The 72,089-nt window shown below is 33.9% G+C and overlaps 1 pseudogene; it reads right to left on the reverse strand.

The window, feature by feature from the left end:
• Nucleotides 1-3,792: 3,792 nt before the first annotated feature.
• LOC120177782 lies at nt 3,793-28,803 on the reverse strand (annotated as a pseudogene).
• Nucleotides 28,804-72,089: the final 43,286 nt, after the last annotated feature.

Consider the following 72,089-nt stretch of genomic DNA (forward strand, 5'->3'; position numbering starts at 1 on the left):
GTAGCATAATCGTATATAGCCAGATCAGTTGCTTTGAAGTCATTTTTTTCAAAAAGTTTGTCTTGGATCAGTTGTTCAACAGTTTCAACTAGCGCTTGGAAACCTGTGAAACTGTCAAATACGGCTGTAAATGAGACGAGACAGATCGTGAGCTACTCGAGATCGACTCGGTCAAAGCTCGATCAACACTCGAATCGAATGAACTCGACTCGAATTCTTAACGAGCTAAAACGAGCTACTTAATACTCGACTCGAAAAGCTCACGAGCTACTCGAAAAAAAATGTTATATTATAATTTTAGATTTTTTAAAATTACATTATTAAAAATATATTAAAAATACATTATTGACAATTATAAATTTAAAAAAAATATATTTTTAAATGTAATATAAGAATTTTGTAGGTTCAAATTCGAGATTGAATCGAGTTTGAGTCTCGAGCTTCAATCGAGCTCTTGAAATATTTTTTAGTTCGTGCCTTTTCGAGTTCGAGTCGAGTTTCAATATTATATTTCGAATTCGAACTGAGCTTGATAATTTTTAGCTATCGTGTTTTCGAGTCGAGTCGAGCATAATTTTAAACTTTTCGAGTTCGAGTCGAGCTCAGCAATACTCGAGCTCGAGTCGACTCGTTTACAACCCTACTGCCAAAAGGTGTACATACAGTGGCAGATGTATGTTTTGGCCAGAGTCCTTATGTTAGTAATTCATTTTACTAGAGTGCCCACCCTGAAATTTTATTAATGACTACCCCATATGAAAATTTTATGTTATTATATTAATACATGTGTTCCCACCCTTAAAACAATTTTAGATCCGCCACTATAAATATTGGATATGAGTATGGATTTGACGTGATAAGTTCAACCATTTCGAAGCGTTTCCTATTACCCGTGTCGAAGCATGCATTGGATATGGATGCTTCGAGAGAAAACAAAGAGTCAGTGAGCCGAAATAAAACATACCTTGTAATGTCCTGAGTCGCAGGTTAGTAGTTTCGGGTTAACCCAAGACTATTTTAAATAAACCTATCAGCCTTAGAAGGAAACTTGGTCCAATAAAGGTTTAATTTGGACTTGATTTGGGCCCAATGGATGATAAAAAGAGTATTTTTTTTTTATGTTTTGACCAAAGTTGCCGAATTTTGATTTTGTTTACATTTTACGATTTTATTTGAAATTTTTACTTTCTAGGACTTTTTTTTACAACTTACAAATGAAAAATATGATTGGATTTCATCAGCTGATAACAAAATAAAAGTTCAAGGAGTAAATTAACGGAAAAAATAAGAAAAAGAAATCAAACTGAGATTTCACAGGTGAAGGGACCATTTTAATTATTATGCAAAAAATAATGAGAATGTAAAATCATGTATTAAAATATCATTAAGAAAATTTTGTTCAGGCATGTCGACACTGACTGAATTAATCAAAATTAATTCAGTTTGATTGATTCAGCTGTAATACATTTCAGTTCAATGAACAGTTGAAGAGTTTCATATACAGGTTGAGAGCTTCATTGCCTTTCAAAACTAATTGTAACACCTTTAGACCGTTACACCACACAGTCGACCGATTTAAGATGCTATCTGGCACCACCGAATTGACTAACCAACTTAAAACATACTTTCTCATGCTTTAAAACGATCATTATAACCAACCATAAAATAAACTAAAATATAATAAAAATATTTTTACTGAGGAGTTCCAAAATAAAATATTACACTTTAAAAATATTACAGACCAACATGACCGAATCTACAACTCAACTGAAAAATAATGTTTACAAATATACATGCCCAATAAAAACGCTAAGACGTACATTTGATATACATTAGAATGGTCTGAATCTTGGTCTATCTACTATTTCCCAACTACTTAATCTACTAACTTGCCCACGAAAACATCTGAAGGCTGAGCTAACTCGCACAGTGTCACACTAACGGCTAAAACATACTAAATGTAATTCACTGAAAGGCTTAAACATTCAAGTCTACTACTTTTCTATCTGGTCTAGTGATATGTTCTGTACTGCTTTAGTAAGTATAATTGTATACTCACTCTTTACTCTGTGGTAGACATCATGGTGCAGCTGAGGGTTCTGCATCTCAGATCTCACACATCCCTCTATTCTACCGAGAATGAGGCCCCCGAAATCTCTGCATCGGATGCCACACTCTTGACTAGCCCACTCTTTGAGTGTCGGACCTTGCGCCCAAACTAGTCATATTTAAGTGCCTTACAAACTATCTAAGGATTTCCGGACTGATTCTATACTTTCGTCTTTGCTATCTTTTCTAAAAGAACTTGGGTGCCCTGATCGTTTCTCGAGCATTCAAACAAGGCTAGTATTATTTGATCTTACTCTATTCTTGTTTTTAGTTCGAATTAAACTTTCTTATCATTCTTACTTGTAGTCTTATTTGATAATATATAATGAAGTGTTATGGTATCTAGAGTCTAATTCCCTAAAAAACTGACATTTTTGCCCAAAACAGATTGAAAGTATCGATACTAGCCCAAGATTATCGATACTCCTGCAAAAGTTTCGATACTTTATAAAAGTAATGATACTTTTAAACATTTTGTTTTGCCCATTTTCGAAATTTTCTTGGCGTTTCGAAACTTTGACCCAAAGTTTGATACTCTTGAAAGAGTATCGATACTCTTGCCCAAAAAACTCATGAATTTACCCAAAAAGAAGAACAAGTATCGATACTATCCCTATAGTATCGATACTCTACTTACAGAATTCATAAAATAAGTACGAAAAAATCTATTTCTCAATCTCAAAGACCATAGTGAGGTCCCAAACATGCTTAAAGTTTTATTTGATCAACAGGGGTCATAATATTGGCTTATTAGCATGGTTATAACATCAAATGAACAATCTACCATGTAAATTCTTAAACATGCATTAAACTTAACTTTCTAGCACATGTTAACTTTCCATATATACGCTTGGTATGAGAAAGCTATAAGTGTGTTACCTTATTGCTTTGGCTACTAAAACACCTTCTGAATTAACTAGGAGTCACCTTCTCCTTACCTTTAGCCCTTGAACTTTCTTCCACCTCTTTAGCTAAACAAAGGTAAGAAAAGGGGTACCCTAGATAACTCAAATAGACTATAACCAAAATTGGATTCGTGGATCCTACTCAAGCCTCCATAAACCTATTTTGAAAACTAATTCTAAAACTTACAAAATGGAGCTTAAAACAAAGCTTAAAGGATGATAGAAACATTCTTACCTTGGCTAAACAAATCTAAGATTAGAATGCTTGAAACTTGGCTCTTGAAAGGAAAAAGAAATGGAAACTAATGGAAGGAAGAGGAATAATAATGGGTGGGATATTAGGGGATTGGTTTACGTGAATTGATATTAAAAGAGGGGGGAAAGATATCATCTTTAGCAAAAAGGGTGAACTACACTTTAGGTCCTCTTCTGATTAACTCACTTTTACCACTTTCCTAAAGCTATTGGGCCAACCTAAACCCAATACTCTTTCTAATTGATCCAAACTATCTTAAGAAGTCTAATGGGCTAAACTATCGAGTTTCGAGATAACCCAAACTACTGATCTGGGATTTGGGATGTTACACTATTAATAATACCTATGTGAAGCATTTCATGTACAATGCTCTAATGGATAAAAACGCCAAAACAAGGCTAAAGAAAATATTAAAACAAAACTCATGGAATACACAATACACAACACATTACTCTCCTACCGAACCAACCCTAAACTAAATTCAACTTATTAAACCCCATCAACCTAATTCCTCGACTTACTTCATGTTGATTCGATAGAAACAACATCCACTCTATTGAATTTCTTTACTTTGACAACAAGGACCCACATGTTTCCAAGTTCATTTTCTAGATAAGTTTCTCTTTGCTTAGATTCTCATTGCTTAGATTCTTCAACTTTATTTGAAGCTCAGCCTCTTGCTGATCCTTCTCCATAAGAGCAGCTTCATATAAAAGCTCTCTTTCTTTACTCATGGCTAGTTCCTTCTTTAGGTTCGAGGGTGATCCAAGCTGTTCATGTCGTTTGATGAGACTCTCTCATCGACTATTCCGTACAATACTTGTTCTATGTTGTGTCAGAGAGTTCTTGGCTGCTGCCAGTTCTACAACTAGCCTCTCTTTATGATTCATTAGTTTAGTAACTTTCTCTGACAATGCCTTTAGTTTCACAAAAGTAATTGAGGCTAGCCCTTTAGAATATGAACTCTCCTGTGCCAGTTTTTGGTTCTGATATTCTAACAGTTCTTTTGACTCCATTAGTTCTGCAACTTTCTGTTTCAATTCTTCAATCTCAGCCACATAATTGAGTAAAACAAGCAGTTTATATGTAAAATTGACATTCATGAAAGAAAAATCATTGAAAGGTTAGTACATAACGAAGTTATGTTAAGCAAAGCAGATATACTAATATCATTGTAATGTATCAACTTGAAAGAAAAACATAATGCATAGTTCAATATAAACATGTATGTTTGAGATAGCTGGTGTTATCAGAAAATACATACATATAAACTCAGAGTTTGATAATTATATTTAACTCGCTTCTAACAGATAAAAACTTCATCTCCTTGCTTCGCATTTTGATTGTTGCCTTAAGACGGTGTTATATTATTGTAACAACCCGATAATATCAAAATAATAGTTAAATGGAATTGAAGATTTAATTGTGAAAATTAGTAATTTTTAGGGACTAAACTGAAAGGTTTTAAAACTTGTAGCTTGTTTTAGAGTTAAAGAAAATTCAGGGACCAAGCCCTGAATTTACCCAAAACAGTTAGGTATTTGGTTTATATATATGATATATGCGTGAATTGGGTTCTGAAAATCAGAACTCAATTCCTCCCAAATTTCCATTTCCTTACCTCAACTTCCGACGACGATTCCGACACCGTCCGAATTTCGATCGTCGTTTTGAAAGTACCATCGTGTTCGTTATCGAGTCAGGAACAATTCCCTCAATTTAATTGAAGCGAAACGCTGCCAAACACCGTGAATTTCAAGTCAAAGCATCGACGTTTTTTTTAAGCTCAATCGCCTAGAAAATCCTAAATTCATCGTCGATCGCTACTCCGTTTACGACACCTCCCGCACCATCGTGTTCCTTGTGCCGTTCCGAGTCCGCTGGTGTCATCCTCGATCTCCGTTGACGGCGGCGCGTGGGGAGGTGGATCATTCAAAGATTCGGCCGAGTCGAAATCGAGCTCTCCGCCGTTCAAAAATTTGAACCGATCTTAGTAAGTATCTCGAAATCGCTCAAAATAATTTTTAAAAATTTTTCCGTGATTTTTAGAGCCTCGGAGGACGTCGCACGCGCCACACGCGCCGCCACAGGCGAGTGAACGCTGGAAACCAGTTTTGACCGGTTTGACCGGTCACGACCCGACCCGTTGACCCGACCCGACCCGTTGACTGGTGCTATTCTGGGAATTAATTTGGTTTTGGTGCTATATTGGTAATTATTTTAAAAAAAGGGTGCTATTTGTGTAAAATGTTTGACAGTTTGTTGACCTCTTTTGACCAGAACTTTGACTGGCTTTGACCGGTTATTAAACGACCTTTGTTTTCGACCACAAATACCTATCCTAATAGTTTTCGACGTCTCGAATCCGTTTTTGGGGTCCGTTTTACTAAATTCAAACCCAAAAGTCTCCAAATCGTCAGTCAAACCCTTTGACTTTATTTTTGACCAAGAATTCGAAATTTCGGAAGGTCATACTTTATGTTTTTCGACGTCCTGAATTTGATTTCGAAGTCCGTTTCGCCAAATTCTGACCCGAAATTCCCGAATCGAGCTTGTAAACCCAAAAGGCTTAATATTTTAATATTTTGATTATTTAAATGAGATTTGGTCAAGGATTTTTTTCAATAAAATATTTTATGAAGGTACTCGTGTTTCACCTGAGCAATGATCAATTAGGTCCGGTATTATCTGTTCGTTAGATCAGCCTGAACCGCGTACTACGAGAATTACCCGTAGGTTTCCGTATATTATTTAAATAATATTTAGATTATTTATATTAGGATTCCAATATGGATTTTTCCAATTCGTAGGGTCTAGCGCTGCAGCAGAACGTGATCGACATACCCAGTAATAGGCTTCCCTATCTGATTTCCCAGACTGTTACAGGTATGTTTCCTAACAGTATTATATTACTGATTTAAATAATTTATCTGAATACCGAGTATTTGATATTTGATTTGCTGTATATTCTGATATAATTTCTGAATTAAGGTATTTCATACCGATTTCTGAGATCTGCTTATCTGATATCTGAATTATTGATTTGAATTCTGATTTCCGTATTTCTGCATATGGTTTCTAAGTATGAAATATTTGTTATGTTTTAAGTGATTAATCATTGTTTTCAATTGAATACATTCATTGTCATTTGGGGGGGTATTGTTGAAGGAAGATTATCTGCAGACTTCTCGGCTTTGTGCTCAAGGTCTAAATGGCATGTGCGGTTGGGTGTATGGTTCTGGGGAACCTACACAACTATGATGTGAACGGATGGGGGTAGTGTTCATGTTTTAAAAATAAAAATAAAAACATATTGCATAAACCGATTTCATTGAAAGATTTTATCTGTATATTTTTCTTATATACTGTATGGAGCACACTGAGCTTTTTAGCTCATTCTGTAGTTTTTACCCTTTTTCAGATAGTAGCAGACAGTAAGCTAGCAGATTTGGCATCAGTGGAAATCAACTACTTATTTTGTACGAACATATTTTCTATATGTTTTTCAGTTATGTTTGGTGACATGTATTTGCTATAATTTTGGACATATCTGTATTATTAATATAATGTATTGTAAGATATTAAAAAAAAAACCTCTGAATGGGATATGTGACCACTTAGGTTTGAGTCTAACTCACAGACTGGGTCTAGGGGGTTACATTTGGTGGTATCAGAGCTTTCGGTTTTAAACACTCGGACTGTATATGGGTCCTAAATTTTGGATTTTTAAGAAATAAAAAAAAATGTCACCTTATGTTATGATTTAAAGTTTTCTCGAGATCCCTAATGCTAATCTGACACATGTTTCAAATTTTTTCTGTAGAGCCTTATAGATCCAACGATGAATGCTGCTAGAGGTCGTAGGACAGGACGTGGACGTGGTAGAGGGCGAGTCACTCGACCTTCTGTTACGATAGACGATCCGATGTCAGCACGTGATCCTCCTGTTCCGCAAGTAGATCCGACTCTTTCTCATGATGATCAGTTTACTCCCGTGAGAGACCCTCCCGTCACTGAAGATGAGGATACTGAGATAAATGAAGACGCCATTAATAGAGCTATCTTCTGCATGTTTCAGAGAGCTGCTAGAGCCCCTAATAACATGACTGCAGTGGAGATTTCAAATTCTCTGGTTGCTGCTGGTGTAGTACCATTTGAGGGTATTACTGGTGGACCTCCGACAGACGCTGAGTATTGGCTGGAGGACACAGAGAGGATTATGGATGAGATGGACCTCAGACCTGAGCAAAAGTTAAAGGGGGCCCTAACTATGTTGAAGAAAGAAAGCTTCAGATGGTGGCAATCCATTTCTGGTAGTATTCCGAGGAACCAATTAACATGGGATCTTTTCAAGACGCGCTTCCGGAGTCGCTACATCGGAGAGAGATATCTGTAGGAGCGACGCCAGGAGTTTCAGAATCTGGAGCAGGGTAATATGTCTGTTATGGATTACGAGGTTGAGTTCATCCGATTGAGCCGATATGCTCCTGGACTTGTGGACACTGAGACAGATCGATGCTTGAGGTTAGAGAATGGACTTAGGTATGAGATCAGGAGTCGAGTCGCTACCCATCGAGAGAGGAATTTTGATGCTTTGGTTGAGATAGCCAAGACTGCTGAGGAAATAGAGCGACTGGTATGGAGCACAGGAGAGATAGTGATCGAGCTCAAACCCGATTCAGGAGGCCTTCTGGTTCTGTTAATTCTTCTGCACATCCTAGCAAGAGAGGCAGGGGTGATTCCTTTCAGAGAGGCGGTGCGAGTGTCAGACCTGTTGCATCTGGTGCTTCAACTTTTCAGTCTACTAGACATGGTGGATCTTCTGGGTTGCAACCTTTGCAGACATGTGATTACTGTGGGAAACATCATCTTGGGGAATGCAGAAGAAAATTTGGCACATGTTTTAGATGTGGTTCTAGTGACCATATTATAAGGGATTGCACAGTGTCAGTTTCTACAGTTCAGACACCAGCTCGTACTCCCACTCGTACTCAGAGTACTGTTCAGACTCCTGCGGGTGGTCGTACTCAGGAGAGAGCACCTGGATCAGTTAATAGGGGCCGAGCATCTCAGAGTAGGGGTCAAGTCAGATCTGAGGCCAGACAACCTGCATTGGTTTACACTGCTAGACTTCGACAAGATCGTGATGGGCCAAATGTGACTGCAGGTACTGTTACTATTCATTCAGTTCCATACTTTGCCTTGTTTGATAGTGGCTCTACAAATTCCTATGTATCACATTCCATTTCTGAGGGTCTAAATATTCCTGTTGAGAATATTGAGCGTTCAGTGATAGTTCAAAGTCCCTTAGGCCAATCCATCGTGTTGGATCGTATTTTTAGAGAGTGCCCTATAGAGATCAATGGGGAGATTTTTTTGGCTGACCTGATGGAGTTACCCTTTAAAGAGTTCGATTTGATTCTCGGCGTAGATTGGTTGGACAACCATCGAGTAAATATTGATTTTGAGACTAAGAGAGCTGTTCTGAAGACCTCAGATAATCAAAAGATTGTAATGATCGGGGAACGACATGGATTTCTGACGAATGTTGTGTCTGCTTTAGTAGCAGAGAAGATGATCAGGAAGGGTTCCGAGGCGTTTCTTGCTTATATTTTGGACACTAGGAGATCGCAATCCGATATTGAAGGCATCTGAATTGTCAAGGAATTTCCTGATGTTTTTCCCGAGGAGTTGCCTGGATTACCTCCAGATAGAGAAGTCGAGTTTGTGATTGAAGTCTATTCTGGTTCCACCCCGGTTTCAATGGCTCCTTATCGTATGGCCCCAAAGGAGCTTAAAGAACTGAAAATCCAACTCCAGGAGTTGTTGGACAGGGGATTTATCCGACCCAGTGTATCACCGTGGGGAGCCCCAGTTCCCTTCGTCAAGAAGAAAGATGGGACGTTGAGACTCTGTATCGATTATAGGAAACTGAACAAGCTCACGGTGAAAAACAAATATCCTCTGCCCAGAATCGACGATCTATTTGACCAATTTCGAGGGGCTTCTATCTTTTCAAAGATAGACTTAAGATCTTGTTATTATCAACTTAAAGTGAAAGATTCAGATATTCCGAAGACTGCTTTCCGTACTCGATATGGGCATTATGAGTTTTTAGTGATGTCATTCGGGTTAACTAATGCCCCTGCTTTTTATGGATCTGATGCATAGGGTATTTCGACCTTATTTGGACCAGTTTGTAGTTGTATTCATTGATGACATACTGGTGTATTCTAGAAGTGAAGCAGAACATGAGGAGCATTTAAGGATTGTTCTTCAGACTCTAAGGGAGAATAAGTTATACGCTAAGTTGAGCAAGTGTGAATTCTGGCTCAGCGAAGTGACTTTTCTTGGACATATCGTCTCTGCTGATGGTATTCAGGTGGATCCGAGCAAAGTGGAGGCTATTATGAACTGGAAGCAACCCAGAAACGTCTCTGAGATCCGTAGTTTCTTGGGCTTAGCTGGTTATTACCGTCGTTTCGTTGAGGGGTTCTCCCTTATTGCAGCTCCTCTGACGAAACTATTGAGGAAAGATGTTCCATTTGTCTGGTCTGAGGACCAACAAGCTAGCTTTGAGAAATTGAAGACTGTTTTAACTCAAGCCCCAGTGTGATTCAGCCTGAATCTGGGAAGGATTTTTCTGTCTACAGTGATGCTTCTCATTCTGGATTAGGATGTGTTTTGATGCAAGAGAAGAAGGTTGTCGCTTATGCGTCACGTCAGTTAAGGTCGCATGAGCGTAATTATCCTACTCACGATCTGGAATTAGCTGCGGTGGTTTTTGCTTTAAAGATCTGGAGACACTACCTCTACGGAGAAAAGTGTTATATCTATATTGATCATAAGAGTCTGAAGTATCTGCTTACTCAGAAAGAATTAAATTTGAGACAGCGTCGCTGGTTGGAGCTTTTAAAGGACTATGATTTTGAGATAGAATATCATCCAGGGAAGGCTAATGTAGTGGCAGACGCCTTGAGCCGTAAGGCGATATCAGATCTCAGAGCCTTATTTGCCAACTTGAGCTTATTTGATGATAATAGTTTGTTAGCAGAGTTACAGGTTAAACCTACTTTGGCCGAGGAGATTAAGGCTAAACAACTCCTTGATAACTCGTTGCTTCCCATTATTGAACAAGTTAAGCAAGGATCGAGTTCAGAGTATACTGTGGACCAAGATGATATTTTGTGTTTTCACGGTCGTTACTGCGTCCCTAAAGATGATGAGTTGAGACAGATTATTCTTCAGGAGGCTCATAATAGTCTTTATGCTATGCATCCTGGTGGGGACAAAATGTACAATAATCTCAAAGAGCGCTACTTTTGGACTGGTATGAAGAAGAATATTTCAGATTTTGTGGCAAGGTGTTTGACTTGTCAGCAGGTTAAGGCAGAGCACCAGCATCTGTCTGGATTGTTACAGTCAATTAAGATTCCTGAGTGGAAATGGGAGCGTATTACGATGGACTTCGTTACTGGTCTTCCTCTAACTCCTTCCAAAAAGGATTCTATCTGGGTGATTGTTGATCGACTCACCAAGTCAGCGCACTTTATCCCTATTCGGGTTAATTATTCTCTGGATAAACTGGCTAAGTTGTACATTTCTGAGATCGTTAGACTTCATGGTGTTCCGTTGTCTATCATATCTGATCGAGATCCGAGATTCACTTCCAGGTTCTGGAAAGCTTTGCACGAGGCTCTGGGTACTCGTTTGAATTTCAGTACAACTTTTCATCCTCAAACTGATGGACAGTCTGAGCGAGTGATTCAGGTGTTGGAGGATATGTTACGGGGTTGTGTGATTGATTTTCGTGGTAGTTGGGAAGATTTCTTGCCGTTAGCTGAGTTTGCTTACAATAATAGTTATCAGGCGAGTATTCGCATGGCACCGTACGAGGCTCTGTATGGCCGTAGATGTCGTACTCCTATATGTTGGACAGAGTTGCATGATAGAAAAACTTTGGGTCCAGACTTGGTTCGAGAGACTGAAGATACTGTCAGACTGATCCGTGATCGCTTAAGAGAGGCATTTGATAGGCATAAGTCATACGCAGATAAGCGACGTAAGGATATCGAGTTTGAGGTTGGAGATCAGGTTTTTCTCAAGGTATCTCCATGGAATAAGGTATTGAGATTTGGACGTAAAGGTAAACTGAGTCCGCGATTTATTGGGCCGTATCGTATTCTGAAGAAAGTTGGACCTGTTGCTTATCAGCTTGAGTTGCCTTCCCAGCTCAGTCGTATTCATGATGTTTTCATGTTTCTATGTTGAGGCGATACCGTCCAGATCCAGATCACATCATTCAGGTTGATGAGGTAGAGCTGAGACCTGATTTGTCATATGAGGAGGAGCCTGTTCAGGTTTTAGAGAGGGAAGAGCGAGTCATTCGGAATAGGCGTATTCCAATGGTCAAAGTGCAGTGGAGTAATCGTAGCCCCTCAGAAGCTACTTGGGAGACATTGGAGTCAATGGAGGTTCAATTTCCTCATCTGTTTTCATAAGGTAAATTTCGAGGACGAAATTTCTTGTAGAGGGGGAGAATTGTAACAACCCGATAATATCAAAATAATAGTTAAATGGAATTGAAGATTTAATTGTGAAAATTGGTAATTTTTAGGGACTAAACTGAAAGGTTTTAAAACTTGTAGCTTGTTTTAGAGTTAAAGAAAATTCAGGGACCAAGCCTTGAATTTACCCAAAAAAGTTAGGTATTTGGTTTATATATATGATATATGCGTGAATTGGGTTCTGAAAATCAGAACCCAATTCCTCCCAAATTTCCATTTCCTTACCTCAACTTTCGACGACGATTCCGACACCGTCCGAATTCCGATCGTCGTTTTGAAAGTACCATCGTGTTCGTTATCGAGTCAGGAACAATTCCCTCAATTTAATTGAAGCGAAACGCTGCCAAACACCGTGAATTTCAAGTCAAAGCATCGACGTTTTTTTAAGCTCAATCGCCTAGAAAATCCTAAATTCATCGTCGATCGCTACTCCGTTTACGACACCTCCCGCACCATCGTGTTCCTTGTGCCGTTCCGAGTCCGCCGGTGTCATCCTCGATCTCCGTTGACGGCGGCGCGTGGGGGAGGTGGATCAGTCAAAGATTCGGCCGAGTCGAAATCGAGCTCTCCGCCGTTCAAAAATTTGAACCGATCTTAGTAAGTATCTCGAAATCGCTCAAAATAATTTTTAGAAATTTTTCCGTGATTTTTAGAGCCCCGGAGGACGTCGCACGCGCCACACGCGCCGCCGTAGGTGAGTGAACGCTGGAAACCGGTTTTGACCGGTCACGACCCGACCCGTTGACCCGACCCGACCCGTTGACCCGACCCGACCCGTTGACTGGTTCTATTCTGGGAATTAATTTGGTTTTGGTGCTATATTGGTAATTATTTTAAAAAAAGGGTGCTATTTGTGTAAAATGTTTGACAGTTTGTTGACCTCTTTTGACCAGAACTTTGACCGGCTTTGACCGGCTATTAAACGACCTTTGTTTTCGACCACAAATACCTATCATGATAGTTTTCGACGTCTCGAATCCGTTTTTGGGGTCCGTTTTACTAAATTCAAACCCGAAAGTCTCCAAATCGTCAGTCAAACCCGTTGACTTTATTTTTGACCAAGAATTCGAAATTTCGGAAGGTCATACTTTATGTTTTTCGACGTCCTGAATTTGATTCCGAAGTCCGTTTTGCCAAATTCTGACCCGAAATTCCCGAATCGAGCTTGTAAACCCAAAAGGCTTAATATTTTTAATATTTTGATTATTTAAATGAGATTTGGTCAAGGATTTTTTTCAATAAAATATTTTATGAAGGTACTCGTGTTTCACCTGAGCAATGATCAATTAGGTCCGGTATTATCCGTTCGTTAGATCAGCCTGAACTGCGCTACGAGAATTATCCGTAGGTTTCCGTATATTATTTAAATAATATTTAGATTATTTATATTAGGATTCCAATATGGATTTTTCCAATTCGTAGGGTCTAGCGCTGCAGCAGAACGTGATCGACATACCCAGTAATAGGCTTCCCTATCTGATTTCCCAGACTGTTACAGGTGTGTTTCCTAACAGTATTATATTACTGATTTAAATAATTTATCTGAATACCGAGTATTTGATATTTGATTTGCTGTATATTCTGATATAATTTCTGAATTAAGGTATTTCATACCGATTTCTGAGATCTGCTTATCTGATATCTGAATTATTGATTTGAATTCTGATTTCCGTATTTCTGCATATGGTTTCTAAGTATGAAATATTTGTTATGTTTTAAGTGATTAATCATTGTTTTCAATTGAATACATTCATTGTCATTTGGGGGGGTATTGTTGAAGGAATATTATCTGCAGACTTCTCGGCTTTGTGCTCAGGGTCTAAATGGCATGTGCGGTTGGGTGTATGGTTCTGGGGAACCTACACAACTATGATGTGAACGGATGGGGGTAGTGTTCATGTTTTAAAAATAAAAATAAAAACATATTGCATAAACCGATTTCATTGAAAGATTTTATCTGTATATTTTTCTTATATACTGTATGGAGCACACTGAGCTTTTTAGCTCATTCTGCAGTTTTTACCCTTTTTCAGATAGTAGCAGACAGTAAGCTAGCAGATTTGGCATCAGTGGAAATCAACTACTTATTTTGTACGAACATATATTTCTATATGTTTTTCAGTTATGTTTGGTGACATGTATTTGCTATAATTTTGGACATATCTGTATTATTAATATAATGTATTGTAAGATATTAAAAAAAAAAACCTCTGAATGGGATATGTGACCACTTAGGTTTGAGTCTAATTCACAGACCGGGTCTAGGGGGTTACAATTATAGCGAGTGTTAAGTATAGTTGATATACAGTTAGGTGCAGTTAGTGTGATAATGTGCTTGAGTGGTTGTAGCTGTAGCTAGAGTAGTTCTTGATGTTAGTTAGCAGTTGAGGTTGTTAGTTTGTTACGTGATATTGTTAGTGTAGTTAGCAGCAGTTAGCTTAGCATTGTAAGTTGTGTAAAGTAGCATGCAAACTATTGTAAATGCATGCCAGAATATACTTTCTGAAGTTTACAAAGTTGTTGATTTCTCAACATGGTATCAATCACCAAAGATTCTGGTGACATTTCTTATGCTTTTACTACTTGATCATGTCGTTTGGTGAATTGTTTTCATCCTCTAGTAGAATCAAGATGTTTACAAACATGAAGATTAATATGGTGCTTAATGAAATGAATTTTTTTTCCTGTGGAAATAGCAAGTACTACTTACCGTTCAGAGTCATCATCTTGAACGATTGCTTACTGGTGCGATGAAGCCTCCATTGGTGATGGATGTTGATGAAAGTGATGCAATGATTCTGAATGAAGATTATGATGACTTTGTGGCTCAATACAATGCGTTGGCTTCTTGGTTGTTGTCAACTAATAACAATCATTTGCTTTCTTAATTTGTTGGAGCAGAGTCTGCTTTTACAGTCTGGAATACTTTGTTATAATTTTTTGCCACTAGATCATCGATAGCAGTCATGAATTTGCATTGCAAGATATAGTCTCTCAAGAAAAGTGAAGATAGTATGCGGGTGTATTTGTCTCGAGTCAAAGAAACGTGTGATGCTTTGGCATCTTGTGGCAGTGTTTTTCCCATAGTTGATCAGGTAGTAAGCATTTTAAAAGGGTTACCTAAGGTATCAACCCTTCACGACAGTGATCACTACTAGTGGAGAGTCTTTTTCTTTAGAAAATGTTTGTACAATTCTAATTAATGCTAAAACTCAGTTAGAAGGGTTTACTGCTCAAGAAGATGTAGTCTAGGCAAGTACGAATCTTGCTTATGGCTTTGAACCTGCAAAGGATGGCTCACACTCGTACTCACAGTATCATCATTCTCATCAGCTTACGTATTCTGGTGGAAGATCTAGTGGCAGGAGTGGTCGTGGATGTAGAAGGTCGCAAGTTTAATGCCAGCTGTGTGAAAAGCCAAGTCATCTTGTTGACCGGTGCTGGCATCGGTATGATGAGAATTTTCATATTGTATCTTCTAATACCAATCACTCTTAGTACACGAGTGACTCAACCAGAGTGAATATTGTATCCTATGATAATGCTGATGGTGAATGTTGTTCGAGTAATTCTCGATCTCAGTCAAAAACAGAAGATGTTATTCTTGAACATTTATCTTTTGTACCTATTCAAGATGAATGGGTGGTGGATTCGGGTTCCACTCATCATGTGACACCAAAGTCTGGTAACATCACTCATCGGGTAAAGCGTGGTAGTCCAGGTAAGCTTATGGTTGGTGATGGTCTTTCTTTACGTGATAATATGATTGGTAATGTTACCTTAGAAACATCAACTAGGTTGTTGTTGCTAAATGATCTGCTTCATGTGCCTAGAATAATACAAAATCTTCTCTCGGTGTCCAAGTTTGCTAGGGAAAATGGAGTGTACTTTGAGTTTCATGCTCAGGAATATTGTGTTCATGATGTTACTACTAAGGACATTCTACTGCGTTGTCGTGTTGAGGGTGGTTTGTATGTTTTCTTAGGAGATCAAGTTTCAGGTGCTTGTAGAAATACTGCTGCTCATTCAGCTATTGTTGCAAATAGTTTTAGACTTTGGAATTGTCGATTAGGACATGCAACGTATAACACAGTTCTTATGTTTGTAAAACACTTGATATAAAGCTTTATAAGGATATGAATAACATGTGTGAAGCTTGTTGCATTGGCAAAAGCCATAAATTACCCTTTATTGATTCTACTACTGTTTACACTGCATTGTTTCAGCTTGTGTTTATTAGCGTTGGGGACCGGCCCATGTAATGTCCAATGGTTATCGTTATTATTTTTCATTTGTAGATGCATATTCAAGGAATTTTGGGCATACTTTCTAACATTTAGGCCACAAGTTGTGGCTATTTTTAAACAATTTCAGAAAATGGTGTTGACTCAGTTTGGTGTGTCTGTCAAAGCCGTTCAAAGTGATTAGAGTAGTGAGTATAGGAGTTTTTCTTTTATTTTAGCTAAAGATGGTATCATTCATCAAGTATCCCATCCACATATTTTTTAACAGAATGACGTAGTTGAGAGAAAACACATGCACATTATTGAGTTGTCTTTGGTGCTCTTGGCTCAAGCTGCAATGCCTTTGCATTTTTGGTATTATACTGTTGTCACTGCTGTATACATTATCAATCAGTTTCCAAAAAAGGTGTTAGATGGTGTGTCTCCTCTTGAAAAGCTATGGGGAAAGAAGTCTGAGTATGAATTGATGAGGGTGTTTGGAAGTAAGTGCTACCCACATTTGAGAGTGTTTCAGAGGCACAAGCTGGATTTTAGGTCTTAATCGTGTACATTTTTAGGGTGCATTCCATAGCATAAGGGTTATATGTGCCTAGCTACTGATGAAAATATTTATATATCTAGGCCTGTGATCTTTGATGAGTCAATTTTTTCGAATGCTGCTTCTTCTGTCACTTCTAATATTGTAAATTCTATATTAAGGTCTCTTGAGCTTGTTGCAGATGTTAGCAAGTTACAAGCTGGTGGTGCTGCTGTAAGTGTCGAGCCAGTATCTGCCAGTGCGAGGGAGGACTTAGCTCATGAAAATATGACAAGGATAACTGAGGATGAGTGCTCAAATTTAAATACTGAGGTTGATCAGAATGGTGCAGCTGATGGTGGTAATATCAAGCAAGGTAGTGAAGATCTAAGTGCACATAGTGGTGTAGATTCCGAGAAAAGAAGTGTTGTTAAAACTACAGTAAATCATCATCCCATACTCACGAGAAGTAAGTGTGGTGTTTTCAAGCCCAAAGTGTATTCTGCTACCTATGACACAATGGAGCCAGTTAATTCAGTCTCCACATTGGAGGAATATTGTGCATACAGAACTTGAAGCTTTGAGGGCAAATGATACACGGTCACTTGTTCCATTGCCTGAGGAAAGTCAGTGGTGGGCTGCAAGTGGTTGTTCAAGGTGAAAAAAATCTAGATGGATCCATTAGTCGATACAAAGCACAACTTGTAGCAAGAGGGTATTCCCAGGTTCCAGGTTATGATTTCAATGAAACCTTTAGTATTATAGTCAAGTTTTGATACACTTAATATAATATTTTCCTTGCCTGTAACAAGGGGTTGATGTAAACAATGCCTTCTTGTATGGAGACTTGCATGAAGTTGTATTCATGCAACAACCACCTGGATTTGAGAAAAGGGCTTCTGATGGAACTGTGTTGGTGTGTAAACTTCATAAGGATTTGTATGGCTTGAGGCAGGCACCGCGAAGCTAGTATACAAAGTTAAAGCAATACTTGCTGCAAATAAGATTTAAAGAGTCTAAGGCAGATACTTCACTGTTTATACGTTGTGTTCAAGGGATGTACGTGTATATATGATGGTTTATGTCAATGATATAGTGATAACAGGTGAGTCAAATGCACATATTGAAGAAGTTGTGAAACTGTTGAGTGATGAATTTGCTCTGAAGGATCTTGGAGAGCTTAACTTCTTTCTTGGCATTATGATTAAACGATGTGGTGAGACATTGATTCTTAGTCAACGTAAGTTTGTTTTGGAGTTGTTAATGAAGATTAAGATACATAATGCAGGGGTTGTGTCCACTCCCATACTAGTAACATCGAGACTTGCACAGGATGCGGTGCACTGCTGTCTGATGCATATGAATATCGCAGTGTTGTAGGTGCACTTCTATATGCTTTCTATAAGCGTCCAGATATTTCAGTCAGCGTTAATAAGGTGGCACAATACATGCATGCACCAAGACAATAACATTTTGTAGCTGTTAAACGAATTTTAAGGTACTTGGTGGGTACACTTAACCATGGTCTGGTTATAGCACCAGTAGTGGCATGACTTCATGTTGTAGCCTTTGCTGATGCTAACTGGGGTGGCAATACAGATGATCGAAATTTCATCATAGGAAATTACATTTTTGTTGGTGATAATCTGGTTATGAGCAGTTCGAAAAAACAAAAGTCGGTTTCTCGATCCACCATGGAGGCTGAATATATGAGTGTTGCTGATGCTACTGCTAAAACAACATGGGTGAGTGCACTGCTTGCATATATGTGAGTGTAGCAGTTGAAGACTCATGTGGTTTGGTGTGACAATAATAGTACAGTTGCCAAAACTGCAAATCCAGTGTATCATGCTAAAACAAAGCATGTGGAGCTTGATGTCCATTTTGTACGAGAGAAAGTTGCAGCCAAGCATGTGTTAGTAAACTATGTTCCTGCTAGTCATCAATTAGTTGATGGCTTGACCAAGACTTTGTCAACAACACAGTTTGAACTGTTTCGTGCAAAGCTTAATATTCAGTCGTTTCTTAGGGGAGAGGAAAAAAGTAGGGAGAATGTTAAGTATAGCTGAGATACAGCTAGGTACAGTTAGTGTGATAATCTGCTCGGGTGGTTGTACCTATAGCTGGAGTAGTCCTTGATGTTAGTTAGCAGTTGAGATTGTTAGTTTATTGCCTGATATTGTTAGTTTAGTTAGCAGCAGTTAGCTTAGCATTGTAAGCTGTATAAAGCAACATGCAAATCTTGTAAATGCAAGCTTGAATATACTTTCTGAAGTTTACAAAGTTATTGATTTCTCAATAGTGAGAACTAACAAAATTATAAAAACAAACTTTATTTCCTTTTGAGAATATAATTATATGTAAAAAGACTAAAGAAATTATGTGAATCACCAAAATCTCTTCACAAGTATAAAGTTGTAACAATGACGTGATCTCATTGGACAAGGATCCAAAGAAAGTTCCTAGTGGACCTATTACACATGAAAGGGCCAAGAAATTCCAACCAACCATGGTAAACTTATTTTGTCAATCTTGGGATGTGAGGAATGAAACAATAAGTTTGAGGGAGGATTACCATCTTTTACTCGGTATGAATTTACATTAGTATTAATAGTTTTTTTCATATAATTAATTTGCATGAATAAATAAGCATGCTACTTTATTCCACTGTGTACTTCATTTATCACATAGTTCATTAAAGCATGTAGTTTCTTTAAGAAAGCATGTAGTTCATTAAGGCATCAATTCCTTTAAGTAAGCTACTTCATGTAAGTATGTTTTTCATTCAATAAATCTAGTTCACTAATTAAACTAGCTCATTTATTTTAAACTAGTTCATTAAGTAAACTAGATCATTTAAAGCTTGCATGATGTGTTTATTTCTTTAATTTTATGAACATTTGCTACAATTGTGTCTAGGTGCATGAATGAAGATGAATAGTCACATCAAATGCAAGAATATATCAGTCATTTTGGCTTCCATTTATGGATGTGATACAGACGTGTATGGGGTCTTAAATCAATTTGATATTATTCATTTATCTCTTAGCTTTCCAACGTCTTTTGAAACACATCAATATGATACCAAGAGCTTGAGGTATGATTAATTTACCGAAGACAATGCAAGCTAGAATTTCATTACGGGAATTGCATGCAAGGAAGACTTGAACATTCAAAGGACTCTCTAAATTCACTTATTCAAGAGCATAGACGTCCAATATACATTCATTATTCCAAATCCATGAATGAGTTGCATTAAGAGCATATTAAGTCCTTCTTTATCATCATCTTGAGAGACTCTTCAAATTTTACATAGAGACATGCATTGAAGGTCATTTTATTCTTATCATTTAAGGCATTCAAGATGGATAATTACATGAATATTGGCAAGGAATATCAAAGGTCATTCTCCCTTGGTCACATGGATGTCTAAATTCATTCAAGGGTGTCCACATTCATCCTCTATTCCTCCATAAGAAAGCAAGCCAAGGAAGTGCAAGAGTCTTCCCCTTTTGGACAAAATTGTTTCGTAATTCAACCTAGAAAAGTGTCTAAATTCATCCAAAGCTCTTTAGAATATTCAACCACTAAAGGATAAATTAAGATACAAAGCATTCATCACCATTAAAATGAAACATTCATCTCCTTTATGTCAACCTTTCATATTCAATCTATGAACACTATAAATAGGAACATTTTTTATTATTGTAAACAAAACTTTGAAATATAAAACCTTTTTGTGAGTTTCTTTCTTTATAGTTCCTTTGAGAACTTTATTGGCTTCAAGCTTATTCTTGTGGAAATCAACCCATTCTATTGTTTTATAAAGTTGGTTCCTAGCTCCTTATAGCTAGGGGGTCACATTCCATCCCCTACCACTTCAATCCATTATATTATATTGTTGATTCCTAGTTCTATATAACTAATGGGTCACAATCCATTTTCCTCAAAATTACATTGTCCACGCCCAATCACCCATTACCTTTATCACCCTTCTATTGTATATAAACTACAACTTCCATCACTCTTCCATACTTCATCCCAAACACAACAAACATCTATTATCAATACTTTTATTCACCATTTCATATCTATATTTCTTTCATCGTCTTACAAGTTTCATTATAGGTTTCAAGCATTCCAATTTCCAACACTTACTAGAATCACGATCGGGCAAACATCACAACCAAATTCATATCACATTTTCCAGTGAGCTATGAGAGTATCTTTAGTTTTCATTTTTGGCTACACAAAAATATAATCTAAGAAACTAATATTAAAAAAATATTGCAATTACCAGAAATGGTGGAGCATGGGGATTGGTGGGAAATTGTCTTCACAAATATAAAGTCGTAACACTTTTCTCAATGGGCTATTATGATATTACATCCTGTTAATAATTGAGATTTTGAGTAAGAAGAAATTTTGATCATACTATTTCATATTTTTTTTGGTAGATACAATCATTTATACACTTTCTAGGAATAAGCATTTGGTTAAAACTAAACTACAATGTAGTTATCTTTATCTATAAGGTTTTCTAAGAGTTAGTATTATATTAAACTACTAATATATACAAGATAATAGTTAACTATAGCCTACACTCCCCCTCAAGTTGGGGAGTAAATGTTAAAAAAACCCATATTGGATGTGATCTCATCAAAGGCAATCTTTAATAGGAATATAGTTTAGCTTTACTGATCGTCATTTACTTTTTCAGAAATATAGTGTCTATCAATATTTACATGCGTTGTTCCGTCATGGTGAAATGGATTATTTGCATTGTTGATTGTTAAATTAACTGTCACTCTGAAGTTCAAAATATTTGTTATCACATAACCCCAGCTAAGTTATAGTTTTTATAACCAATTCCCTCACAGATTCCAAGTGTCATTGCTCTAAACTATGCTTTTACACGACTTCGAGAAACCACAACTTGTTTACTTCTCCACATGACCAAATTTCCCTAAATAAATGAACAATAACTGATTGTGGATCTCCTATCAATTAATTCTCCTACCCAACTTGAATCCGAGAAAATTCTCACTGTTATATCCTCACTTTTCGAGAAAATTAACCCATGGTGTCATTTTCAAGTATCTTAGAATTTGATTCATAGCCTCTAAATGTTCTTCCCTCTGATCATTAATATATTAACTCACTATATTAATAGGAAAAACTATATCAGGGTCTAGTAAGTGAAAAATAGATTAGTTTACCTACTAGCCTTTAGTATTGTTCTTTGTTTATAAGATTTCTCAAATTTTCCCTTTATAGCTTAAGATTCGCTTCCATGGGTGTTTTTGTTGGCATGTATCCCTTCATTCATGTTTCTGATAGTAGATCTAGTATGTAGTTCTTTTGATTAATTATTATTCCTTCTTTCGACCTTACAACCTCCATACCTAAGGAATACTGCAAAGTACCCAAGTCTTTAGTCTCAAATTCCCTCGTCAGAAGCTTCTTCAATATTTCTTTCAAACTCCACAGAATCATCACACGTTAGAATGATGGCATCCACATGGACAGTTAAAATTGCCTTTTTCTTGTTTGAAGCTATTTTGACAAACCAAGTATGATCTGGTTGACACTATTTGTAACCATCTTGAATAAGCACATTTTGAGAACCTATCGAACCATGCTCTTGGAGACTTCTTTAGTCTATATAGTGACTTTAGCAATATGTACGCTTTTCCTTTGCCACTCTTCACACATGGAGCAAAAGTTTCTTGATAATCAACTCCATAGAACTAAATAAGTCCTTTCGCCACTAATCTCGCTTTGTATCTTTCTATACTACCATTAGCATTTTATTTCATAGTAAATGCCAATTTACAACTGACTAGCTTCTTGTCTTTAAGAAGATCCAATATAACCCAAATGTTATTGTTTTTTAATGCCATCAATTCCTCTTTTATTGCATTTTTCCACTTACGATCCTTCAATGTTGCTTCAATCATATCAGGAACAATAACCTTGTCTACATTGGCTGTAAAATTCTTAAAATAAGACATTAGATTTTCATATGCAACAATTCTATTAATCAGATAATTTGTGCATCTCTTTACTCCATTCCTTTGAGCAATTGACAAATTACTATTATCAATCAAAGCATTTAGATCATTGGAAACAATCTGATTGCCTTCTTTATTTTTTGAAGGATTCATGCTCGGATCTAGTTCATGATAGTGTTAATGTTGTATGACAAGATTGAGAATAAGTTTGGAAGGTGTTCTTTGTCTTCTTTTGTATATAAGCAACTTGGTGTTTTCGGGTTGAGGTATTTGAGGTAAAGAAGTAAGTTGATCATGTTGAAGTAGATGTGTTTCGGTTTGTTTTTCGATAAGTTATCCAGTTCTAGTTGGTTCGACATTGCTATTTGGTCTGGCTGGTGAGGTTTTATTGAATGGTTTGACTGGTTTAGTGCTGCTACAGTTGGTCGGTCAAGGTACGGTGGGTGCTGATAAAGTAAAATTGGCTGTGAATCAAAAAACTGAAATTCATTATATGACTCCCCCTAAATTGAACAAAGAAGATAATATCCATTGTAACAAATAACTTCTTAGTACTAGGACAATAATACCAAAAACCCTTTTAAGTTGAAGAATAACCAAGAAACACACATAGAAATGCTATAGGATCTAACCTTGATGGGGAAGGAACATTGTTATGGACAAAAACATTACAACCAAAAACTCAAAGAGGTAAAGAAAAAGCCATAGGTTTAAAATTGGGAAAGAACTGAAGAAAAACCTCTTGCGAACATTGAAATTGTAATGGTTTACTAGGTAGACGATTAATCAAATATGTGCCAGTTAAAAGATCCTACCCCAAAAATATCAAAGAACATTTGTGGAAAACATAAGGGATCGGGTAACCTCAAGAAGATGCATATTTTTTCCCAGCTACCCCTTTTTGTTGAGGAGAATTGATACACGAAGTAAGATGAATAATCTTTTTTTTCCTGAAAGTATGGAGAAGGTATATAAACATTCTTCATTTTTTAGCAAGGGGAAAAATATCACAAGAAAAAGTTTTAGGATTTTTATTGATAAACAAATATGGAAGCAATTTAGCAAGATAAAAGAAACTAGGTTGACCTAAATGCAAATGTGATAACATAACATCGGGTGAAGGTTTTAAAAAAGATGTTTGTGGAAAAAAACCAGAGGAATGGTGAGACCGAAGGATAGGCTCGTCAGAAGTATATAAAGATCACAAAAAAGCTTAACACTGCCATTTATCTTCCCGAGCTCAAATCCTAGAATTCACAAAATTCAAAGTCAAATTTAGTAGTGCGATATAAATCAACAGACAACTTACTAATGGAATGTAGGGTGTAAGCGAGATTCAGAACATAGAGAACACATGTTAACAATATGTCTAAATTTATGATAATAGTCCCATGATCGACAACACTAGAAAGAGAATTATCTGTTGTTCGAATATGGGAGATAGACATATCTGCTTGAAAAGTATGAAAGAGGCTATGATCACCTGTCATGTGATCACTTGCACCAGAGTCCACAATCCATGTAGGAGTGTTAGATTTATTAGCTAAAGTAGTAAAGGGAACTCTACATGCAGGAGTGGAAGATGCAAGTGCAAATGTGGAAGCAATATTTAATCGCGCAAAGAATTGCTACAACTCCTCCATTTTTTGTTTACTAAAGGAGCTTCCCTACAAACCAGTAATCACAACACAACTCCCTTAAACATCACGCTGCTGATGGTGCTTTGAATATTTTCCATCGATAGGCTTACCATGTAGTTTCCAACAAGAATCCCTCACATGACCAACTTTATTACAATAATCGCATCAAGGTCTCCCCTTTTTTTGCCGAAAAGTTCTTTGGGAGCATGTAAGTAGCGCAAATCCTTCAGTGGGCATGGATTCAAGAAGCATGATAGTACGTCGACTTTCTTCTCTTCAAACTTCGGAAAACACCTCCCTGATCGAAGGAAGAGGCTTATGTCCTAACACTCTTCCCTGAACTTCATCAAGATCTCGATGGAAACTAGACAAACTGAAATATCTAGTGCTTTTCAACAATTTTCTTGAGCTGAGAATCGTCTACATACCTCCATTCATGAGATTCAAATAAATCGAGCTATTGTCAAGAGAGTAAAATATTGAGTGACAGTTATGTTGTCTTGTTTGATATTAGCAAGTTCATGCTCAATCCCAAATAGTGCAACAAAATTTTCTAGATTCGAATATGTAGCCTTTGCAGCACTCTAGATTTCATATTCGTTTCGTATAGTAGAAAATTCTCCCCTACTTCATGAATTATGGAGTTAATGAGCCATGACATGATTATAGTATTTTCACTTAGTCATGTCGAATACTCAAGATTCGTAGGAGTAGGAACCTATGTGATCTCTAAAAGGTATTGTTGTTTGCGTCAGCCAATGATATAGAGACGGACAAATTGGGACAAAGAAATAAAATTATTGTCATTTAGACGAGGATAGATGATAGATGCAAATGTCGTATCAATTAGGGTTGGATGGGACGAAGGACCAATAACTTCCAAGATAGCCTCGATGGAAGAAGTCATGGTCTGCTAGGGTAAAAAAGGATCGCTCACCTAAATTTATACCATGTTGATAATTGAGATTTTTGAGAAATAAAAAATTCTGATTGTATTATTTCACATAAGTTTTTGATAGATACAATCCTTTATACACTATCTAGGATCAAGAGTTTGGTTAAAACTAAACTACATGGAGTTCTCTCTCTGTAAGGCTTTCTAAGAGTTAGTAATATATTAAACTACAAATATATACAAGATAAGAGTTATAGTATAACCTACACATCCGGTTTTCATTTTGGTTACTCAAAGAATTATAATCTAAGAAATTAATATCTAGAAGTATTGCAATTACTAGAAAGGGGTAGAGAACAGGGACGAGTGGGAGAGGTTTATGATTGCATGTGTTGGCCTTTAAAAGAGGCACACTCAATTAATGCACCCTTCGAACAATGAAAGTGTCAAGTATTAAAAAAATTATAGGCACCTGTGCTTTTATAAGCAAATCTCGATCACTATCCTTTTTTGATGCCACAACTTCTTTGTACATGTGCAGGCCTTTCATTTCTCCGCATTGTTGAGAATTAGGGGCTATAGGATTGACATTCTGCAATTCTAGCGCATCAGCGAGTTGTTGCTTTAAGGAGGCAACTATTTCTTGCAATCCTTCACATTCACAAACCTTATAAAAATGTTAAAGTCAGAACAGGCTCTCAGAGGATGAAGTTTTTGAGGCATGAACATATGAAAAATATATTTTTACAATTGAAAAGTAGGTATACCTTCAGGTTCAGCTGCTCTTGGATTATTCTATTGTCTGCAGCTTTAACTTGGAAACAAAAATATATGATGGGATGCTCGTAAGAGAAAATCATAAAGATCATAGAGACAAGTGGCTGAAAACTGGGGAAAGCCGTTACAGCATTCTTGGCTTCCTATTACTATGTCACTGCAGGTCAATTTTAGGACTCATATACCTACGAAGGATCTCATGGTTACGGGACAGTGTCCACAGATTTGGTAATGGCATCATATTTGGATACGTAAATTTCCCTTAGTACATTCCTGGTTGAATATACACAGAAAATTGATTTCCTCGAGTTCAAAGGATTTCTCATTTAATTGCACCATCAATTCAGCAATAGACTGTAGCATTCCAAGAAAAAAAAAAGTGTAAAGATGGAGTTGCAGGAGAGACAACTGGTGTACAGAACCAGTAATGCAAGCTGAACTTACTTGAGATATTTCTGATTTCTCCATCTTCTTGTTGAAACCAAGTTGAATTCAGCAATTTGCTTTTCTAGCAAAGCTATTTGTTCATTCTTTCCCCTTATTTCATCACTCAACTTTTTCATCTCAACCTTAAATACAAATTGGTTAACGAAAGTCAGTTTAGAAAGAGTACAAAGCAAATAATAAGGATGGTATCAAGACAGTATTTCACTTGAATGTGTTGCTCATTTGCGGCCTCCTCAGACAATCGCTTTTAGGCACTTGAATGAAGAGCAACCTCTCTAAACAAAATCTTCTGCTGCTCCCTTAGTAGCTCTATCTGATCAATTGTTTTTATGCTAGTCTAGAACAAATCAGACATAAAATTCCACTTACTGGACTATTAACAATACAATTCTAAAATTAGAAACTAAATGAACAGAAGACACAGGGACTCTAAACAGTAGTTAGATAACATTCCTTAAAAGTGTGAGTGTGCAATTATACATTTGAAATGTTTAATGAAGCTGGAGCATGAAGGAGATGAATTAAAAATGAATACACTTCATGAAATTCTGTAGAACAGAAAAGGAAAAAAGATAAAAAAATAAAGAAAAAACTTAGCATACCAAAGGTGTCTCTTGTCCAAGGGAACTTTCCTCTGGAACTTCTCTATCATGTCTATCATCTAATAGGATATCCATGGCTGGATAACTTGCAGTAACTATGGATTGGAAAACCCTAGATTATGCATGAAAGTTATTGCTTCCTGCTCGGGGAGTAGAGGGTGTGCTATCAGATTTATTTCCACTTGACTTATCGCTGACACTCATCGATGTTTCTGGACAAGAGCCATAAAATAATTTAAGCTACTAAAGAGGAATAAGATCTAAACATGCTTCAACAAAATCTATTAATGTAATTAACACCAACTAGATTGGTGTCTATGCTTGCATGGGCTTATTTATTTGCCAGTTTTGGAATAAAAGAAAATGTACTTGATAGAATCTAGATTAAGTTTCTTGTGTCTCTTTTCTGCCAATATTACATAAAACTAGACTATATTTCTTGTATCACTTTTCTTCCAATGCAATATTATATGCAGTTACCAACGTTGATATTTAGGGTTTGGAGAAAGATATGGTTATTATCATATTTTAAAGTGGTAAATATGGACGGATTAGTCTCGCAATCTCCAGCAATAGAGAAGTACAAAGCAGTTGACTTTACTAAAACGAGGGAAGAGAATATAAACCAGAAATGCTGATCAAATGTAAGATTTTTTTTGTTGATAAAAGCTCAAATGTATAAGGATTGGATTGTCAATTTTGGGGTGTTTTATTTTGGTTGGGTTATCATTTTGAGGGAACCTTGTACTTAAACCTCTAATTAATAGAACTTTTTATAGCTTCAAAAAAAAAAAAAAGCTACCATTACAAAAGACTCAGATTTTTTTTTTAATAAATTTTTTGGGGTGCTGAGTTGCTGAAACAAATGTAAGATCTGATGGCAAACAAAATTTCATCCTCTCGTTTATCTTGGCTTTTTAATCAAGACCAACCCAAGATTAATATTCTAGATAAAATAATAATAATAATAATAATAATAATAATAATAATAATAATAATAATAAACATGGACTACAAGGAGACATGAAGAGCTAAAAGTCCAGAACATACTCGGAGTTTAAGCCATTTTAGCAAGCTGTGCTTTCGGGGTTTTTTCTCCTCTTTAAGTATATCATCCCCAGTATTCTCTTCGAGGGAAACATACAACTCAACATTCTCATCATCCAGAATCAAGTCCCGCCTTCTATGTGGTAGATATGGGAACTGTGCATAAACGCAAGTAACTATAATTAGAGACAATCTAATTAAACAAACTGAACTGGAATTCTTAAGTGTGTAAAAACAGCTCCACGCACGTAGGATAACAGAACAAGTATATCATGTAATAAGATCTACAATGATACCTCTTTTTCTCCGAATGAATGTCTCCTCCTTAGACCAGGCTGCTGGGGAAATCTTGATGACTGTGAAACTCTATGTTGCGCATATACGGATACGAGGACCGGGACGGAAAACTATAATTTCTAAAATTACAAGGTACTGGGATGGCAAGAGTATGATATATAAAAAATTAAAATTATAAATAGATGTCAAATCTCAAGATTCAAACCACAATATTAACTCTAGAACAATAAAATCCATAAGGAAACCATAATATTAAGTCTAAAACAATAAAATCCATAAACAAACCATAATTTTAAAGTTTCAAATCTCAAGATGCAAACCATAATATTAGGTATACAACAATATTAAACAACAAAAATAAAGCATTGTTAACATATTCTGAGAAAATTCGCTCTCTAAATTTGTCTCATCAAGCGAGAATTCGGCAAACTCTAAATATCCAACATCTCTCAATGAATCAAAAGCATCTCCACCAACATCCCACATCTTGGTTTTCTCATCCTCGTATTGACTAGTACTCCTTGATAAAAGACGATTGTAGTGGATGTAAACTAAATCTTCGGCACGACTCGGATTTAACTTTTTGAACAAGAAGATGAAGTGGGTTGTCCAAGTACTTTGAAAGCCAAAGATTGGAGCAATGGAGTTTCGACACCAAAGTTAGCCCACCAACTTTTTGGATCCGAAGAATACCTCTTTGTAAGAGAAATCAAAACTTAAAAATGCCCACTTTTAAGTGAGAAACAAGTATATTCATCCAAGACTTTTTCATAATCATCATCATTTGGAAATAACCTATGAAAGCACTTCATTCTCTCTCGAGAGATTTCACCATCCCTATTAGGAGCAACTCTATTAGGATCATCGGTTAGTTAACCATCACTATAAAACCTTTCGCATATTAAAAACAAAATTACACATATATCAAATAATTAAGAGTTGAGAATATCAAATTCAAAACTAACAAAGCTATGTACTTTGGATTTACTGAATGAGATATATAATGAAGAGGAGTATAACTCTTCATCCAATGAGATATAAGAATGTCATAAACAACATGATAAAAAGGACTAAAATCTGAAAGAGAAAGTTTTTTCTTCTTGTAAATTTCACACTTACTTTCTCAATCATGAAATCCCACATCTCATATACCAAATGAAGACATGACTTATCAGTATCACACACTCTAAGCATGCCACAGATGGGCTTTGTGAAATCAATGATGTAAGCTACTTTATCCCACTAATCATCACTCACAAGTTTTTCCTTCACAAAGTTTGCTTTCACCATATCATCCTCTCTACAAGAATTCTATTAATCACTTATGACCATTTCTTGAAGTCCATGCTTGATGAGCTTAAACCTCTTAAGCATCACAAGGATTGAAGCAAAACAAGTATCGACAACTGAAAGTAACTTAAGAGGACTAAATCTTTGGAAGATTGACAATCTCATGTTGTGGTTCATGATGAAATTCTTGATTTGTACGACATCCCCATAAATTTCAGTAATCCAATGTCACAAGTCATATGTTTCCTCATTTTCCTCGATATTTTTTGTCGAACAAATGTTCTTCAAGGAAAGATTAAGTGTATGGACAACACATGGTATCCAATAAATATGAGGATACATGCTCTCAATAATCTTTCATGCCCCCTTTCAATTAGCTGCATTGTCAGTAATATTCTTCACCACATTTTGATGAACACCTCATCAATCACTTCTTTCATCAAATTGGCATTGAAAAACTTATATTTGACTTCACCAAAACAATTCACAATTTTAAGAAACTTAGGCCCACTCCCAGAAGTAACCATGAAATTAATGAGAGGCTTTCTTGTTGGATCACTCCAACCATCACACACAATAGTTAACTCATTTTCTTGCCATGTTACTTTAATCGGTTGCAAGAGCTTCTGAACATTATTTTTTTCTTGTTGGAACAATGTGGTTCATAATTTATTATAACTAGGGGGAACATAATCATATATATTGTGAGTTGCAGCAAAAGTGAAAGCCTTATGATAATGAGGATTTCTGGTAAGATTAAAGGGCAAACCACCCATATAGAACATTCTACAATTTCTTCATCTAATTGGGCCCTAGTATTCATGTCGAATGACTTAACAAGAGGTGACAGGCTAGGTTTTCTCTTCTTAGAAGAAAAATCAATCTCAACTCCAGCTTAAGATTACGAGGTGCCAGAGGGTAAAGAAACTTCTCTAGTTTCTCCTTGTTTCTTTTTCTTCTCCCACTCCTCTATCAATCTTACTATTTAAAGTTTTTGATTTGTAATTACTTTTGTAGAAATTGCAACTCCTTCACCTGAAATTTGAAGTAGATGTGTCTTTATCCTAGTATAGCTTCCATTACGAGTTTCACCACAAATGTTGCATCGAAAACTTCAAGTTCCTCCAACAGTCCTCGTTTTTGTATCTTTGTCACATAATTCCATAATGGGGACATATTCTCATTTTGGGACGATAAAATTGACGCACTCCCACTATTACTTTCAGTACCACTACCATGCCATATTTAAACTAACTTGATAAGTTTACTTTAAACAAAAAAAAAAGATTTTCGCATACCAAAACTTGGTTTTTTTATAAAATAAAATGTTTTATTAAAATTACCCGATTTTAGATGTTCCAATCGCACCTCTAAAATGATTCGTGGCGGCCGCCATCTTTTCATCAAACCCTTTTCAAAACAAAAACCCATCGTTGTAACTAGTCAGCTTCCCCCCGAAGGGCCAGTTGCAACAAAAAAACATTAAAATAATATAAACATGAGTTTTTGGTTTTCCAAAAAAAGAATTAAGGGTTTTTTAAAAATAGAATATGTTGGATAAATTATATGTTAAACATTTCAAATTTTATTTTTTAGTTGTCCATAAAAATTTTATTTAATCCAAAATTGATTGCTATTTGTTTTTAAAATTTTATAATTTAAAATTAAATATAAACAATTTAATATTATATAAATTAAAATTATGGGTAAACTACATATTGAATACCTAAACTATCAATTTTGGTCTGTTTATTACCTAAACTTTCAATTTTTTAAATCATACCTAACATTTCATTTTCATTTTATTTTACTATCTCGCCATTAAAAACTTAACACATTTGGTACTTATACTATCAAGTTTGGTCCGTTTAGTACCCAAACTTTCAAACTTTCAAAATTTAAAGTTAAATTTTGAACAGAGGTACTAAACTGAAACAAAAGTGAAAATTTTAATGACGATACTATAATAAAGTAAAAACTAAACTTTAGGCATGGTTTTGAAAAAAGTGAAAGTTAAGGTACTCTAATAGAATTTTATTATTAAATAAAAAATTAAAACTTAAAATTAAATAAAATTTTTATATTGTATTTATCATTAATCAGAAGAAAAAATAAAATTAAAAGTGTTGTTTTTATGAATTAGGGTATGTTCGAAAATAGTTTAGTTCGAGGGTTTTATTTTATTTTATTGTTTAGGATCTCAAGTGTTAAAGTTATAAGATATTAGTTTGTATTTCAGTATTTTGTATAAGATATTAGTTTGCATTGGATTAGATTCGAGTTTAGACTTGGATGTGAATTTTTCCTAGGCTGAGTCTTTTGGGTATGCTTAGGTTTGGGCCTTGAACCCAAACGAAATAGGTGATGTAAATTAATTAATATTAGATAGATCCTGCATTTTTCCCCTCTCCTAAGTCATTATTATTATGTTGTTTAATTGGGCAAACTATATGTTGTGCCCTTTATGCCTCCAGGCTAAGTCTGATACACTAAAACTTGCGCAATTTGTGAATGATATGCTCTCATTATTGAGGGATTACAAGTCAAATCCTACATTTTACAGATGTTTAGAGATAAACATGTTTGGTTATCTTATTATGTCTGAGGATACAATTTGGATGCAAATGTTTTTCCTTTTGTCTTAGGCGTCTTGATTTCTGGTGTTTAGTTTTTATGTTACTCTTATGTTACAAAAACTAGGTTAACCAAACAAAGTCTTTGTTCCTCCCACATGTCCTGTATAAAGTTTGCTACCATTTACTGCAAACTGCTAATTAACCCACGAGTACATATACATATGCATATACATACATATACATATACATATACATATACATATACATATACATATACATATACATATACATATACATATACATATACATATACATATACATATACATATACATATACATACATATACATATACATAACATATACATATACATATACATATACATATACATATACATATACATATACATATACATACATACATATACATATACATATACATATACATACATATACATATACATATACATATACATATACATATACATATACATATACATATACATATACATATACATATACATACATATACATATACATATACATATACATATACATATACATATACATATACATATACATATACATATACATATACATACATATACATATACATATACATATACATATACATATACATATACATATACATATACATATACATATACATATACATATACATATACATATACATATACATATACATATACATATACATATACATATACATATACATATACATATACATATACATATACATATACATATACATATACATATACATATACATATACATATACATATACATATACATATTCATGGAAAAATGACTAAGATATTATTTTCGGGAAAATAAATTTTCGATCATCTTAGTTTATTTTCTCAAATAGGGTGGTTTTTACAGTGCTATAGGGAAGTCGCATGGATTACTCAATGTCTTTTTGAAGATATATGGAAGACTCGACGTCTTCTCCCAAGATGTATGATACCTGCAAGCTAACATTGCTACAGTTCAAATGAAATCTTTCTAAAGACGTCATGTAACCCCGGCATCTTCCAGAAGTCGTTAAATAATATGCATATCTTCCATAATGTAATGTAGCGATGACCCATAATATATATATATATATATATATATATATATATATATATATTCATATATATATATTCATATATATATTAGTGTAAGAAAAACCGTACATGCAGAGTATGCATTGTTAATAACTAAGAAAGATTTCGATCATGTACCATGTTATATTCACTCACACTATTAAAAAAAATACTTATCGAACTCTAGTCCAAGGAGTTCATAGAGACAATGAAAGTGGGGCTGGGTCTCATGTGTTATAATTGAGTGAGGTTGGCAGTTTGGACCATGAGGTTGGCTACTGTATAAACTGTCAACCTCATTTCCAAGCTTTACAAGGCTGTGGGCCGATGCTTCTTAAATTCCGCTGCTCTCTCTCTCTCTCTCAACGAAAGTGAATAATAAACAGTGGTCCAAATGATAATGTATGTACTCTTTTCTCCTTCGTCTTTATTGTATTTGCATCTTTTTATCATCACATGTCTCTTCGTCAGCATTTACTTCCGGGGCCCTTTGATAGTTGGGGTTGACGTTACCACTGTTTAGTATTACCCCGTCTTTTTAATTAGGGCTGCACTCATATTTTCTCACTGAAAAAGAAACAAGGAAAATGGAAGTTCAATGGAGTGGTCCAATTTGCCCATTTGTTGGAGATTATTTGAGTTGGTCGTCCCAACTTAATACCAGGCGTAAAAAAGTCTTTCCCCCATTTAGCGAGTTCAACGGCGGATGCCAGTGTTGCCCAATATGAATTATTCATTTCACTAATTCAATAATATTAAGTCTGGATAGAAGGAGCACTACCGAAGGCCAAAAATTGAGAAATCCACCGATAACTAAAAAAAATAATAAATTAACTATTTAATAACATATTTATTACTTATTTATGTTTTAGTCATTTAATTATTATTTTTAAATCATAGCTAATGCTACATTTTGTTTTTGTTTTGATCACCCATCATTAAAATAGTAATGACGATATTGATGTGGCATTTTCTATTTTTTTTTTCATTTTCCATGTAATTTTTCGTTTATCATTTTTGACAAGGTGAATATGACTAAAATCAAACCTTGATCCTCTTAAAAGAGGATATGCTAGTTTTGTGTGAGTAGTGAGTGTTTAATAAAATTTCTTAACGTTTGGTATAATGTTAAAAATGTCCATAACATTTGATTAAATAACCACATTGGCCCGTACTCTATTTTTAGAGCATTTTGGACCCAATATTTTATTTTAGGTTAAAAAAGCCACTATGTAAAAGGAAATCATTATTTAACAAACGATTAATGCTCTAGAATAGTGTTTTTTTCTTAAAATAAAAATATTTAGAGCCAAAATGCTTTAGAAAAAAAAATAACGGCTAAAGTGACTATTTGGTCAAACGTTAGATACTTTTTTTTGTCATAAAATAAAATGTTGGTGCCAAAATGCTCCAAAAAAGACCTAAAATGATCCGAAAAAATAGGACCCAAACGATTATTTTGTAAATGTTAAGGGCTAATTTTGATGTACCTAATATTTTCTATTTGAAATTTGATGTATTTATTAGATATATTGTTAAGCATAATAAAAATAAAATTTAGAAACAAATTAATTTATTACAATTCAATTTTCTTTTTATTAATTATTATTAGATGCCTAATGTTTAGCTTAGGTCATCAAAATCTCATAAACAGACTTGTTGATGATGTCCATTTGAAAATTTTATTTGTGTCAATTCATATGAATAATTTATATTATTAATATATATGTATTGATCCTAAAAAAACATTTTTAGATCCACTACTAAATTGTGTTGATCCGGCGTGGAAACTCTAGCCAAGTTGCAGACCTAGACATATGGAAAAGGTTTGTACATAGTACTAGTTTGTATTTACAGTTGTTCAGTTACTTGACATGAGTGAGTTGTAATGTCTTTACAAGCATGCTTTTGATCAATGTTGTCCTATCTTTTGAAAACCATAAATGATTGCAATCTTATTATTGCCCTAGTCACGCTTCCAACCACACTGTCATCTTGGTGTACTTCATCAACGCTGCTGATTTTCCCTATCTAACCATACATTGGCAGATCTTAATGTATATACAATATCCAAATATTCATTAAAGACATGTACATTCATGGATGACACAAAATTTTACATTAACAAGTGAATTCATAAAATTTTAGTAAAAGAAAAATAGTTATCAATAAAAAATATAAAAAAATATCTAAATTATATGAGAAGTTAAAATTTTCAATGATGGACCCGTCTATATTACCCCTCAATCCATCTTTGTATACATCTATTATTATTAGTTTTTCTTTGGCTTTCTCTCTGTACGCCTTCACTTTTTACCTACATACAATTAGAAGAGGAAGATTTGTGCATAAGTTAATTATGGGATAAATTACATTTAGTATCTCAACTACCTTTTTTTATTATGTTTTGATCATCCAATTATTTTTTAAATTTATATTTAACATTTAAGTTTTAGTTTTATTTTAGTCACACACCTTTAGAAAATTAACAGGACTGTTAAGATGATATTTTCTTTTTACTTTTTTTAATGATGATGTAACATTACTTTATGGTGATCAATCATCGTTATCGTTGAATTTTTAACGTCGGATAATTAAAATAAACTTAAAATTAAATGTTAAGCTTGATTAAAAAAATATTTGAATAATTAAAATAAAAAATGATAATTAAAATACTAAATATATAATTTACCATTAATTATAAGGCCGGTTCGATCAAGGATTCACTCCTTAGCATTTTTATTTCGTACGTTAGCGATTTAAATCTAAGTATATTCCCCCCCCCCCCGCCCGAATGGCACTGTTATTTTTATAATTAGACAGACTGCTATAAATAAGTGAAAAGGATATGTCAAAAGATGATATAGAGAAAACAATATAACATACTTTATATTATAAAGAACAACGACATGTGGTGTTTAGTAAAAGTGTGAACCGATTGAAAAGTTAAATGTAACTTTAGGATTCAAGTGCCATCAAATGTCAAAAACCTCACCCACCCTCCGAAATTCAATTTTATTTAAAAAATACCCAAAAATCGTTATCTATCGAATTAATACCCTTTGACCAATATTTATCGAAATGCCACCCTTTCGGATAAAACACATTTTGCAAAAAACACGCCTTAAACATATGTGGTAAAAGTGCTTTCTGTAAAACACTCCTTAAACTGATTTGACAACACACGTGGAAGACATTTTCTGTAGAATGCACCATTTTCCCTAGTAATACAACTCTGATTTTAGGATTAGGGTTAACAATTTAGGATTAGGGTTTTTTTAGTATTTTAAATTATTTTTGAGTTCAAATATAAGACCTAACATATTTAATTATTTGTATTTTAATCCCTAATTTACATCATTTATACCATTTAATTCGTTTGTCATAAATGAGTAAGTTAAGATATTTCAATATATAATAAAATAATATAAATATTTAAGATATTGTGAATGTAAAATGTTAAAATAATAAAACCAAATAAAAAGTACATAAATTCCTTAATATTTACATCGCAAACTACAAAATAAAATTGCATAGAATAGAAGACCCGAAATACACAATAACATAAAATACACTACCAACAATTAAAATAACATAAAATACAATACCATAAATTAAAATAACATAAAATACAATACCGAAAAATATAATACGAGAAAAATACAATACAAGAAAATAAATTACATAATTATGATTCACAGTTGATAGATGCTAATAGAGATGAACATTTTTTATCGTGGCCTGGGTTTCTACGATTTCCACACCTTTTAGATTCTTTTAACTGCTCTCGAATATCCATATCACAATGAATTCAAGTGGATTTTGGACGACCTGGTTCCCTTAATAAAATCAAATCTGGTATAATTGTAAGCCATGACTGAATCTCATTTGGGTCTTTTTCATTACCTATGGACAAAACTCAAATTCATATATCTTGAATAATTGCGAAAGCCGATTGACGTGAACAACATAACATTTGTAGTCCGAATGGGAATGTGAACAAGATGCTATGAAACGTGAGCATGGATACTTTAGAGCTTGAAAAAAGCTACAATATCACTGCCTTTCTTGTAAATTAACTCTAAAAGAGTTAGATTCAATCCCATCAATAGGTCGTGGCATCTATGACACACAAAATAATTCATGGGTATGAAAAAAATGGTCGGGTTTTGAGCGGAATCGACTGGGGAGCACGATCGGAAGGGCAATAAGGCTCACCGGTGGCTGGAACGGCTGGAATCGATAGAAAATAAATGGCGGCCGATGTTTTTGTCGATACTTTGGCCTTTGATTCAATGCTAATGACAATGTTTCAGGGTTGGAGGGTGGTCGGGTTTTGCTCACCGTTCGACGGTAAGTTTTTTAGTGGTGGTGGTTCGAGTTGGGGTGGCCGGACGGTGATGGAATGCAACATTAAAGGGGTTCAACGTGGATGAATTGGGGTTAGGGATTTTGAATTTTGGGGTTTAATAATTTGGGGTTAAATCGATCGGAGGTATATTTTTATTATGTAATAAAAATTGGAAAAATTCGGGGTTGGGTCCCTAAATTTTTGTTAAGTTTCACCATAGCCCTCATTTTACAACATCTTATAATTTAACCCCTAAATTGGGGTGTTACATCCTCCCTAAAAATCCACGACAAACTCCCAAAATAATGGGAACACTATAATAAATTAGTCTATTTATCCTTTTAGTCCTCACTTTCTCTTGGTTTCCTAACTTATCGTTCGAGCTTGATAATTGGGCTCCAACATTATCCATAATCTTTATTAGACTTAACCCAATTCTTTAGAACATTTATATTCTTGAAATTTTGTCCTCGAAATTTACTTGAACCAAATAGGTGCATCTATTGAAGTTGCATTGCTTCCTCATGTTCTCAAGTAGCTTATCCAACTTTTCTATTTCTCCATAATACTTTTACTTGGGGTATATGCTTATTTTTTAACTTGTTAACTTCCCGAGCCAATATCTGTATGGTTTCTTCGTCCTAAGTCAGGTTTGTGGCCACTTCAATTTGTTCCAAGGGTAGGACATATGAAGGATCATATCAATATCTCCTTAACATAGATACATGAAAGATATTGTGAATCCAATCTAACTCTGGTGGTAATCCCAAATGATACGTCACTAGTCTAACTCATTTTAGAATTTCATATGGTCTGATAATCGAGGGCTCAATTTCCCTTTTCGACCAAACCTTAGTATTTTGTTCCACGGAGACATGTTCAAAAACACCTTGTAAACAAGTTCAAATTCTATATCTTTCCATTTAAGATTTAAGTAAGGCTTTTTTCGGTCAAATGGTACTCTCAGTATATCTTGAATTATTCTAACTTTTACTTCTGTCTCCTAAATTAAGTTCGGGCCAACAAATATTTTTCGTGCAATTCGTCCAACACAACGGTGTCCTAGGTATCCCTATAAAAAAGGATCGATCCCTTCATTGTGTTCTTGATGAAAAATTATAAAATTGCATTCATTAAAGGTCCTAAGTATCGGTAAGTCTTAGTTTGATCCTACGATGTTTCTATAAGTTTAAAGTGGTCCATAAATTGAATTGCTAATTAATATTAGGCCTTAACTTGGAATTTGATGAGACTTGTTCTGTCACACTTTAATATACTGAATTTCATAATAAAGGATTCAATTGTATATTTTCCGTTCTTATTTGACTTTTGAATAGTTTATGTTTTAGTCCTTAGAAAAACATATTCAATTAGGTCCCTGCTTGGTGTCCAATTAATTCGGTAATTTGCATGTCACTGATTAATGATTAATAATGAATAATAGTGAGATTAAGATGGTATTTCAAGTTGAATTACTTGGTTGTGTGATTTAACCGATTTACAACTGTTTAGTTAATAACATATATCTTGCAATGCATCGAGTTTCAAATGTTGCTTAAATTTCTATTTGTAATCCGCTGTCATGTATTATATTTTGTATGTTTTAAATTTAAATCTTCTGCATATTACTTATGTTTAAGATTTTTGTTTTGTTCGAAAAGTTTAGAATCTAATGTACACTCAATTATCCGGGTTATTCTTCGTGATCGGATATGGGGTGTTACATGTTATTTCTTCCTTAATAGCCCATTTTCCTTTATCCTTATCTATCACAAATTCACATGGCATTGAATATCCGTTCAAGGGTTAGTTGTTTAATGCTTAAAAATTTTATACTTTTTAGACCAAGTAGTATTGGTAGTGAAGGTAGAGTATCAGTACTACACAACCGAAGTATTAGTATTAAGGCTTGTATCGATACAAAAAATTACATTATGAAATTGAGGTGATTCTGGTTGAACGAATAATGTTGTCTCAACACCATCCGTACTTGGCTTAGGAAGTTGTTCTTCAAGTGGAGATGAATAATCACATGTCTTGTTTGTGGATGGAATTTAGATGTTGAGGTAGAATAAGTTAGCATATAAATTCTAATCCATTGAACTTGAAGGCATATTGCCATATATGTTCTGAACAGATTGTTGTGTTGATGGAATTTCGATGTTCAAATCAAACAAGTTGATAGATGAATGCCTTCCTCTTGAACTTGACGTCATATTTCCATATGGATTCTAAATGGACTATTGTGTCGATGGCATTTCGATGTTGAGGTTGAACAAGTTGGAAAATGAACGCCTTTCCCTTGAACTTGACGGGATGTTGCCATATGGATTATTCGTTGATCCACCACGGTAGATATCGTAAAAAATAACTAATGAATGCCCCCATTAAACTTGATGGTATCCCATAAGGTGAATTCACCATTATTGATGTGAACTCATTGCAGAATATTTGAGTTGAGCTCTCAACTTGATAAACTTGATCAATTAAACCATAGTGAGAGGACAAAATGACATACCATGAAACCTCACTTTAACAAAAAAATTTCATACATCTCTGTAAGAGCTTTTGAATTTTCATTTCAAGCATCAACCATCATAGAAAAAACATCATCATTGGAAAGATCAAACATTTTATATGTTAATTGAATAAGTTTTGTAGGAAATTTATATTGAAGTGAAGAGAGTCTTCTAGTATTTCCAATACGAACTTTTAAGGAATTTTTTTAACTCCTTAAAAGTGATGTTTCTCTTAAAGGATATGAGGATAAAATGCTCTAATTCAAAAAACAACTATCATTTCGGATTCACGAATTTTATCATCATAATAAATGAAAAAAGAAATACGACCCATTCTTTGAGAGATGAGAGCAAACTATTGAGAGTTTAAGAGTTCTAGATATAAAGAGAAAAAATATGAGGAGTTAGAGAGTATAACTATAAAAATGAATAGAAAAAACATATACGTACATATAATGTTCCTCTTCAGGGATCTATTCATCCCAACAACTTTCATGCATGATGAAATGAGATAGTATGACATGGAATAGATTCCTTGCAAAAGGTGAAAGTGTTTCTTGTGAAAATAGTCTTCCTTTTTATAAGATATTCTCTATATATTCCAAAAACGTATATGTACAAATAATGTTTCCATTTAGGGAACCACTCATCTCAACAAATCTCATGCTTGATGGGATGGGACACTATGAAATGGTAGATGTTTCATGCAATAAATGAAAGCGCTTCTTGTGAAAAAAGTCTTCCATTTTTCAAAGATTCTCTATATATTCCAGAAAAATATTTACACATATAATATTCCCTTTGGGGAACTATTCATCGCAACAAATTTCATGTCTGATGGGATGAGACAATATTACATGGAAAAAATTCCCTTCAAAAGGTGAAAAACACTTCTTGTGAAAAGAGTATTTCCTTTTTCCCCGAATAGTACCTACATATTCCATAAACGTATATGTATAGATAATGTTCTCTTTCAAGGAACTATTCATCCCAACAACTCTTATCTCTGATAGGATGAGACAATATACTTTACAGATTAAGTTCAAAAGTTAGTGTTAAAAGTTTTATGTTCAAAATTTTCGAACATCTTATTAGTGTTAAAAGTTTTATTGGATTTTTTTTTGATGATTTTTAGGTAGTATTAACCAACTTGTATGGTCATTTCTACTTTTCATTTCATAAAGTTGACTGGATGCTCATGCTTTTTTCTATGCTTGTAAGAGTCCATTTGGTAAAGCTTTCTAAAAGCAATTTTAGCTAATAAGCTCGTTTTAACAGCAAAATCAATGCAAAACTAGTAAAAATGAAAAAAATACGATGAAAACAATGGTTTTCAAACCAACCATAAAAGCTAGGATTTCTAACTTTTTCATTTTCAACTTTGCATGTGGAAGCAAATTATAATTTTACCCTTACTAATGCATGGGCTCCTCTCAATTAAATATTTACATTTCATTTTAATAATTTAATAATAACATGTTAAGAAAATAATTTATTACTTTTAATAATTTATTTTAATTATTTAAAAATAAATAAAATTTATGATTTATATATTAAAATAATATTAATAAGTTATATAAAATATATTTTTATTATAATTATATGTATTTTATTGTATTTTTATAGAGTAAATTGATATAATTTATATATAATATTTTAAAAATTTATTATAGTTTAAATTGATATGATTCATACATAATTGTAAATATAATTTAAATGATATATTTTTAGTTTACAATATAATGTCAATAATGGACATTTTATGCCATACCCCAAGATTTTATTAAGCTTTTATTTATTTGTTTGTAATATTTATTTTAATTTTAAGGGCCAAATTTATAAACTTTAGAAGTCTCGAGGTAATTTTGCAAGTTTCAAGAAGCTTAGGGACCAACACCAAAATTACCCAACCAATGTCAGCTAAAAAAATAATAAAATATATGATTTGGCATGAATAAACATGTGACCTGTATAAAGTTAAGGGAACTCATGCCTCTACCATTTAGGTTAGGCTTCTATTTGAGTTTAAAATAATAAAAATAATATTTTAAGCTGAAAATCGCGGGCATTCAAACACTCAATCATTTTCTCCAGTAGAAAGAAAAAACCCATACCATGAACGTTTAAGCATCATGTTTGCCTTTCACCATCATGTAGATGTCGTTCAAACATTTTTGGTGTACACCGCCACCAATAGTACATTTGTCGTCGACCCGCGACCACCTCCACTCGTCAAGATTCATCACCAAATGCCGTGTATTTCCCCTCAAAGCTTCATCAGAGTTCAAGCCTTATCCCCTTAGATTTTTTTGTTTCATTACAAATGAGTTAGCGTGTTCGACATTGTCGAAACCAATGAGCTCATCTCATCGTTTCGAGTCAACCAATGTAATCACCTTAATCAATAACGTCGTCGTAAAAGAGATTAGAGAAATGAGGTTTCAACTATTCTTAAATGCACTTCTCCACCATTCACCAAGGTGAATTGAACTTGTTAAAGATTTTAAAATCTCTTCCTCATCAATTATGGAGAATCTGGTGTGATTTCGAACACCGACGACCACTGCACGCACCCCACGCGCCGCCCCTACGTGTGGTTGTGGTTTGCTAGCCAAGGAGTTTCTAGAAACTACTCTAAATCGGTTTGGATCGACTCGAGATGAGTCGTCTATAGTTGAACCGAGCTGTGAGCCAAGATGTGAGTCGAGCTCAACCGTTGATCGTCGTTAACCGGGTGTTGACTTTTTTGGGAACACCTATTCTAACCTTTTTTATGTCCTAAGTTTGATTTTGGGGTTTGTTTCACCAAATTCAAATAGATAAGTTGTTTTCAGTGTTTTATCTTTTGATTCGATCATTTTTCGACTAAGTTCTATTTTTGACGTAATTCATTTTGCTCTGTATCCGAGATATTATGGGACATTGAATTCAAGTTCAAGAGTGATCGAATGTAGTTTAAATGATCGATCAGTGTAGCTCAAAAATTGAGATAATACTCTCGTACCTTTTGTATGCTTTATGAAACTCGTTGATTATTGGTAAATGCATGAATGAAAATGATTGGTTTTATTATTATCGATGATTATTCATAAAATAGTACTATATACGGTGAATAGGCAGTAAGCTGACTAAGACTCAGATGACATGTTTAAGGAACTAGAAGGTCAATAATAAATAATTTCAAGTCTAGTGAATAATTGGTTACTCGATTAACTTCAGGATCATTAAGTTCTGATTATTTTCGTTAAATGATTTAATGTCATAAATAATTGGATAAGAAATTATGAAAATACTCTTGGGATGTAAAAAGACAATGATTGTCATTGAAAGTGGAAATAACCCTGGAAAGACATACTTGATCCGATAAAACTAGTGATGCACATGTTTAATGTATCCTTTACATCTGAATAGTTTGAAATGATTGAATTATATGAAAAGATTGTATTGAATGAAAGGAATAAAATAACCTCGAGTTCTAAAATGACTTTAATACCCTCATGACCTAGAAATAAGTGGATAATATTGGATAAATTTTGGAAACACTAATAAACCTAAGTGTTGTACCGACCCTTAAGGTTTGGAGCACTACTCCAACACATTTGCCATTCTGGATACTACTTCCATACAAGAACAAAATAAATACCACCGGAATACCTTTTCATCTCCTTAAGATCCTTTCAATGATGATTCTGATAGTGATCAATTCAACTAGTGCGAATTCATGAAGTATATTGGCTCGAATGATTGGAAAGTATTTTGGGATCTATTTAGTTTGGTTTGACTCAAAATCTTGGGAATTTGATATAAACTTATAATACTATAAATTATCATTTTAACCTTATTGGGTTACTTTACTAAGAATTCATTCAAAAATTAAAATGATTAAAATACCCTTATGGGCCTGAATAATGGATTTACTCCTGGTATATCTGAATCTTAAAGTATTCTGATGTAAAAGTTCCTGAATACCTTCTTAACACACTTGAATCTTAAATGATCTTAAAGCATCAATTTCTAAATGTTTGATTAGATCTTTAGTAATTGAACCCTTTTAATAGGGACCTCGTTCTTAAAATCCGATCAATTTACATAAGTTTCATGCTTTTGAATACTGATAACTACCAAGTGCCTCTATAAAATAACTGAATCCTTTAGTGTGTTAATTTTATGCTATATGACTATTTTACATACTCTGAAAAATGATTGTTTTATCTATTCTTATTTATGAAATAATTATTTAATCGAAAATTTGATCATTGATTTACTAATTTATTAATTACAAACTATGTTACATGATAAATGTTCTATGGTTATTGATTTTACTGAGAAATATAAATATGTATGATTTATGGAATCCTGATATTGTTTATTTGGTATACTGTATGGGTAGGATTCTAGAGTTATGGAGGTTCAACTCTGATCAAGTTAGTAATTCCTTATGGACCTAAGGTGACCCTTGGGTAGGCTTTTAGGCCCCAAGGTATTCTCTTGGGTAGGCTATAAGGACCTAAGGTACTCTCCTAGGTTGGCTCCTATACCCAATGGGTATAGGGTAAGTCTTTATGGATGCATTTTTGGGGAATAAAATTTCAGTGTAAGAGTGGAGGGTATCACTGCGATTTTAAAAACCATTTTACTAAAATAAACTACTATTGTTTTAAAATAATTTGTAAATTGTTCTTCAATATTGTTGGAGCACACTAGATTCCATAACATTTTTCTCCTTAATCTTTCTCTCTGAATGTTTTCTTCAGACTATAAGCTTCTGACTGTTACCTGAAAACCTCTTACTAGATTTCTAACTCAACACTAGGACTTGTATATGCCTAGATAACTAGGGAAATTTTCATGTTGCACTATATAACTACTTGGACTTTAGCATATTTTGATAGTATTGTATTACTGAGCTTCTAAAAGTTCACTCTGTTACTCATCATATCAGGTTAAAAAAATAGATCATATGTGGTATCAACATCAGTAATGGGAGTTCATTTGGCATTGCTTGCAGAGTACATACATGTGTAATTAGGGGGCATGTAAGTCAAATTTTTTTTCCATATATAGTATGTAACTTGTTTTTAATAAATAACATTATTAAATTATACTTTAATATTTGAGTGGTTTTCTAAAATTGTATTTTGATTTATAAATTGTTTTACAGTTTGAAATGGTTCAACAAAAAAATTATTTTTTCCTGTATTCTGATTGTGGTCACTTTGTTGGCCCTAATATGACATATCGGATTAGATCAGGTCATCTATATCGGTCTAGGGCTCTTATATTTTATCTTTTCAAACTCACTTTTTAACATCAATTTCAAACAATTAAATTTTAAATTGTACTTTTGTACTTCACTTATAAAAGTTTGTTTCTACAACACTTTTACAAGTCATTTTTCAAAAGCTATACCAAACTGGCTCTAAGTTGTTAGCTCATTCCTATTTTTCAGACAATAAATTTTACAATCATTTTTGATAAAGTGGAAAAAATGTGTTCAATTATTTGAACAAAAATGTCATGGGAAGCTTTTGTTAATATATTAAATTGGTTAAAGGGATTGTTTTATCTCTAAAGGTCATGAGTTCGAGCACCAACAACTACATGGTGTTTGAGCGTTCATTGTCAAATGGCTGAGAGTTTATAGAACATATACTACCACTTGTAATCATCATAAACCCTAAAAACAAATAAAAATATAAAAACCCTGTTCCTAAATAACCTAACCCTAAAACTAGAATGGTATTACTAGGGGCAAAGGCATGTTCTACAGAAAATGCATTCCACGTGTGTTGCCAAATTAACATAAGAGAGCGTTCTACATAATGTTCCTTTTCCATGTATGCTTAAGGTGTGTTTTGTAAAATGCGCTTCATTGAAAAGGGTGACATTTCAATATATATTGTTCAAAGGATGGCAATTCGGTAGAAAATGATTTTTTGAGTGATTTTTAGGTAAAATTGCCTTAAGGGTTATGTTTAAAGTATGCAAAATAATTATTAAAATTACGAGTTATATATATATATATATATATATATATATATATAAATTATTAATCTCAACATTTGATTTCCTCTCATCTAACGATCCTAAAAGAATTTAAAACTAAAAGTTTTACACTGATTGTAAGTTGATCCTAATCATATATATATATATATATATATATATATATATATATATATATATATATATAATGTGGAAGGTTTTTAATTATAAAATATACTAACATAAAGTTTAAAGGATAAAGTACATAAATAGTCCCTTGACTGTAGGGTGTTATTTTATTGAGTCCTTCGACTATTAAGTTACAAAAATGGTTCTATGATAATAGGGTACTACTTTGTTGAGCTCCTTGACTATTAAAAGTTACAAAATGATCACTCGAATATTTATATGTTCCAAACTCATCCTTTTTGGTAAAAATTTGATGATTATCTGAGTTGGACGCTAACTTACTGGTTGGGATCTGATAAAATATGATGTTATAATCCTTTATATCGTGTAGTTGTTGGAGATTCCATGATCATATTTTATCATATCCTAGTCAGTAGGTTAACATCCGACTCAGATGACCATACATTTTTTAATGGAAAATGATGAGTTTAAAACATATGAATAGTCGGATGATCATTTTATAACTTTTAATAGTTAGGGGACTCAACAAAGTAGTACCTTGTAATAATGGACATTTTATAACTTTTAATAGTTGTGGACTCAACAGAATAATATCCTATAATTAAGGGACCATTTATGCACTTTACCCAAGTCTAAAATACCGTAAATGATAAATAGTGGACAAGAGTTCATTATGTTTTGAGTTAAGATGGTAAAACATTTAATATAATAGGAAAAGTTAAATGATCCTTTAACCATCTTTATTTATCCATTAAATCAAGCTCGTTAGAACATTTCAAATAATGAAGATAATTTAACAACACTGTTATATTTTGAGATTAATTTAACCTTTTAATTGAAATAAAATATTAGTAATCAAAATTCAGTATCTACTTAGATAATATTGTTAAAATAAACTTCAAAATGAATCGTAAAATAAAGATGAAAAATATGTATACACAATAAATGATGAAGTACTAATTAGATTTGATATGTTTGAAAATAGTTGTCATTCAAAAATTAGTAAGATGGTATTGTTATATTTTCTACTGACCAAAAGTGGGATCCTGGGTGACATTCATTTCCTTGGTAATCAAGTATTGGTGCACATAATTTATACAAAGATAGGTTAGTTAGATTATAATGAGAAAGAAAAGATGTTAGTTAGATTATAATGAGAAAGAAAAGCATAACTAAATGTGGAAAAACATAGGTCACCATCTCATAATTGTCTTATTATATGCATCACATTTCTAGATTTCTCCACATTTCTAGATTTCTCCTACACAAATGCCTCCAATTGGTTTATGAGCGAAACTGATTTTTCACCCAACTCATTCTAAATTTGTGAAGTAAAATATAATGCCCCATGTCTCATGTTTCTCTCTCAATCGGTCGAGCTTTAATATTTTACTTTTGACTTGTAATGATATGTTAAATCACATTATTATGAGTAAGGGTAATTTAGACATTTAGTACTTAACTATTACTTTTATTCCGTTTTTGTCATTTGACTATTATTTCTTTAAAATCATGCCTAACGTTATGTTTTGATTTCATTTTCATCATCCATAGTTAAAAAATTAACAAAACTGTTGACTTGACATTTAAAAAATTCAATGATATTTGACATTATCTTATGATGACACATCAACATCACCGTTAATCTTTTAACGATGAGTGATCATAATAAAACTAAAATGTAATGTTAGATATGATTTTGAAATAAAAAAATAATTGAATGATCAAAACAGAACAAAAATGATAGTTAAAGTACTAAATGTGTAGTTTACCCTATGATTAAATATTTATGGGTTTTCCATAAATGGTGGTTGTTGACACTTGTTTTCACCCGAGGATCTTGTTAATAATATTATTAATAATATTTAATTATTATTATTTCTATTATTTTTTTATTTTTATTATTTTTGTTTCCGCGGGTCTAAAATACAACAAATGCAATAGGCCCAAATTAGACCCCATTACAACCAGCCCAGCACAACAAGCCCAATCGGCCTAAACCCTAACCCAATTAGGATTTGTATAAACCCTAAACTAATTAACTACCACCACTCATACCAAGAGCCACTTCCGCTGTCGCCGCTTTCGCCGTCACTCCGGTGACATTGATCCAGTCATCCAGTCGTTGAAGTTCAACCATCCCATCACCATCATCTCAGCCGAACGGTGACCACAAGAATAAAAAAATCATCAAAAATCAAGGCAGTTGGCTTACCCGAGTGGTAGGCCACTCCCTGCCACACACGTTCATCATTAACAATATTGAAGAGTGTCAGATACAATAGATTAGGTTATCTATTCTATTTATTTTAATATATGTAAAATGGGTATAAAACCCCAATCATCTAATATAAAAGGGGTTCCATTTTTTTTGGTGGAAAATAAGCAATACAAAAGTATTTTTAGCATCAAGGTATTATTTTTTTTCTATTTTCGAAACAAATTCGTAAAAAAAGAGATAAAATCCAAAGCTTTGCATGAAAAAACAAAGAATAAAAGGGTATGATAGTTTACCTGAGTTGTGTGGGGGTCTTCACGATGGCCGGGGCTTGCGAGGAGGCAAAAGGTCTAAGCGTTTTGGGTTCTCTAGGTCATTTTAGAGTATCCTTTAGGTAGTTTCACCCTTAGATCTAGATATAGGGTTATAGATCTAAGCTTGTGGAGCATTTTTGGGCGTTTTGGGAATTTTTAGCCACCATGTGCGGCTGCCGGAGGTAAGGTAGGGTGGCCAGCAATGGGCCGACTGGAGAGGAAGGAAGAGAGAGAAGAGAGAATTTCTCATTTTTTTAAAACCGGTTTGAAATGAAAAAATTAATAAAATAGTTGTATATATAGAATAAATTTCAAGGGAAATCACTCTTAAGTCCCCCAACTTTTAGCATGTTTTTACGAAATAATTATGTGTAGGGATTGATATTTAGTCTCCCTACTTTACACGTGTTTTTGCATGTTAGTCACTTGTAGGGATTACTTTTATTATTTACCCATTTTATGCATATTATATATTTTAGGGTTTTTTTTGCTTTTTAGTCCCTTTATGTTTATGCGTGTTTTACATTTTGGTCATGTGTAGTGGCTGTTTAATTTTTTAAAAAATGTTTAGGGATTGATTTAGTAATTTTTCCTTTTTTATTTTGAATGTATATTTTAGGCTAAAAATGTAATATTTAGGAAATATCCCTGTAGTTTTTGCATGTTTATATTTCAAACCAGAATATATTTTATATTTATTTTAATTTGGCCAAGCAATTTTAATTTATTTTAATTTAGACCCATGTTTTATTTATTTTATTATTTTTAATTTTAGCTCTTAACATTAAAAATGCTCATTTTAGTCACTTGTATACTTTATTTTGTTTTAATTTTGGCATGATAGTTTGATTGTTTATGCTTTAGTCCTACTTTTATTTTTATTTTTATTTTTGGATGTTGCTTGCTTATTAATTCATTTTAGTCCTAATTAATTTTGTATGATACCCTCATAAGCATAACTTGACTCGATTCGAAATAAATTGACTAAGGGTAATATTCGATTTTTTAATATTGCCGTAAAATGATTGTCCTAACGTATAAGAAAGTTACTTTCGATAATTTTAAAATTAAAACTCTATCCCATTAAGTAACACGAATTAAATCGAATTCATTTTAAGATTTGAGGATTGGGAAAAAGATCACATTCTTTTAATTAAATTCATCGAGAAAATACTGCTAGATCGAATCTAAGGTCTCGTCTCGAGATATTTAAATAATTGAACATCCTTATTCTCATTAAATATTTGTAAAATAAATAATTAATTACTTATTTGATATGGTTTTAATCTGTTTTATTTTTGCATGAATTTTCCAATGGATTTTCAGGAAAAATAACATTCGAAACGATATTGAGAATAATATTATCTTTTCATTTCGGTTTGAGTGATAAATGACTACTTTAAGGTATAAGAGGTCATTTATTCTTGATTGGAAATCATTAGATATTATCGTTTTCATTCGAATCGCTATTGAATTTTAAGACGAAATAATAATATCTATTTATTTCAATTGCGGTAATAAATGACTGTTTTAATACACGAAAGGTCTTTGATTCTCGATTGAAAATAATTAGATATTATCGTTTTCACTCTAAAAAATATTTTAGTTGTTATTATTTTGAAATTAATGGTGAAATTTAGAATGGAATTTTAATATTTATTTATTTCGAGTGGAATAAGAATCGATTGCTTCATGGTATGAGAGATTGATTCTTCTCGATAAGAAATAATTAAATATTATTATGTTTCATCCAAAATTTCAAAGAATATTATTTTTAGGGGATTTTTAATTAAATTAGATTCAAACTTGTAAATTTCATTGCAAATACAATTAATTAATCGACTAGTTACTGATTTAGGGCGCTGTGGGGGTGCCAATCCTTCCCCACACGTAACCAACTCCCAAACTCGAATTTTGGTAACGCGGATCATAAGTTTGTCATTTGAATTAAAAGTAATATTTTATTAAAATGGCAAATATGTTTTTGGGTGCCCAATCACAACTTAATCAATGATTGGTGGTGGCTCCTCGAACCACATTTTTTCATTAACCAGTTATCAAAAATTATTTCAAAACGAGACCTCCCATTTCCCTTTCGAAAAAAACCATTTCGATAGCTTGGGGACTTTGCTGGGGACTTTGCTTTTAGAGAGTTAGGCCATTAGTCGGCTAATTATTTGTCTTTTCAAATGAAAATTATAAGATCACTCTAATTTGATTTTGGATCCCTTATGTGGTTTGAATAAAAATTTTCACTTGTATTTTAATTAACCACTAAATAGTTGTATTGAATTGTTTGTTAATATTTTTAGGGTAAATACTTATTCAGGGTTTTAAGTTTTATGTTTAGTGTTGTTTGCTTTGTTTTCACTTTTCCTCACACACTGCACAGCCGCATTTACATAACATGAGCTAAAACGCTGCTCCATCCTATTTAAGCAGGAGTGAGAAATTACTCCCTCGTGTGGTTTTCACCTTTGTACGGGATAGTGGATCGCTCTTGGGGCTCACGCCTTATGGTCCTCGTGATGGTTTTCACCTCTATATGGACATAAGGAGGTGTGTCCCCTCGAATTGAACTCATTTCGAAAGCCTGTGATGAGCAAGGATTCAAGGTTCATTAGCCCAAGAGGGTATTGGTAAGGAAAATTTGAGGACCTCTTACTTTAGAATTGAACCCAACATGTAGTAAACTTAGAATCTAAATGGAGCCTTACCTAAAACATAAGAATCCCATGAGGAGAGTACACAAGGAAAATACTGTTGGAGCATTTTAATTTTTTGTAGTGTAATTTTGATTCTAGAATAAATGTATGCGAACTAAAGATCATGCGGTTAGGTTTAATTTTTTTCGAATAAGCATGTGAACTGGATGGCATGAGGTTAGGATTTTCTATAAACGAAACATGTGGGTATAAATCATGTTCGGGTAGGATCTACTAAAGCATGATTGAGTAGTCAACATGTGGGGTAGGTTTTATCAAAAAATTATATTATGTCCGATTAATTCCTTTATGATTACTGACTAATTTTCTCTTTTGCTTTTGTTTTATTTTGTCCTCATTTTGCATTGCACTATTCATCCCATTGGTGTTGATCCATGATCGATGTCTATATAAAAGGGTAGTAATATGGAACGAATGATTCAAAAAAAGGCAGACATTCTGAGATGGTCCGAGCAGTCCCAATTAACGAATGAAGATAGTTTACAACTTAGGTATGTGTCAGATCTGATTGGGTACACTCATATCAATGCCCGTCAAAATGATCTAAGTGAACTGAAAGAAATTTGGGGAAAGTGGGAAGCATCCGATAAGCATTTGTTTTATCAACTCTATGGGGACATCTCGTATCTCTTAGATGTCCTGATTGAGCAAAATATGTTTAGAGCTCTGTCACAGTTTTGGAACCCTGCATATAGTTATTTCACTTTCGGTTGAGTCAATGTGACACCTACCATAGAGGAATATTGCGCCTTGATTCGATGTCCAAGATTCCAAGAAGACAAGGTGTACACCAAGCCGCCAAATACTCCTTCCTTTAAGAAGAAACAACTTCTGATGACCAGCATGAACAAAGAGTGGATCGTAAGAGCCATCAAAAAGAAGGGAGATAATGAGTGCATTACTTGGACCGTTCTAAGAGAAGTGATTGGCCATCATCCTGGAAGAAGAAAGATAATTGACCTGTTTGCTATGGGTATTTACGGGCTAATATATTCTCGAAGGTTCTGGGGCAAGTTGATGTATTAGTAGTTGACCTGTTTGAGAGACTATACAGACATGTGGATCCTATTCTGACTATCTTGGCAGAAACCTTTTGTTCCCTGAACTCTTAAAGATGTGTGTGCACCGTTGCTACTATTATGGAACCTCAATCACTTTAAACATGTCGAGAGGGCACCCAATCGAGTCCTCTTAGAAGGATTTTTACCTTTGAAGGATTTCCTTTCTTGAGAGTGGCCTGGGGGTTTCATTGAGGAGAAATGGATAGTTATTTTCAAGGATATCCAAGACAGTGATATTTTGTGGTGTGTTTCATGGAACGTCTCCTCAGACATATTGTATAGATGTGGAGAAAAAGATTGGGTTCTGTTGCTACTCATTTGAGGTTCTATAGGGTATACTCCATTACTGGTTTCCAGGCAGTATGGATTGAGATAATTCATTTCGGCAACTTGAGATTTATACGGGTATGAGTTTACAGTTAAAAGAGAGCAATAAAAGAATAAAGTCAAAGGGGTTACTGATACATGGAAGCATACTCACAGAGTAAATCTCTTTACCTTTGACTTAAGGCTGTCACTAGAGTATTAGGAGTAAAGAAGAAACAGAGTTAATGATAATATCCCAATGGTCAATCTTGAAAATACTCAGCCTATGGAAGAACATCTCAGAGTAGTACCATCTCCGCTAGAACAACCCAGACTTGATTTTGAGACCGAGGGGAAATAGTGAAAGGAGACCTTACAAATATTAGAGGACGAGTCGTACAAAAGAAGCTTAGAGATTAGGGAAACAAATCATATTAGACTTCAATGATCTCCAATTGTTTTACCAGCGAATGATCAAAGCTCAGATGGCCACTAGCTCAAGTAAGTCTCCTACTAAGTGGAGACAGGAAGTGGCAAGTTTAAAAGAGAAGTCAGGGAAAGTAGTGAAGAGCTTAAGCAGAGTAGACATCAGGCAAAGCGAATTTCAAGAGAAAATAGTGCTCTATAGCAATAGTTGCAAGAGAGTCAAGCCCAAAATGAGAAATAAAAAGGAAAAATCTTGAGTTTAGAGATAACCTTGAGATGGCACCAGAGTCGAGAAAGTACTTCAAACCATGTGGAAGTTGAAAATTTGAAGAAACATGTGATTGAACTCGAATCTATGGTTCAAGATTTTCATAGAAGGGAAAATGAGCTGCCGATAGTCCCCTATGAAGGAGTTATACAATGGCACTATCGTTGGGAACATGCTCAGTGGAGAGTTAAGCAAAGGGATGACCACCTCGTGAGCTAGTTGCAGCATGCTCATGGAGTGGCTCAGCACTTGGTTGACTTATCACATGAAGCTGATGTTGTAAGTGAATGGTTGGAGACCGAGACTGAAGAAGCTCAGAGGATTTTAGATTTACTGGGGCACATACAACAATTAGGAGAGATATCTTAGATTTATCTGTGATATGTTTAAGCCTTGTAACCAAACTTTGTTTATAATATAAAAAGTTGTTATAAGGAATCATTCCAGAATCAACTCCTTGCATTGCATTTACATTGCATCCACATTGAATTTACCTTTTCGTATTGCATTTTATTCATTAATAGTCATATTTTTCACATTCATTAAAAAAATACCAATATAAATAAAAGGATACTATGGCAGAGTTTCTAAGAGCCAATAGAAATTACCCGGGCATGTTTCTGGAAATATCGAAAGCATTAAATGAAATATTAGCACATATTAGTAGGATAGAGAGAATCCAGGAGAAACTCATAAAGACCCAACAAGAAATGACTGATGAAGCATGAAAGTTTTAAGTTCAATCTAGGGAACAAATGTCCAAGTTGATGAGCATGATTGTTACAATAATATATAGGGAGAAATCGTTAGAGGACCCTATTATACAAGAAAAGATGAAGACTTCGAGTGAGAATCTGAATGTTAGTGGTACAATCAATGTGATGACAACAAGTGATCAAGAACCTGTTAGGGAATATGGTAATCCAAGTCAACTCCAAAAATCAAGCATGATTCAAGAAAATATGACATATATCTTGCTGGGAAAAACAAAAATTGAGGTTGAAACTTCCAACACGAAAGTTGAGCCTGACTAAAAGAAAAGAGGCATAGAATAGGTTCAAATTTCATTAAAGAAGGCTAAAAAGAACAGAAAGAAAAAGAAGATGATACCTCTTGTTTTGATTCCAATCACATTTTCAGACTTATTACTTTTTCTCTTTGAAAGTGGCCTCCTAACGCCTATTCCTCCAAGGCCTAATACTTATTTGTATCCAAATTGAAAATGTGTCAAAACTTCATACAGGTATCATTCACGAGAATTTAGCCACTCTACAAAAAGTTGTACAGTCATGAGATTAAAAGTTTAAAACCTAATCATGAAAGGTTGTTATGCTTTGAAGATGGAAAACCTAAGCTCCTCGAAAGCTTAAAACTTGTCGATGAAGGGAGATTTGCAAACCAATGTCTCTCCCAAGATGTTAGTCAAACGTTAAACCTTTAAAATGAACATCTCGATGATTAGTCACAAGGTCTTCAAGATGGTCATAATAATGGCAAGGAGAAAGCGAGGTCAAAAGATCTTCTACTCAATTTTCCTTCATTTTAATACAACAAGTTATATCCCAAGCTACTCCAAGCCTAGTTGATTGCTCTACGTCTGGCTAAGCTTCTATTGTCCCCTTATCCGATCGATATAATGAAAAAGTTTATTGTGAATATCACGCTGGAGCCCGAGGACACTCTATCGAGAATTATAGTAACTTCAAGTGACAAGTTCAAGATCTTTTGGCTCATAGAGTTATAGAGGTGGATATTAACAAGCAGTCTGTTTCGATCAAACAATTAGGAGTCAGCCCCCCATAATGGAGTTGATGTGGTTGAAACGAGTGAAGTGCATAAAGAAGAGGGCATAAAAATGGAAAAAAGAAAAATCAAGGAAAGTGAGGTATGTGAGGCAGAGATAAAGGATTCAAATCTCGTGACCTCTCTAATGCTAAAAAAGGATAAAGAAATGGGAAATGATGAGAAGGAAATTAAAGGAGAGGTAATCTGAGACTGGCTGCAAAAGATGTCTTGGAAAAATACGACCCTCATGATTTTTCAAATGCCCATTTCTGACTTCCTATCCCCTTTAATCAAGAGTCAGTACCTCACTCTAAGGCCTTTTAGAATGAAGACTAGCCCATCTTCTTATGGCTATGACCCGAATAGTACTTGCGATTTTCATCTGGGGGCATTGGGTCATCACACTGACAAGTGCATACTATTGATAGAAGAGAAAGAAAAGCTCATTAACAAAAGAGTACTGACAAGAAAAATTATGGAGAGATGGGGAGCAAGTGAGGGTAAAGACCCTAATCTAATTTGCACACCCACCATTCTAGGAGAAATAGGGCCTTCTGGCTGAACAAGTGAAGGCCTTACTCCACCACGGTCACACTTTATATTTGTAGCATCTTTTTTGAACTTTTTTGTGTGTACTTTCTCAACTTTATTTTTGTAAGGATATTTAAATGAATTTATGCTACTTTAAATATGGTAAGCATTGAATCAAATTTGTAATCTTGAAATTCTTTGAATATCAACATAATTAAAAACTCTTTAAATAATTAGAGTTATGGATCTTTGATGAAGTAACATGATTGAAAACTAATAAGACAATGACCATTAACCTTACCCTAGAAGATACACTCGAAAACCATACCTTATCTTGCAGGGACCAAGCTAGCATTCTCTCTGTATTAAGAGACAATTAAGGGCTTGGCATTCAGGTATGTAAGGATGTTGATAAAATGGGGCATCTTACACATAAGATTACAAAGTTGATTGATTTCTACTTTTGTTGATGGCGTTCAATGATGATCATGATGTTCACATATGGAATAGTCAAGTATGTGAATCTAGTTTAGGTTAGTTGCTTGGAAATTGAACTCAAAGGATGAGATTGTCTAACTTTCAACAACACCTGGACTATAACAAGTTCTTCTTGACAAGCTTAAGAAATTGAATCCGTATACCAAGAATGTAATTATATATGTATACAATAAAGCTTGAGCTATCCCTCTATAGAAATTGGTTAAAAGCCCTAGCTTTATGGATAGATTCAGCTAGCCTGATAAAGGCAATTATAATATATATACATATATACAATAAAGCTGAATTTAGCTAGCCAAACATTGTCTAATTAGATCGAATTTACTAAATAAGGAGTTTTAGTAAAGATGGACTAAGGGAATTAAGAAACACATATTATAGTCAATTTTACACGAGCACTCATGAATTTCATTTTTAGACCGATATTTATGCAATGCCTTACTTAGAGGATTCTACAAAGCTTGAACAAATAGAAGATTTCAGATAACTGAAATAGAAGTGTTCTAAAAGATTTAACAATTGATTATGCTAGTTGCGACATTTTGTTTGCACCCAATTAAATGTCAAGCCAAAAATAAGGGGCATGTTTGAAATTCCAAAGATCAGGGACAAGAAGAAGGAATTGATGGCTGAGACCTTAGAAAATAAGAAGCCAACCTGAAACCAACCCATCAATTTTGACACTTGTCAAAGAGCTATAATTTTGAAAATATTAAAGAGTTGTTGATTCTTTTGATATTTTGTGAACTCAAGTTTATGATTTGATTCAATTGTGAGCCTGAACGAAGGGGCAATATTTTACAAAATTCTTTCATTATTTGATTTCTAAAATAAAAGAAAGGAGAAAACATTTTCAAATATGACAGTCTCAAATGCAAAAAGTTCTTGAAGCAAGTGAGGCCTATTCTTCCTCTACTAGAGAAAAAGAATAAGTGATGCCATAATATTGAAGCATTCCATAATCTGGAAAGAAAATAGTCCAAGAGATCAGAAAGACTGGAGGATAGAACTTGTGAAACTTCCTTGTGACGTTGTTAGTAACCCGCCAAGAAGTAGAGGATAGCCTTATTTGAAAGTGGCACATATCCCAGTGTATAGCAAAAATGCAAGAGTGCGACCAGTCAAGGATGAATTTTGTCACCCAAATAGGGATGGGTCATGAAAATACCCACTTTGGGGAATGACCAAAAACCCATATCATGTTGAGATAATAAGGTTCAGACCAAGAAGACATTGAGGATGGATATCATAACTTGAAGTGTCAGTGGAAGACCATGAATTTGAACAGAGCTTACCTTGTAAAGCAAATCAACCAAGAATCAATTAACTATAGAGTTCCGGAAAAATAACTCTGATAGCACATTTAGGCCAAGGACAGAAAGGGGCATCAAGATCATATTACTGACCTCAACAAGAAATGAAGCATTTCTTCTGAGACTTTAATGTTGATGAGAGGAAAAGAAGACGCAAAGGCATAAGATGATCATATTTCTCTTCGAAGTTGCAAGCTTGAAATTATAAGTTGCCACACTAATATCTGAGTAAACCTTATAGAAGAGTGATCAAGAGGAAGAAGACCTGGTTCCTCACTTTAGAGTTAAAGGAAAAACGAATAAGCATTTATGCATGCATAAGAACATTATTTGCATAAAAGAAAATGCATTATACTGCATCCATATTTCACACGCAGTCGTATGGTTTTTTTTCAGATATTGCATAGAAAAGTGAAGACTCATGATATCAAAATCCCAACAAGTGGAAGCTAGAATTGAAACCTCAAATACAGAGAATCATGTTTAAGAAAGCAGAACCTGAAAAATAGGGTGGGATCAATCTACAGATGAAGCATTACTTTGAAGTGGGGCATATTGCCTGACAATTAAGTTGGTTTATATGTTAAAAATGAGATAGGTTTCTCATTTAATATGAAAATTGAAATTTTTGAAAAGTAAGAAAAGTTTCTTACATAATAAACTATTTCCAAAGTTGGTAAGTCCTTCAGGCCATCAATAAGTCTATCAAGCATGATGCTAAAATTCCTCGGGTCATCTGTAAGTCTTTCGAGCAAGATGATAAGTCCTTTGGGCCATCCATAAGACCTTCGGGCAAGATGTTTTCACATGTTTTTCAAAAATGAGAAAGGTTTCTCATTTAAATTTGAAATTTGAAATGTTTGATAAGTAAGAAAAGTTTATTACCAGTAAACTATTTCCAAATTTGGTAAGTCTATCGGGCCATCAGTAAGTCTTTCAACCATGATGCTTAAATCCTTCGGGTCATCTGTAAGTCTTTTGAGCAAGATGATAAGTCCTTCGGGCCATCCATAAGACCTTCGAGCAGGATGTTTTCACATGTTTTTCGAAAAATGAGAAAGGTTTCTCATTTAAATATGAAAATTGATTTTTTTAAAGTAATAAAAGTTTCTTAACTAATAAACTATTTCCAAAATTAATAAATCATTCGGGCCATTATTAAATCTTTCGAGCATGATAAATAAATCCCTTGGGTCATCTATAAGCCTTCTGAGCAAGATGATAAGTCCTTCTGCCATCCATAAGACCTTTGGCTATGACATTTTCACATATTTTTACAAAAAATGAGAAAAGTTTCTCATTTAAATATGAAATTTCAAAATTTTTGAAAAAAAAATGAGAAAACAATTTCCAAATTTTCTGATTTAAGTTTCTCCTAAAAAAACTTTTAAAAAAAGTAACCAATTCATATTTCCATGTTTGGTGGCAGCAAGACAAGCTCCCACAAGAGAAATCATTTTCCAAAGATTATCCTCCCAAGACTTTCAAACAAGAGAAGCAAATCAAACTCGATTCAATCTTCCCTAAGAAACAGTGGAATGAATCAACATTTCCAGATCTGATTTTCCCTCAAGAATAAGCGAAATGGATCTCCCTTTTTCAAGATTTGATATGCCCTGAGTAATAGTGGAACAAGTCTGCCTCGATTCAATATTCCCTGATGAACAATAGAATGAATCAACATTTCCAGATCTGATTTTCCCTCAAGAAGAAGTGTAATAGATCACTCTCTTTCAAAATTTGTTATTTCCTTAGTAACAATGGAACAAATCGGCCTCTATTTAATCTTTCCTAAGTAGCAGTGGAATGAGTCAACGTCCCTAGATCTGATTTTCCCTCGAGAAGAAGCGAAACATATCCCTTTCTTTCAATATTTGATATTCCTTGAGTAACAGTGGAACAAGTCTACCCCGATTCAATCTTCCCTAAAGAACAGCAGAATAAATCAACATTTCTCGATCTGATCTACCCTGAAGAAACAATGGAGTAGGTCACTTATCAAAGTTAAAAGAACAGATTTGGTCAAACAAAAACTAATTGTCTCTTCGTCTTTGCACTATCCTTTTTAACATAAGAATGAGCAAAGAGGGGCAGCTGTCGACACCTGTTTTCGCCCATAGATCTTTATTATTATTAATATTAATTATTATTATTATTATTTAATAATTATTTTTTCTATTATTATTTTTCTATTTTCTATTTTTATTATTTTTGTTTATGCAAGTCCAAAATACAACAAATGCAATAGGACCAAATTAGACCCCATTGCAACCGACCCATCAAAACAAGCTCAACCGGCCCAAACCCAAACCCAAACCCAATTAAGGTTTGTAAAAACCCTAAACTAGTTAACTATCATCGTTTACACCAAGAGTCACTTTCACCATCTCCGTTTCTGTCGTCGCTCCGGTCACATTGATCTAGTCATCCGACCGTTGCAGTTCAACCATCCCATCACCATCATCTCAGTCGAACAGTGACCACAACAAGAAAAAATTCATCAAAAATCAAGAAAATCAAGGCATTTGGCTAACCCAAGTGGGAGGCCACTACTTGCCACTCAAGTTCATCATCAACAGTATTGAAGAGTGTTAAAAAACAATATATTAGGTTATATATTCTGTTTACTTTAATCTCTGTAAAATGGTTATAAAACCCGAATAATCTAATGTAAAAGGGTGTTCCATTTTTTCGGTGGAAAAAAAGCAATACAAAAGTTCGTTTTAGCAACAAGGCATTATTTTTTTATTATTTTCGAAACAAATTCATAAAAAATAAGATAAAAACCTTATCTTTACATAAAAAATAGAGAATAAGGGGTAGGATAGTTTACTTGAGTCATAGGGGGTCTTCGCGGTGGCCGAAGCTTGCGAGGAGGCAAAAGGTCGAAGCTTTTTTGTGGATTTTTAGGTCGTTTTAGATTATCCTTTAGGTAGTTTCACCCTTAGATCTAGGTCTAGGTTATAGATATAAGCTTGGGGAGCATTTTGGGGCATTTTGCGAATTTTGGCCACCGTGTGCGGAGGTCGGAATGGCAGCCAGACGATGGCCAGAGGTAAGGTAGGGCGATTGGCAGTGGGCCGGCCGGAGAGAAAAGAAGAGAGAGAAGAGAGCATTTCTCAATTTTTTTAAACCGATTTGAAATTTTGGGGAAAATCACTATTAAGTCCCCTAACTTTTAGTGTTTTTTTATGAAATAGTCATGTGTAGGGACCTGTTTCATAATTTAACCATTTATGTTTATGCTTTGTAATTTTATATTTAATTGTTGTTTAGTCCCCCTACTTTACGCGTGTTTTTTCATGTTAATCACTTGTAGGGACCATTTTTATTATTTAGCCATTTTTATACATATTATATATTTTAGGGTTATTTACTTTTTAGCCCCTGTATATTTATGAATATTTTGCATTTTGGTCATGTGTAGTGGTTGTTTAATTTTTTAAAAATGTTTAGGGAAGGATTTATTAATTTTCCTTTTTTATTTCGAATATATATTTTAGGCTACAAAATGGAATATTTAGGAAATATCCCCTGTTTTTGCATGTTTATATTTCAAACCCAAATATGTTTTTTTTTTAATTTGGCCAAGGAATTTTAATTTAGCCCCATGTTTTATTTATTTTATTATTTGTAAATTTAGCTCTTAACATTAAAAATGGTCATTTTAGTCACTTGTATACTTTATTTCGTTTTAATTTTGGCATGATAGTTTGATTGTTTATGTTTTATTCCTACTTTTATTTTAATTTTAATTTTTTCATGTTGCTTGCATATTAATTCATTTTAGTCGTAATTAATTTTGTATGATACCCTTATAAGCATCACTTGACTCGATATGAAATAAATTGACTAAGGGTAATATTCGATCATTTTAATATTTTTGTAAAGTGTGTAACATCCCAATCACTAGGTCAGGACCAAAATATAAGAACTCAAAATATAGTGGTTTAATTGAAGTAATATGAAAATTCAAGGATTTATTTTTTGAAAATTTTTGGTTAGGACTTAATATAAAAATTGGATTAGTAGAAGGGTAGTATGGTTATTTCACCTGAAAGATTTTTATTTTCTCTCTTTTAAGGGAGATAACACATGGAAGGAAGGGGACAAAAATAAGAGAAAAAGTTGAAGTTGGTTCTTATCTTCGTTATAGTGTCGTGAACTCTATTTTCCAAAGGTAAGTTTTGTAAGTTGTTGGTTCCTTCAATTTTTGGTCTGGTTTTGAAGTTTGGTTATTATATAAGCTTAAGGAAAGCCTGTAAGGGATTAAAACAACAAGAGAAGTGAATTTGAAGGTAATTTGTAAAAAGAGTTTTGAAGTGAATTTTTGATAGGTGTAGTTTTTGGAGTTTTATTTATATATTTGACATGTTAATGATCTAACTAAAGAGTTAGGAGTGTTAGAAATTATCAAGAACTTGGTTGAAATTATGGTATGATTTTAAGATGTAAGAATTTTAGTGAGATTTTGTATGTTTAAGAGTAGTAAATGAAGATAAGTTGGTTTGGATGCATAAGTTTATGTTTAAAGGCTTAATGAGGTATAAAAGTAAGAGAGTTAGGAATATTTTGGTTGATTTTTAAAATGTAAATGACAATTCTGGGCGTGGAGTATCGGTACTAGAAGAACAATACCGATACTTCAAGGAAAAATCAGTTGAATTTGAAGAGTAGTATCAGTACTAGTTGAGTAAGGTATTGGTATAGTAATTGGGGTATCAGTACCAAGGATATGGTATCGATACAATTTTCGAGACAAATTTCTAGAATGTCAAAATAGTATTGGTACCGGGTGGGTATCAATACCATCTTAGGCAGGTATCAGTACTATAGTGGGAGTATCGATACTACTATGCGTGAAATGTGAAATTAAGTGTTTCTTTCAGCTTAAGCTATTATGATTGGATATAAGTGATTCAAATTTCGATATTTATTTTTGATTGTTTTGTGTAGACGTTGATCAAAGTCAACTTCCGGTCAACTCAACGTTATAAGTATCGATCTAAAAGCATTAAGGTTTCACTTAGGACTCAGTGAGGCAAAGGTGAGTGCAATTTCTTCGTTTTGTATTAGAATGGAGGAAGGCTTGCGATAAGCCAACCTCATTGTTTTCGATCAAAAACTTTTAAATTCCCTTATGTTATATCTTTATAATTTTTTATTCAAATCCTGTTATTTAAGTTGTGATGCATTATAATGTGTATATGATTTTGGATATGTGATATGTGAACATGGGTATATGAAGATTCTCATTGTGAAAGTGCTTATGTGAACAAAAGATACTTCGAATATTGAAAGATAAATAATTATATGTTAAAAATTCGAAGGTGCATGTATGAGAATTAGAGGTATAGTTGGCATGTCAAGAGTCGAGGGATCTATGTGATCCTTCGGGACAATTATGTGGAACTTCGATGCAAACCTATGTGGTCATTCGGGACAATTTTGTGACACTTTGGTGCAAATTACGAGTTGTAGTGACATCATTAGTGCATAACCTCAATGTACTCAAAAACCTAGAGTTCTCAGTTGTATACGTTGGGCATTTGGAAACAAAGTCATAAAACTAATAATATATATCCATACACATTTTTGTTATGGAAATCAATTGAAATCCATATGAAATGTTTTTATGTAATAAATAAAGAGTTTGTTTATAAGTTTGGTTTTATCTCGTATTTGCCTCACTAAATCATCGACTTAGCGTGTGATTTCCTCACGCACAGGGTTGAAGAAATCAGAAGATTGATTCATTGAGGATAGCTTATTTCGTGAAGATCATATCAGAACAAATTAAATGTATGTGTTCTGTAATTTTGTAAGTTGTTGGCATGTACTACATGTTTAATTTTAAAATGCTCTGATCTATGTTTTGTAAACTCCTACTCTTGTACTTGTATAAATTATTAAACTTTGATGTAAATATATGAATGTGAATTTTATTAGTTTATTTTAATTTAAATGTTTTTACCTTATATTAATTGGTTTCGAGTTAGAAATAAAGTCATTTTTTTAAAAAAAGTTTACATGCCAACTTTTAATTAAGTTTTTCTTATATGATAAGGTGACTAGTATGCTATCCTTACTAATATATATTAGTGAATTGATCTTATTAGATGTCGGATTTTGAGGGCTCCCGAATTAAAGCGGGAGATAGAATGGAAGAAAGTAGTAACTCACTTGCCCCGAGCAGGCAGGGTGAGGAACATGCATATAACAGAGTGCCTGTGCAGGATCAGGGAACCTTCTTCCACACGTTGGATGATATTCTGAAATGTTTCCAATCGTCGTCTCCCTCAGCTCCTAAGATGAATGTTGCTAAAGAGCTTAGAAGTTTAGGAGCGCCTGAATTTAGAGGCGAAGCTGGGGGAAAGTCCAGTTATTGTTGATATGTGGCTCAATGACATAAATATAATGCTGGAGAGTCTCCATTGTTATGAAATGGAGAAACCAGATGGTGTAGTTTCGTTACTACGATGTCATGCCAGAATATGGTGGTCTAATGTGACGATGCAAGCTTCAAGGGACTAGGTGACTTAGCCATTCTTTTTTGAAGAGTTTAAGAACAAATACATCGGGGATCAATTCATTCGGAAGATGAAGAAAGAATTCAAGAGTAAAGCAAGGGAATCACATAGTATATGAGTTTGAGTGCAAATTTAACAAGCTTAGTCAATTTACGACAGAGTTGGTCCCTACAGAGAAAGACTCATGTGATTGGTTTGTGGAGGGTTTACGGCCTCGATTGAAAGAGTTATTGTTGGCACTAAACCTCCCGTCATTCAAGAGGTAGTGAACCGAGCTAAAGCTCTGGAAAGAGCTCAAAACGAAAGGTTTTCGGAGCAAAGGACACAATGGAATAAGAGAACGGGTACATTGTCTAGTGTCTCCCAATCAAAGAAAAGTTGAGGTTCAAGTTCTTAACCTCAGACTAGAGCAAAATCTGCATCATCCTTAGGTAGAGGATCAAATCTGATAAGAGTTATACAAGCTCACTCAGTGGAGTCCAGAGTGGATAAGGCAAATCAATGCCAGTACTACGGGAAATATCATAGTGGTGTGTGTAGAAGAATCTTTGGAGCTTGTTTTAAGTGTGGTGATGCATGACATTTTATTCAAGACTTCCCATTGATGAGGGGAGAGTCTATCTAGAAAAAAAGATCAATTATTGTAACTTTGAGAGGTAGAGGTCGAGATAGAGGAAGGAATCAATCTGAGTCGACTACTCAACCTGAAGTGTGTTCCACCGTTCGAGTGTATAATCTAAAGACTAGTGAAGATTGTGATGATCTTGAAATCATTGCAGGTACTTTTCAGATTGCTGGTAAATTTGTTTTAGTTTTGATCGATCTGGGATCAAATTATTCTTATGTTAGTAGTAAGTTGGTGAAAGAATTGAATTTCATTAGAGCCTATTTGTAGTGAGGTAATTGTGACTAATCCATTATTACAAGTCTAATGGATTGGAGGGTGCCCCATATGGATTCAGGGAATTGAATTCACTGTTAATATAATGGAATTACCCCTTGACGAGTTCGAGGTTATCCTTGGTATGGATTGGCTTTATCATTATCATGCCAATATAGATTGCAGATTTAAGCGAGTTCTCTTAACAAGTCTTAATGGATTGGAGGTTAGTGTGGTCAGTGAAAGAATCAATCCCTTAGCTAATGTGATATCCATGATGTCAGCTCGAAAGTTAATGCTACAAGGATGCCAAGCGTATATTGCCAATATAATCGATGTTAGAGCTAAAGGAATGAAGTTTTAAGATATTCCAATAGTCAGAGAATTTCCAGGAGAATTTTCGGAAGAATTGTCGAGATTACCTCCAAATAGGGAGGTTGAATTTCAAATCAAAGTGATGTCAGGATCAACACCAATTTCAATGGCCCCTTATAAGATGACCCCAAAGGAATTGAAAGAGTTAAAGATACAGTTGCAGGAGCTTTTTGAGAAAGGATTTATCAGACCTAGTGTGTCACTTTAGGGTGCTCCAATTTTTTTGGAAAGAAAAAAGACGGTTCGATGCACCTCTGTATTGACTATCGACAACTCAACAAAGTGACTATAAAGAACAAGTATCCTCTTCCAAGGATCGATGATTTATTTGATCAACTCAAATGAGCTGTAGTGTTTTCAAAAATTGATTTACGCTCAGGATATCATCAGTTGAAGATATAAGAAAAAGATGTTTCAAAGACAGCGTTCAGAACTCAGTATGGTCATTACAAATTTGTACTAATGCCATTCGGGTTAACTAATGCACCTGCAACGTTTATGGACCTTATGAATAGAGTTTTTCAACCGTACCGTGATTAGTTTCGTGTTCATTTTTATTAATAACATTTTAGTTTATTCAAAGTCAAGGGATGAGCATGACGCCCATCTTCGTATGATTCTTCAAACGTTACAAGACAAGAAGCTTTATGCAAAGTTTTCTAAGTGATAATTTTGGTTAACAGAAGTAGTATTCCTTGGACATGTGGTTTCTACTGAGGGAATTCGAGTATATCTTTATATGGTTAAAGCTGTATTAGACTGGGAAGTTCCGAAGAATGGGTCAGAGGTTCGGAGTTTCTTGGGTCTTCTAGGGGTATTATGGAAGGTTTGTCAAAAACTTTTTGATGATATCTTTACCTTTAACTAAACTATTAAGAAAAAGAATTATCTTTTAATTGGACTCCTGATTGTCAAAAGAGTTTTGAAGCATTGAAGAAAGTTTTAACAGAAGCTCCAGTGTTAGTGCAACTGGAATCGAGCAAGAATTTCATGATTTTTAGCGACGCTTCCCATAATGGGTTGGGATGTGTATTAATGCAAAAGGGCAAGGTAGTCGCTTATGCTTCAAGAAAACTTAAGTCTCATGAGAAGAACTATCCGACGCATGACCTAGAGTTAGCAGCGGTGGTCTTTACACTGAAAATTTGGCGGCATTATTTGTATAGTGAACGTTGCTACATTTTCACTTATCACAAAAGTTTGAAATACTTGTTGACTCAAAAGGAGATAAATTTGAGACAAAGAAGATGGATTGAGTTACTCAAGGACTATGATGAGATTATAGATTACTACCCGAAAAAGCTAATGTAGTAGCTGATGCTCTTAGTCGGAAGACTTTTTTTGATTTACTAAGATTAGATGCCCGAATAGTGTTAAAGGATAATGGAGCATTGATGACTGAGTTAATGTTGAAACCGATATTGTTAGAGTGGATTAAAGAGTTGCAAAAGAATGATGATAAGTGTCTAGTCTGGTTTGAACAATTAGATAAGGGTGAACTCAAAGACTTTGATGTAAAGTTGAATGGGTGTTTACACTTTAAAAATCGAGTTTGAGAGCCCAATGATGATGAGTTGAAAAGAGATATATTTTATAAAGCACATTGTAGTCCCTTAACTATGCACCTAGGAGGAAACAAGATGTATCAAGATTTGAAAGGACGTTTTTGGTGGCCAGGCATGAAAAGAGACATTACGAAGTTTGTATCAAAGTGTCTTAATTGTCAACAAGTTAAAGTTGAACACCAAGTGCCTTCAAGACTGTTGCAACCAATTTCCATTCCTCAGTAGAAATGGGAAAGACTTACGATATATTTTGTAATCGGTTTTCCCTTATCCTCAAACAAAAAGGATTCAATTTGGGTAGTTGTGGATCGCCTTACAAAGACTGCACATTTCATTCATGTGCGAACGAATTATTCAATGGAAAGGTATGTTGAAGTATATATCAAAGAGATAGTGTGATTGCATGGTGTTCTAATTTCAATATTTTCTGATAGAGATCCCAGATTTACTTCAAGATTTTGGAAATCTTTACAAGGAGCATTGGGTACCCGATTGAATTTTAGCACTGCTTTTCATCCTCAAACTGATGGCCAATCAGAGCGAGCGATTCAGATTTTGGAATATATGTTGAGAGCGTGCGTGATCGATTTTACTAGATCGTGGGAAAATTATTTGCCGCTTGCTAAATTTGCATATAATAACAATTATCAATCAAGTATCAAGATGGCACCGTATAAAGCATTGTATGGAAGGAAGTACATGACACCACTTAATTGGTATAAATTAAAAGATTGGGAAGTTCATGGTCTAAACTTGATTAAAGAGGTTGAAGAAAAGGTTCAGGTGATTCAACAAAACCTTAAAGTGGCATCAGACAGAAAAAAGTCATATGCAGACTTAAAAAAGAAAGAAATTGAATTTCAAGTAGGTGACAAAGTGTTCTTAAAAGTATCACCTTGGAAGAAAGTACTTCGTTTTGGGCATAAAGGAAAACTCAGTCCTAGGTTTATTGGACCTTATGAAGTTCTGAAGAAAGTTGGACCAGTGGCATATCAGTTAACTTTGCCACCAGAAATGGAAAAGATTCACAATGTCTTCCATGTGTCTATGCTTCGGAGATATCGATCGGATCCTGCGCACGTTATAACTCCAGACGAAATAGAAGTTCAATTTGACCTGACATACGAGGAGGAATCGGTGCAAATTCTAGCGTATGAAATCAAGAAGTAAAGGAATAAGATGATTCCATTAGTTAAGGTTTTTTTTGGAGAAACCATAAAGTAGAAGAAGCTACATGGGAGCGTGAAGAAGATATCAGGAAGCAATATCCCCACCTCTTTGTGCAATGAAAATTTGAGGATGAATTTTCTTAAAGAGGGGATATTTGTAACATCCCAATCATCAGGTCAGTGACCAAAATGTAAGAAGTCAAAATTTAGTGGTTTAATTGAAATAATTTGAAAATTCAAGGATTTATTTTATGAAATATTTTTGTTAGGACTTAGTATTAAAATTGGATTAGTGGAAGGGTAGTACGATCTTTTCACTGAAATATTTTTATTTTTTCTCTTTTAAGGGTGATAACACGTGGAAAGAAGGGGATAAAAAGAAGAGAAAAAGTTGAAGTTGGTTCTTATCTTCTTCATAGTTCCGTGAACTCCATTTTCCAAAGGTAAGTTTTGTAAGTTGTTGGTTCCTTCAGTTTTTGGTCTGGTTTTGATGTTTGGTTATTATATAAGCTTAAGGAAAGCTTGTAAGGGATTAAAACAACAAGAGAAGTGAATTTGAAGGGAATTTGTAAAAAAGTTTTGAAGTGAAATTTTGATAGGGTTTAGTTTTTGGAGTTTTATTTATATATTTGAGTTATCAATGATCTAACTAAAGATTTAGGAGTGCTAGAAATGATTAAGAATTTGGTTGAAATTATGGTATGATTTTAAGATATAAGAATTTTAGTGAGATTTTGTATGTTTAAGATTAGTAAATGAAGATTAGTAAATGAAGATAAGTTGGTTTGGATGCATAAGGTTGAGTTTAAAGGCTTAATGAGGTATAAAAGTAAGAGAGTTAGGAATATTTTGGTTGATTTTCGAATTGAAAATGGCAATTCTGTGCATGGAGTATCGGTACTGGAAGAACAATACTGATACTTCAAGGAAACATCAGCTGAATTTGAATAGTAGTATCGGTACTGGTTGAGTAAGGTATCGATAATGAGTGGGGGTATCGGTACTAAGGATATGGTATTGATACCATTTCCGAGACAAATTTCCAGGATGTCAAAATGGTATCGGCATCGAGGGGGTATCGATACCATCTAAGGCAGGTATCGATACTGTAGTGGGAGTACCGATACTACTATGTGTGAAAAGTGAAATTAAGTATTTCTTTCAGCTTAAGCTATTATGATTGGATATAAGTGATTCAAATTCCAATATTTATTTTCGATTATTTTGAGTAGACGTTGATCAAAGTCAACTTTCGGTCAACTCGGCGTTATAAGTATCGATCTAAAAGCTTTAAGGTTTCACTTAGGACTCAGTGAGGCAAAGGTGAGTGCAATTCATCATTTTGTATTAGAATGGAGGAATGCTTGTGATAAGCTAACCTCATTGTTTTTTATCAAAAACTTTTAAATTCCTTTATGTTATATCTTGATAATATTTTATTCAAATTTTGTTATTTAAGTTGTGATGAATGATTGTGAGTATATGATTTTGGATATGTGATACGTGAACATGGGTATATGAAGATTCTCATTGTGAAAGTGCTTATGTGAACAAAAGATACTTCGAATAATGAAAGATAAATAATTATATGCTAAAAAGCCTAAGGTATATGTATGAGAATTAGAGGTGTAGTTGGCATGCCAAGAGTCGAGGGTTCTATGTGGCACTTCGGTGCAAACCTATGTGGCACTTTGGGACAATTATGTGGTACTTCGGTGCAAATTACGAGCTATGGTGACAACATTAGTGAACAACCTCAATGTACTCAAATACCTAGAGTTCTCAGCAGTATACGTTCAACATTTGGAAACAAAGTCATAAAACTAATAATGTGTAACCATATACATTTTTTTATGGAAATGAATTAAAATCCGTATGAAATGTTTTTATGTAATAAATATAGAGTTTGTTTATAAGTTTGGTTTTATCTCGTATTTGCCTCACTAAGTCATTGACTTAGCGTGTGATTTCCTCAACCGTAGGGTTGAAGAAATCTGAAGATTGATTCGGTGAGGATAACATATTCCGTGAAGATCAGATCAGAACAAATTAAATTTAAGTGTTCTGTAATTTTGTAAACTGTTGGTATGTACTACACGTTTAATTTGGAAATGCTCTAGTACATGTTTTGTAAACTCCTACTCTTATACTTGTATAAATTATTAAAAGTTTGATGTAAATATATGCATGTGAATTTTATTAGTTTATTTTAAGTTAAGGGTTTTTACCTTTTATTTATGAGTAAGGAAAATTTTTATTATCATTATTTGTTAATTGCATGTGATTTGAAAAGTCAATGTGACACATCGGATTCGTATTCGGGCCGGGTACGAGTTAGGTGTGTTACAAAGTGACTGTCTTAACGTATAAGAAACTTACTTTCGATAATTTTAAAAATGAAAGTCTATCCCATTTATTGACACGAATTAAGTTGAATTCATTTTAAATTTTGGGGATTGAGAAAAAGATCATTTTCTTTTAATTAAATTCATCGAGAAAAGACTTTTAGATCGAAACTAAGGTCTCGTCTCGAGATATTTAAATAATTGAACATCATTATGCTCATTAAATATTTGTAAAGTAAATAATTAATTACTTATTTGATATGCTTTTAATTTGTTTTATTTTTGCATGTGTTTCCAATGGATTTTTAAAACTTCAAGGTATGAGAGATCAATTCTTCTCGATTGGAAATAATTAAATATTATTATGTTCCATCCAAAATTTCAAAGAATGTTATTTTTAAGGGATCTTAAATTAAATTAGACTTGAACATGTAAATTTTATTGCAATGACAATTAATAAACGTACTGATTTAGGGCGCGGTGGGGGTGCTAATCCTCCCCACACGTAACCGACTCATGAACTTGAATTTTGGTAATGCAAACTGCAAGTTTGTCATTTTAATTAAAATTAATATTTTATTAAAATGACAAATAAGTTTTTGGGCGCCCAATCACACCCTAATCAAAGATTGGTAGTGACTCCTTGAACCACATTTTTTTCATTAACAGGTCATCAAAAAATTATTTCAAAACGAGACTCATTTTTCCCTCGAAAAAGACTGTTTCGACCGTGGTAAGCAAGGCTATTTAGAGATATGTTTGGGGTTGTTCATTTCTTAGTTAATAATTAATAACTAAACCTTGTTTGCTTACAAAATGGAGGTTTATAGGAAGTTCGTATAGTCTTTTCTAGTATAATTAAATATTTTTAATTAAAGAGTGGGTTATATGCAGAACAATGAGACGATTTAGGGTATTAAGTATTTTTAGAATATTTTTACCCTTAATATTTTATTTTAGGCAAAAAAACCTAACTTTTGAGAAAATAATCTCTTTAGCTTATTATTTTGGAGCTTTTTGTCCAATATTCTATTTTTTAGAGTATTTTGGGCCTTAACGTTTTATTTTAAGGCAAAAGACCCTTAACATTTGATTAAATATTCACTGTAGATGTTATAATTTTGGAACTATTTGACCCAACGTTTCAATTTAGGGTAGAAATATGAAAATTCCTATTTTAGATTGTTTATTGACTAATGATTTAATCCACAAACTAGTATTTTTTATCTCAAAATAAAACGTTAAAAGTAGAGTTCTAAAAAAATAAAGATCAAAATGATTATTTAATCAAATATTTTGGAGTGTTTTTGCCAATATGTCATTTTTAAAAGAGATACAATTCTTGTTTAAAAACTACAATTAATCACACGAATTGAGTGGCCTCAATGATAAGTGAATTGTTGTTATTTTTTAAACATATATTACCTTTTAGTTACCCCATATTAATAAAAAAAATTACCATTGGTCCGCCGATAGGCTAACTTAC

Source organism: Hibiscus syriacus, unplaced genomic scaffold (assembly GCF_006381635.1).
Source record: "Hibiscus syriacus cultivar Baekdansim isolate YM2019G1 unplaced genomic scaffold, ASM638163v2 tig00112319_pilon, whole genome shotgun sequence".
NCBI classification, from domain to species: Eukaryota; Viridiplantae; Streptophyta; class Magnoliopsida; order Malvales; family Malvaceae; genus Hibiscus; species Hibiscus syriacus.